This window comes from Mizuhopecten yessoensis, unplaced genomic scaffold (assembly GCF_002113885.1).
Source record: "Mizuhopecten yessoensis strain PY_sf001 unplaced genomic scaffold, ASM211388v2 scaffold2977, whole genome shotgun sequence".
Lineage (NCBI taxonomy): Eukaryota > Metazoa > Mollusca > Bivalvia > Pectinida > Pectinidae > Mizuhopecten > Mizuhopecten yessoensis.
The window spans coordinates 427226-499314 of record NW_018404814.1 but is presented as its reverse complement, the minus strand read 5'-3'; the positions used below and the strand labels follow the sequence as shown (position 1 = coordinate 499314).

Below are 72089 nucleotides of genomic sequence, written 5' to 3'. Positions count from 1 at the left end.
TTGCGTCTTATAAACAGCTACATTTTATATGGTCATTTAAAGACGTGGTCACATGTGTTATGTATGTATGCATATGTGTATGTGTGCTGGTGGCAGGGTATGTTGGTGTTATTGCCTCCTTGCGATAACACGGATCCGATGCCGACTTTATAGTTCAACCCCACTGAAAGGCATTGCTGAAGGCGTGCAGCACAGCATCCACCGGGTCACATTATACCTTGTACACGTCCTGACACCGGCTGAACCTGTTGTTTTCCTTACCCTGCTGAAACGTTAAATTATCATGTCCTGGCCTGGGGACGGAACCCATTGCCTTCCTCGCCTAGGCGAACGTGCAACACACAGCCAGAAGTAAGGCATTGGTCACTTAGATGTGTGCTGTGATAAGTGTGTGATATATAGAGAACAGTTTCGATAGACTGTCAACATCGCTTTATATGTGGTCCGTGTCTTGTCTGTCTAATCTACACTTTAGTGTTTATCGCCTTACAATATGTAACGACATTTACAAGCGATCCCCCATCCCCCACCCGTGTGTTTTATTTGCATTATTTAAAAGAGGCTGGCCTCAACATTAAAAGAAATCTCCATTGAATTACAACTGCAGTTTAAGTGGTTACAAAATAATATGCCCATTCCAAGTGTGAAAGCAATCTATTTGTTGACGTGTTGTTATCAATACCCTCAATATAAGTCTTCGGGACATCCGGGTCCTGTAATTTTGATCATGATCAGGAATAGACGCTAAATGCTTTCAACGCCGTCCTGTATTGCGTCCTCACAATAGCTAAGGGCATTTGAAGGGCTTGTAATAAACGTGCAATGCACTAAAGCGCAGCCATTGAGTTGTCTGTGCTATTGCTTATCGGCTACTTTGGCCGTTACTAATTAGTCATATAAAATCGCGTCCACCGATGATGGTGTCACTTACGCATTTTAGGACCACTTTGAAACTTTGTCCATTTTGAAGTGCACCTTGCTTTACTGGTTTTAACCGCCTTAGCAAATAAATTAAACAAAAATGCTGATATTAGACAGTATGTCGGAATACAAGGTTTGTGTGGTAATTGTATGCATGTCGGAATTGAAAGGTTGTCAGAATATTTGACGTGAGAATATCAGGGGTCGAATTAGAGAGGAAATAAAGAAAATTTAATTTAATTTGATAATGTAATTACATGTAATATATGAGATTTTTCCTTCAAAAGACCAATTTGTGGAGGATGAACGGATTCTGCTGGCGATCTATGATGATCTATATGTTGGTCTGGGGATTTCTTTACAGAAATAGCGACCGGATCCTTCCCGACTTGCGGTGATTCGCGGCTAATTCCAAAATAAATTCCATTACTGCCCTCATTCTACAGATATCGATCCGTAATCACCAAGGAAATGGTCTCAAATGAGTAATCTAAAGAAAATCATTTGTATTCATTCACAGCTAACCGGAAGTAACACGCAAGCCTGGTGGGTCAGCCGATGTCTTGCTCTCGGATTTTACCAGAATTGTCCAAAAAACAACAATTTGTATATAGGGCCCACAATGACAAATACTGACTCTTACAGTTTGTATTAGAAAGGATAGGCAGGGAAAGGTCTTAAGGGGATCTCTATGGTTATATGTGTGGTATATAAATTTTATTTTATTTACAACAATTATGAAACAAGTTATTTCAACTTAAAATTAATCAGTCTTGTTGGCTCGGATGTAAGCGCGCGTATGGTCTAAATGTGGGAGGAAACCGGAGTACCCGGAGAAAACCCATGTGGTCGAGCAGGTGATCTCATACCTTTCACGTCCGATTAGGGAATTGAACCCCGTTCGCCTTGGTGAAAGGCAAGTGCGCTATCCACTGCACCACCCGACCACCCTAGGTATGGTACAATGTATAAATGAGCATGTGGTTAAATTTACCGAGAGTTGGTCTGTACTTAACACGTTTAATGTTACTCTCTTTATGTCAATAAAGATACAGACATACCTACTGTCGCAAATTCTCAGGTTCCCGTGCATTGAGACACAGGAGTGCTTATCGAAAGACTTGTCACATGGTAATGAGACCCGGGGCCCACAAGCATTGAGTCTGTGCTCAAGCCAGCTTTCTTGCAACTTGCTTAAATCACGTGACACGGTGAAAAATTAAAGTGTAAACATTTTAAACTAATCAGGTTAAGGTGTCTTCACAATTCTTACAAATCATTGATAGAATACGTTTTCTAAATTTACATATCATCAGACCATAAAAATGGCTAGAGCACAAAATGTGAGTTTGAGCATGAGAATAGTTTCATGAATACGGACCCGGAGGCGATCTAATTTTGGGAGGGGATAATATATACATTTGTACATGTAAGTTCGGTTATTGTACTATTGTGATAGGACAAGAAACATTTTCTAGAGATGCTCCGAATGAGGGAAGTATGAACGGGGGACCTCGAGCACATGAGTGGAATATTATGTTTTATTTCCCCTTCATGTGGTCAATTTATTCTAATCATACATGCTGATTTATAGATTGTGTATAATAATAGTCTAATTGATCGTCTTGGTATGGTGCTGCCCGTCCGTCTTTCATTTCCGTCTGTCCTTCATTCTGTCCTTCATTCTGTCCGTCTATTAACATTGCCTTTTTGAATTCACGCACACAAATTAGTATATTATCACATAGTCCGAATTATTCTGACGTTTTATCGACTTTTTTCATATCGGTCTGTCGTCGATTAACGTCAGACCTCCGGCCCTCTATAATATGCGGGAAATATGCGACCCGCGCCCGGAGCGCACTTCAAACTGATATTTTAGAAACAAATCGTCACTTTCACACACATGTCGCACATGGATCGAAAGATCTATTCTTTATGCACAAGATGAACATACATAACATGCCTCAAACAACTTATACAATCACTAAAAACATATTTTTTCAAACTTACTCTGTTTTACTCTAGTTTTTTGATAGCCCCGCCTTCCAATGCCACGTGACTAAAATCTCGCCAGGCTACGTCATAACGTTGGGAAATATCTTCGGTAACGCGAGATCTTGTCAAGTCCTGTGACATTTCTCATGGCCTAATTTCCATAAAAAACATGGGTTGGTATAGAAAACGTTGGAAAATGCTTTTCGTAATGATCTTTGAAACATGTTATTGATACTACCTAGTGCATAAAGAAAAGATCTTTCGATCCATGTGCGACATGTGTGTGAAAGTGACGATTTGTTTCTAAAATATCAGTTTGAAGTGCGCTCCGGGCGCGGGTCGCATATTTCCCGCATATTATAGAGGACCGGAGTTCTGACGTTAATCGACGACAGACCGATATGAAAAAAGTCGATAAAACGTCAGAATAATTCGGACTGATTATCACATAGAAAAGAGAACATGTAAGCGCCAATACTAACATTAATTATTTTTTGATATTTCATTAAATACAAACTTCATTTTCAATACCGGTAATACAGCTTTCGGTTTTTCGTCCATGATAAACGATTATCTTGAGGCTTACGGGTTATTATCGTGAATTTGAAAAATATTTGAAATTACTTGATTCAGAATGATTTCAAATCCTTTTTTTTTTTTGTAATTTCAGAGTTATTTCCGTTCTTTGGGTTTGCAATTATTCCATCTTGATAAAGAATGCAAATAATCTACGTCTCTGTTTTAGGAAAGAGCTTTTCTTAACAGACCAATAATATAAGGTAACAAGCTCCCGACGCGTAAGTGTTTTTCAATCTTCGTTTCCGAGAAATCAATCCCCAATTTTACCATTTAGGTGTATAAGACGAGTGCAGAAGGGTTTCAATTGCTAGCCAACACGCAATACCGGCGTAAATTGGATGAAACTGTATTCACGGCAGCCGCTGAGAGGTCAAAACGTGAGATAAGTTTAAAACAAAACAGCTGAGATTTGCTGAAAAACTTAATATCCTCAGTGTAGAGGATGGAATTGAATCATGCTTTGTATAACAAACGACGCTGGATTCAGGAGGCAAGAAATTAGATAAGTTTTGAAAAGAAATGACGAGATGTAAAATAATACGTTTTGTGAATAACGGGTTGCAAGATTCATGTATGTTGTATTACAGGGTAATTTATAGCGGTGGTGTTACCGTTTGTATTTTTTGCGATATGAAAAAACAACAAAAAACTTGAATTTAATACAAAAGTGAACATTCCTAGTAAAATCTAATAAGACTAGCACACGTATTCAACAATCTGTCAAACTGACAATTTGATACTAAGCAGGAAATGTATTTTTCAAGCAATCGCAAAAACAGGTCTGGGCGTTTTTACAATAACACAAAAGGATAAACGTTTTTGTGGTTTCGGTAAAAATAAATCCATCCCCAATGATGATAAGTTGGGGATGGCCTTTTTACTGAACATTCATCTAAATCCCTAAAACGTGTAAAAGTACTCTTAACGCCCTAGCTTAGGTCCAAATATAGATGTAACAAATTCACAGGTCCCTGTGAGTGTTTGTGATTCGCTCCCCACTCCCTTCTAATTGCAACATTTGAGCTGTATGTCCTGTCTTTTCTCACTCCCTTTCTCATTTTCTTAGGTGGTGTCTTTACTCTCTATGTATCCGTCTTCATATGATCCTAGCTGTAGCGAGGACGTTTAACCACAAACAAACAAACAAACAAACAAAAATAGACATATAAATGTATATACATGTTGATATACGTAAAGGCAGATATACACAGTGTAGTATACATCGTTATAATGACTGGGGAGGCAGTGGCTTTGTTTCGATGGCTTGAGCTCACCCAGTCCTGGAACTGCTTTTAGTGGAAAACTTAAATGGGTTTCAATCATCCTATTTGTCATAAATATCCAATTTGGTTCTGCGTTTCATAAATATGTGTAATTTAATGCTCTAGACTATGTTACACAAGCTTGATACATATGGAGAATGCACCGAACAGTCAGGCCGAATAAGACGTACATATGTATCGAATTGTTTCCATGCCGAAGGCACGAAGATGATTAAAACTAAATACAATTACGAACGTCATCATGTTTTATAAATGACCGGGGTTGATGATGTAAGCGTAATATTACATTCTAAGTTGTCTAAATTTCTGTACTTTTGAAAAAGGATTCAGGAAACCCCTTCACGGTTAGAAAAACATGCATAACAATTTAAATATCAAAAAAATAAAAAGACTTTGGAAATATCAAGCTGTTTGACCTTTGATCTTACGTGCCTTAGGTCAAGTCCCTTGGTACATGTACCTATCACAGTGGTAGTGTGGTGAACTGGACAGCGCACTCGCCTTTCGCCAAGACGAATTTGGGGTAACCAGCCCGGCCACGTAGGTTTTCACCGTGTGCTCTCGCGATCGTTTCCTCACTGATTAAAACTTCTTGCACGCTACCATCCGGTACTTGGTTACTTACCTCTGCTACAGATGTCATTGGTATACTATACCTTCTGACTAGGGAGTCTCCTGAAACACGCTTCCGAAGTATTATTTTTGCTGTGTTCTCTTTAGTCAAGATACTTATGTTTGCAATAGAGCAAATGACGGAATCAATATCAACAGGGACTTGTAAATGAAGTACGTGATATATCGAATAATCAGTCTATGTGGAAGTCGTTTTGGTCTTATGGCAGTTTATCTAGCTCGGATATATCGATCACTCCAATTATGTCGAATTTGTTATGTGATCGAAACGATTTTGACAAATCTAACTACATGTATTAATGAACTTGTAAGTCACTCTTTTCCAAGCTAAACTACATGTACCTTTAACTGTATATATTTTCACAATTAATCGAGTGAAGTGTTGATGGCGATTCTATATATCAAGAATGTTTCTGCTTATCTGAAACAATTAAACAAACAATATACATTTGTATTATTCAGATTTGAAACAGAAGATTATTTATATACGCTAGTTAGTAGGAAATATCATTACTAAGGTAGGTAATCCTTGTCCGAACCGTAAAATAACGTCACGTGGTCGGAAGTGACATCACAATGAGACAGAAACGTTGAGGACGTCATTTTGTTTTTGACGGAACTTTTATGCAGGCCACAAAATGAATGAAATGTACGAAGTGGAGCATATTGGACAACAACTTCAAATGAACGATATGCGTAAGAAGGGACTTTTCACAGATGGCTTCATTCATATACCGACTGAAAATGTGTCTTTACCCATCCACAAAGCAATCATGGCGAGTTGTAGCAACTATTTTAGATCTTTATTTACCTGGGGAATGTGCAATCGTGAATATGAAAACGATGTCATCATTACAGGTGTATCTGCCAAAACTATGGAAGCTGTACTCGAATATGCATATATTCAACGGGTTGACATTCACCCGGGGAACGTTGAAGACTTAATTGCAGCTGCCGATCGTTTTCACATATTTGGACTTCAAAAGCAGTGTACGGATTATCTCGTCGGTGAACTAACAACTGATAATTGCATCGGTATCATGATGTTCTTTGATTTTTATTCTTGTACAAACGGATTGGAAAAAACAAATGAATTTATATCCAGAAATTTTACACAAATTGTTGAATCAAGCCAAGAATATCTACAAATGAGTTTCGAAAATCTAAGAAAACTTATGAACAAGGACGAAATCTACGTTTCTGACGAAAGTGAAGTTTTAAGCGCTGTGCTCAGGTGGGTAACATATGACGAGGGAAACCGAAAATGTCATTTTGCAGATTTATTGAGTGTTGTGAGATTTGCTTTTGTAAACAAGTCATATTTTGACAACTTTCTGACGACGACTCAGAGTATTCTAAAACAGTGCACGAAATCAAAATCGATATTAGAAAAAGCAAAGGATATCAAAAACCGAATGCGTACCACAGATTCGATCATATGTAACCCTTACGAGAACATGCTTCGACCTCGTGTTCCACGTGATGTTCTTTTCGTCGTCGGCGGATGGTCAAGCAAGGGTGTGGTCAGTTCTATGGAATCATATGACCGACACACCGAAAGATGGTATGAGGCTTTATCCCACATACCAAACACAAGAGCTTACCATGCAACAGTGGCTCTAGGTGACATAATCTACGTCATCGGTGGCTACGACGGAACCAGATATTTGGCTTCTGTGGCATGCTTCCACACAACCACCCATACATGGGAAAAGAGAGAACGGATGCATTTGCAGCGGTGTTACGTCGCTGGCGTGGAACTTCGGGGGAGGATTTACGCCTTTGGAGGTTATGACGGCAGACAACGCCACGACACAGTGGAATACTACGATGCAATATCGAACCATTGGAGTGACGCAGCGCCTATGCATCAGTGCCGAAGTGACTGTGGCGCCACCGTGTCCGGTGGTAAAATCTACGTAGGAGGTGGTTTTGACGGGGTTCATTGTTTGTCATCATTTGAGATGTACGACGCATTCACAAACCATTGGACGGTACTGAGAAGTATGTCCGTTCCACGAAGTGGCGTATCTATCATGTCAATCGGGGACGCCATCTTCGCCGTCGGTGGATATGACGGTAACATACGACTTAAATCAGTTGAAGAATACAAGCCTTTTCGGAATGCATGGACAGAAACTGAAAGTATGAGCGTCGGTCGAAGTAACTTTTGTGCCATTCTGTTTGACGAGAAAGCCTACGCCATTGGCGGATACGACGGCTCTGTGACGTCGACACACGTCGAATGTTTTGATCCGAAGACAAATAAGTGGTTCCTGAAATGTCCCCTTAAGATCGGTCGAAGTGCATTGAGTGCGTGTGTTGTCAGTGACATGACGAATGCCAAGGAATTCACGTGCCTAGGGCGAGATACATCAGTCACTCAACAATGACAAAAGTGAGAAGTAATACTGCAAAAAATACGAGCATTTGTATTATCTGAAATATAGCAATTTACAGTTACTGACGACAAAAACGTAAGATTTATTTCCTTGGCCTAACAACGCGCAATAGATCGATAAACATTGATTACGTAACAAACTGAAGAAACCGCCAAAGCTTCTTTTTACAATTTGATATGCTAGTGTTTGTTTAACAAATATTTAAACAAAATCGTGCATTGATCAGACGCACTTGATTTTGCAGTAGCTTGTATTTGGCCACGGTAAATAGTTTTGAATAGATATTGAGGCTTACAAAATCCTGTAGTACCAAACTTTAACAGCTGTCACATGCTTTGACAAATTTTCAAATTTAAATCCTTTAAAAATATGTAACGAAGTATTAATAGAATCTACATTGATGTAGTCTATAGCTCAAGTATAAAAACAAAAAATGTCGAACCAGTTTAAAATCCATCCAAAATCAAATATATGTGAACATTCGTTTCAGTAATTTGCTGTAACGATATTTTTTGATCATATACATTCATACATTCATATAGTTAGTTTTGTCAAAGAACGGAATCGAACGAAATTTGCCGAGCTGTAATAATTGATTCGTAAGATAAGTAATGTCTTACGTTTGCGAACTCCTCACCACAAAGAAGATACGTCATAGTCTGAAAAAGTGGACTAATACACTACACATGACGTGAACGTGCTAGCGCGCATTATACACTTATTTGCTAATATATGGCTTCGTTTCTATGGAAACAGCAATGACGTCACTGCACCTGCGTGTCTTACAGAACAACAAAACGTTCTATCGATTCTGAAGTGAAAGCGTCCGATTTGGATATCAACGGGTGTTGTTCAAAAATCGATATTGTAATGACGAAAATCTCCAATTTTATTCGTAATAAATTGATTACTTCCGTTATCACTCGGTGTGCTTATTTTGTGGTATCAAACATTAAAATAATAATAACGCCCCTTCCCCATCAATCGACCCCCCCCCCCCCCCCCCCCNCCCTTTACGTAAATGCGACTCAGATTTAACGAATTATCACAAGAGGATCAATTGTATACATTATGTGCGTAGGCATTTAACAATGTAAAGGATTTGGTTGTTTGCATTGTTTTCAGAAATCAGTTTGATTGAAACAAATGTTTATGAAATGGAGGAAAAAGTGGAAAATAAACTTTATCGAAATTCAGACATCTTCTGGGCAAAAATATGAAAGAAAAGATAATTAGTTAGCTTTGCTTACAGTGGACTTGGGAGGGCTACATTCACGTCATCTTGTCGTGACCGTGACCTTTTGTTATGGACTTGGGAGTGCTACACTCACGGCATCTTGTCGTGACCTTGACCCCTTGGTATGAAGTTGGAAGTGCTACACTCACGCCATTTTGTCGTGACCTTGATATTTTGTTATGGTCTTTGATTTGCTACACTCGCGCAATCTTGTCGTGACCTTGAACCCTTGCTATGAAGTTGGAAGTGCTACACTCACGCAATCTTGTCGTGACCTTGATCTTTTGTTATAAAGTTGGAAGTGCTACACTCACGCAATCTTGTCATGATCGAGTTTCACCATATTGTTGAATGGCTGAGAATTTAAAACTTCAGTGTTTTAAAGCAAGCGAAACTGACACATTAAAATGTTTGTACAATGTATACCGTCTTTCTTTGTATCTACTTCTTTGATTTACTCATGCCATTTTTATTAGCTCACCTGGTCCGAAGGACCATGGTGAGCTTATGCCATACCGCAGCGTCCGTCGTCCGTCCGTCCGTCAACTTTTTTTTTATAACGCTACTAGTCCTGAACCGCCAGGTAGATTTTGACTAAATTTGGTCTGGAGCATCTTTAGGCCAAGGGGACTCAATTTTGTATAAATGGTGGGTGTGGCCCCCCTAGGAACAGATGGGTGGGGCCCAATAGGGGAAATAGAGGTTAAACATTTTAAATCCTTCTTCTGCCGTAGGAATTAAGGGACTTATCCTAATTTAGTCTGGAGTATCATATTTGGAAGGGAAAGCAATTTTGTATAAATGGTGGTTTGGACCCCCTGGGGCCTGAGGGACAGGGCCCAATAGGGGAAACATAGCAAAATCTTAAAAATCCTTTTTCTGTAGGAAAGACAGGATTTTGTTAAATTAAGGATTAAGCACCCTTGGTAGAAGGGGAACACATTTTGTATAAACGGTGGGTCTGACCCCCCTTTTGGCACAGAGGCAGGTCCAAAGAGAAAAAAATAGCTTCTAAATATTTCTTCTTCTGTAGGAATGACAGGATTATGTCCATATTTGGTCTAAAGCATCATTGGGTGAAGGGGACCTAATCAACGATGGGTCTGACCCCCCTTGGGACAGAGTTGCGGGGACAAAAAGGGGGGGGGGGGGGGGGACATCAAACTCTTCGAAATCCTCCTTTTATTTTAGGAAAGACAAGATTTTGTCCAATTGCATATAAATTTAACCCCTGACTCAAACCATGTACACTTCCAGGACATCATGCTTTTCTAACTTCAATTTTGCTAATATTTCCAGGTGAGCGATAAAGGCCCTCTGGTTCTCTTATTTTTCATAAGAAACCTCAAATTCAGCATGTCTTAAATGTATGTTTTATAAAGATATTTTTTGATAAGGTAGAACACCGTATCATAATTCAATCGTTTTGTTTTTTGAAAATGTAATTTACTGAGCTTTAATGCATTTTTATAAAAAATATATTTCTGACGCCATATGGAATCAATATGCGATGCAAGAGCGTGCGTGACTCTGTCCCTTCACAAATAAAAAGGTGAGCTTGCATTTATGTAAAAATGATCCTAAACATATTCATTTATTGCTTGCGCATCTATATATCATACCGGATCAACCATTATCGTCATTTACGTTTTACTTCTGGTTGAAAATATTTAGAAAAAATGAGGACTCAATTACAGATAGTTTGATACTGTAGTGACCACTTCCAATGTGTGATATACGATAAAAAAATTATAATGTGACCACATTGGTATCCTCCTCTGTATCAACCTTCATCGGACATCGGGCCTCTCACACCTTGGACTGATAAAGAGGTTCCGGGTCAATATGGGCTTAATTATGAACATGGCAATATACTAAACTCTGAAAAATATGTAAGTAAAAATCAAGATCGTTATTTGTTGTAACTGACCATTGCAAAGCGATTGTTATTGTGTTGAAACGGACATGTTGAAACGGAAATAAAACGGAACTTGGCGCAAACTGGACAGTTATGTCGCGTTCCGGACGGATATGACGCGTGCAGACGGATATTGCTGTGTCTAAGATATGGCCTATGCACAGCTAGAAGTATCTCACATGCAAAATAACCCATATCACGGACAATTGTATTATAAAAGAAGTGTCGGCAGACCCTCGGGTAAGGCGACCAAAACGTTCACTCCTCTGGTTAGAGATTAATAAAATCTTCCCCTACCTTGAGGATGTGACAAAGAAATCTCAAACCCCGAGGGTTGGAGGTTTCTCTGTTACACCCTCAAGGTAGGGGATGATTATTTTTCTCCCATCAATTTTTTGTCAGTCACAACTCCACCGACAGTAATCTGCCGTGTTTGTAAACAAAAACACATGTGGTGTATGAATATCTTCATTCGCTTTTGACGACGTCACAATTACCGATGCTGTATTTTAATGACGTCACAATTTAACACGTGTTAAACGGCACGATGCTATCTCCCCCTAAGGGATTACAAGCTGATCTTTCCCGGCTTAAACGGGAGACACGCCTGTGAAGGGTAGGAGATTTATATGAATTTCCCCTACCCTGAGGGTGTGACAGAGAAATCTCCAACCCGGGGGGTAATGTTTTTTGGTTGTCTAATCCGAGGCTAACCGAGGGTTAGACAACTAAAAGAATTACACCGAGGGTTCGAGATTTCTCTGTTACACCATTAAGGTAGGGGATAATTATTTTTCTCTCATCCTTTTATGTTAGTCACAACTCCACCGACAGTAGTGTAAACAAAACACATGTGGGATATGAATATCGTCATTCACTTTTAATGACGTCACAATTACGGGTGACGCGTTTTAAAGACGTCACTATTGAACACGTGCTAATCGGCACGAGGCTCTCTCCCATATGGGTTGACAAGCTGATCTTTCCCGGATAACACGGGAGACACGCCTGTGAAGGGTGGGATAAAGTTCCGTCGCACCGTATATAAGGTAGGGAATTACTATAATAATCTCAGAAGACGACTTTCGTCCTTTCTCCCCGGATAGACAAAATAACGAGACTTTTAATAATTACTAAATCTCGTCTCTTCGAGGCGAAAAGACGAAGATTAATGCACGTGATATATATATAACAGTTTGATGACGTCACCAAATCTTCAAATAAATCAGAATAAAATTTGAAAATTCAATCGTCTTTTTTCTGATTCCCGGTATATTGATATCAAATATCTTTATGTTTGCTTGGAAATCATATCAGGTTGTTTTTTTTATTTTAAATTAATTTGTTGTTGAAACAGATGTTATTATTTTATACAAAAGTATAGTTTTGCAAAATATAACAAAGAAGTTGTTTTATTAATCTTATAAATGTATGATCTTTATCTTAAAAAAATCAACGTTATTATCTGTAATATGACTATCTCAGACTGCTTATTTTTCTTTTTTTTATCTATGTACCAAAGTAACTGCAGAATGTGAAAACGATTTGTGATTTGGGAATATCCTTAATTAAATCATAAGCCCACGCACGTCCATGCATACATAAATCCTTTAAAAAAAGGAATCTGATTTAAAAAAATACCCAAAGTCGAAATAAAAGGTAATCTTTCCTTGTTGCGCTTACCGGCTGACTCGGTATAAACCCGAGATGTTTATAAAATCCGAGGAACCGGAGGCCCGAGGGTTGATATTGGTCGAGGATTAATGCTGTGTAGGCAAGGAAATTGTCATTTTATCAAAATAAATTATCATGAACTACAAGATACACGTTAAAAAATTAATAAAACATCAAAATTATTAGAAATAAAACAAATCATGTATAATTGAAGCGTATTCTTTTCTGTTATGTGTTGAACCGGAAGTAAAACAGAAATGGCGAGCACCAGACGGTATGGGTCGGTCTATAACACGTGCAATACAAACAATATGAAGGAACAGTATATGCTCGGTACTGTATCAAAAGAGGTTACATCAATCGTTACAGGAAGTCAGCCCTTGTGCAAAATCAAACACAAGAGTCTAGATCAGAGTATTCTTATGTTCTTTAAAAACTAAATTAGATATTGCTTAACTGGACGTCGTTAGCTATGCAAACACAGACCAAGATATAAATTAATTATCGGTTTTGTCTCAAATAGGTTAAAAGATCAACCGGAAGTCTGTCGACACGTAAAAAAAACATACTCAGTTATGAATCAAATGGTAAGTGTTGTCTCAAAACAGCTTGAATGACACGCAACAGGAAGTACATGTCGGTCTTTATGCAATAACAAACAAAGTTATGTCAAGATATAATGATCACCGACAGAGATTTATAAAGAGGTTAAACGAAGGTAAAGCGGGACCGGAAGTTAGCTAAGCGGACATTATTCTCCAGAGCAAACGTGACTTCCGCTTATACATGAAACATGATTCGAAATTAATTCTTATGTCTTTTGTGCTACGTGATTGGCGTTCATTTGTATAAGCAAATACAAATATGACAGAACCTACATTTGTATTTGTCAAAGCATGTTCAAATAGTTCTATTTTATAAATAAACATGAATTGTGTATTTATCGATTTATTTCTCAGTTGCATGAATGGCTATTAAATAACTAATGACAGCTACAGGATTGTTAGAATATTATTTTTATCCTATTTCTACATGTTAAGTCTATAGTAGTGCGATACCTAATTTAATTGTAAATGGCATACACAAATTTCGAGTTTTTAAGGTTAAATTATCATGACACCGGTTGTTTTCGGATATTTATCTGCGGTCTTGTATGTAGTTTAATTGGTTGCGTTTGACCTGTGTGGTGAGATTGTACCTACGTAACTAGCCTAGTTCTCATATTTTAAAAGCATGCAAGCCTCTCGCGTTTTGTACCAATGTGGGTCTTCTCCGGGTATCCCGGTTTCCTCCCATATTAAGACCCTCTGCCTGCTTCCACCTGGACAAACAAGAATGATTAATATAAGTTGAAAAGACCTGTTCCGTAGTTGTTGTAAAATAAACAAAGTTTACATTATTCTATTGATATACGTCTTAAGCTATTTAATGACGTATCCATTGCAATCAATTTAGACAAGGTATCCCGGCACTCCACACAACCAGGTAACCATAGCAACACGCTAACCAAGACTACCTAAAGAAACGGCACCAAAAAGGGAAAAAACAGAAAAGCTATAGATCCCGAATGTTGCAATGGGGGCAGCAGGTCAATTTTAATATCTTTGGGGTCTCCGTTCTTCAGAGACACATCAATCGCACTATGCTAGTATGCAGTGGTACACGCTTGTTATATGATATGCAGGTTCGAGACAAATCTCCCCTGGAGCCTTCATTTCATATATTGAGCAATGACGTATATCCAAATGGTAGATTGACGACACGTGCCTTTGTGTATCATACGGGATATCAGAACACAATTGTATTGTAGTAATCGAGTGCATCACTAGATCTACGATGGCGCCTATCGCATCGATTTTGTATTCAGACTTTATAGAGAGCGATTTCGCTCCCGGGAGGTACCAACCGAGTAATATGAATTTGATATGGAAAATGTAAATCGGCTGTATGAAGATTGTTTGCTATCATTGGAACCCCTTAAAGGGACGATGTCCCGAAGAAATACCAAAAGCAAATTCACACCACTCCCTCGAAGAACAACCAATGTGTCTTTAAGTTCCTTAAGGATACATGTACCACTGTAGGCAAAACACTACATAGTTCCGGTGTAGTTATTCGTACATAGAGTAACCTCCCATTGATTCCATTTTGGATATATATGTAACTTCAGCATACAAAGAGTTCGGACGGTCCCTGGTTCGTACCTCGGTCTGGCCGTGCATTTTTCCGCTCCTGTTCCAAAACTGACGATCTTGCCAACCCTTTTTCAAGCATTTGGTGAATGCTTGACAAGGGGATACCCGAACTTGGGTTGTAAATAGTTGAGTCTTCGGTAGCGAGGGAAGAATGTAGCGGAACTGGACTGGGTCGATCGTCGGCGACCACGGGTAGCTCAATTGGTAGAGCGTTTGTCTAGAGTTCGGAGTGTCCCGGGTTCGAACCCTAGTCTGGCCGTGCATATACGACGTGTGTAACTTATAAGACGTCTTCTTCCTTATGAAATATGCATTACGCTTTACACTGACAGCAGATACGTAGTGGTGATTTGATAAATATTTCTAAATAAAGTTATAAATAGTAACTTGAAAAACGATATGAATGAAAATGACGTGTTCTGTGAAGTAACCAAAATGTAAGTATTTGAATGCAGAAAAAGAATTTGTAAGTGGATTTTGCTAGCACAACAATACATGTAACATTGTATAATAATGGGTGGTCGACTGGCGCAATGGTTAGCAAACTCGCCTTTCATTGAGACGGTCGGGGTTTGATTCCCCGATCGGACGTGAAAAGGTATGATGTAACCCGACCGACCACGTGCGTTTTCTCCATGTAAGTTAAGGTTTTCTCCTACATTAAGACCCCTGCGCGCTACGATCCGGACTAACAAGAGTGCTTAATTAAAGTTGATATAACTCGTTTTGCAATTGTTGTAAAATAAGTAAAGTTTGATTTAAATATATATACGTGTAATTAACAAAAATTCCTTTTTAAATAGTTCAATGTAAATGATGAGATAAATCTTCCCTAGCCAAGTACATTGTGTACAAACGTTGTTCTGATGTGTTTCAGCATATGAGGCCTATCATATGGAAACGTCACCATTATTTCATATTACCCAAAGTTGTCCTTAATACGAACTTACCATGCGGATGGTGCTGTTATGTCGTGTGATAATATGTACGAAATCAGTGGTTTAGGAAGAGATGTGCGAAACTGTAACTATGGATCTGCGAGGCCTATGGTCTATTTGTCGGTATATCGTGTTAGCCTCATTATTACCAGGTACAAACCCGATATTACAGTGTTGTAATTTCATTTACCGTCACTAATATGTGGATTATCTTCACACTATTTACACATCATTATAGATAACGTGAGTTCTTTTCTCATTACAGATCCATCACGACATATTGAGCGGTCGTCATAAGCGATTCCCCACGAGCCTTGGCATATATGATTGCAAACGGTGACTTCCGGGAAACTGAGAAGCGATTAATAGCAGTATTAGAAAACGTATAAATGATTGCGGGAGAAGAGTAAACCGGAATTAATTGCGACAATAGTTAACAAGGTAAACATGATATTCTATTGAAATCAAACTCAGTATTTGGTTCGTGTACGACCAGTGTAGGATATCTGTTGATTTTGCTTATTAGTCCAGGACACATAAACTGAACGGTATATTTGACTGATTTCGATCCATATAGTGACCCAGATCGCTCACAGTTACGCGAATATAAATGTGGAAGTGACTTGGGTCTTATAGACCAAGCGCCTACATGACCAATAGATTTGGTGAGATACGTGTATGTGACAAACATCTATAGGACCAATCTTCTTAGTGAAATACGTGTATGTAACAAACGTCTACGGGACCAATAACATTGGTGGAATATACGTCTGTGTGACAAACGTCTATATGACCAATACTCTTTGTTGGAATACGTGTATGTGACAAACGTCTACAGGACCAATAATCTTATGTGTATTTGTGCAACACTCTTGATCGAATACGTGCTTATGACAAACATTCATAGGACTAGTAGTCTTGGTGAAATGCATGCCCGTGACAAACATCCACAGGACCGACACACGTGGAAGTAACAAAGCGATTACGTTATCATACATGTACACTCGTGCTAGAGAAGTTGTGTCCATTGGACCGTACTCGTGGAGGTGACAAGCGTCTGGTAGATCAAGCTCTTTAATGAAATATTTGCAGTGGAGGGCGTAATTATTAATCCTTGTATAACACACAAGTCGAACACTTACATTTTTCTTTTACCTGTTTCAATATCTGGATTGGAATACTTGCATCCCGAGTAGCTTAATAGCTACTTTCAATGTTTTCTATAAGGTAATTTGATTATGCTATGCGTGTTCGATACATAAGTGCACGGTGTCTTGTTTGATACAAGAAATCATTGAAGTGAGTTGTTGTGAAATATAATACAAGTGTGTGACAAATAATTCTACAAAATGAACACTTTGAACGTAGGTAAAGTTGATCAAAGTAAGATGTTCATCGAGCTTTTGAACGACGATGAAGATGAAAACGCCATCCATGACATTCGGAGGAGAGGATCGAATGTGTCGCTATCAAGGTACCGGTCTTGCCCACAACTTCTCGACGAACTGAACTTAAACAAGGGTCAAATGCAATCATTTGAGTCGACAGCAGATGACTCCGCACGACTTGTAAACAAACTTAGCCCTCAAAGTCCCGTGCCGCTGATGCGTAGACATTTTCAATTTGACCAAAATGGCATGCCCGGCTCCGCAACACCAACGCCACCCTCGACGCCCCAAAGTCGCCGGAGTGTGCATTCACAAAGAGATTCGCCTTCGACTCCTGTTCAGGGATCTTCGCCCGTGTCAACGCCTCGGCTGTTACATAGACCGCATCTCTCTCGCCCTTCCCTCAGTCGTGACTCATCTGCCGATAGCCAGAATGACAGTCGAAACGGTGTTCACAGTGAATCCAGAAATAACTTAACGCACGTGCCTTTCACAGAAGACATGGCAAAGAGGCATGAACACGCGTCGTCAACGACGGTCACTGCTAGTCCACTAAAACCGGGCGTGGCCCGGGGGGACGGGACTGAGGTTACGAGTTTTGGAGGGCATAGAAAATTATCTGCACAGCTCAACTACCTTGGTCCAAGCATCATCACCGGAGATCCTTCGACAGAGTGCAGCCAAGACAAATGTGAAAAATGGTTACAATCCCTTCACCTGTCTAAACCGGACAAGATTAAGTCAAGAAGTCATATACAACTACCGCCTATATGATAGTGTGAAAAGCACCAACTACCGCCTGTATACCTGTGTATTACGTACACACACAACTACTGCCTGTATATCTGTGTATTACGTCACACACAGCTACTGCCTGTATACCTGTGTTTTACGTCACACACAGCTACTGCCTGTATATCTGTGTATTACGTCACACACAACTACTGCCTGTATACCTGTGTAAAACGTCCCACACGACTACCACCTGCATACCTGTGTATTACGTCATACACAACTCCAGTCTGTATACCGGTGCATGACGTCACACACAACTACCGCTTGTATACTTGTGTATTACGTCACAAATAACTACCGCATGTATACCTGTGTATAAGGGCTCACAAATCAATCGCTTATATACTTGTATATTACGTCACAAACACCTTCCGCCTGTATACTTATACATTACGTCACGAACAACGTCCGCCTGTATACCTGTGGACAATGTTATACGTTACACAAAACTACAACTTGTTTATTAGGTCACACACAACTACTGCCTGTATACCTGTGTATAAGGTCACACAAAACAACCGAATGTAAACCTGAGTATTATGTCACGTCACACACAACTACTGCCTGTATACCTGTGTATTATGTCACACACAACTACAAACTGCGTATTAGGTCACACACAACTACCGCCTGTATACGGTGCAAAAGGTCACGCAAAGATACTACCTGTAAACCTGTATATTACTTATTACGTCACACACAACTACTGCCTGTTTACCTGTGTATTACGTCACACACAACTACAAACTGCGTATTAGGTCACAAACAACTACCGCCTGTATACGGTGCAATAGGTCACACAAAGATACTACCTGTAAACCTGTATATTACGTATTACGTTACAGCACATCTGCGCTTGAACTTATTTATTTGTAGAATTATTCGAGATTTGAGAGAATATAGTTCGAATAAAATTGAAACGGGTTGCTACAATGTACATCCTTTCACATGAAGGGAGAACGACTGTATGGAACAGTTTTGGTATGACCATATGCAACAAAACTTGTTCATAATGCCGTTGTTAATTTGGCACATCATTTACCACCAATACATTTCAATCCCCTACCAGCTCACCCCCTTTTTGTTCTCACTATCTTACTTATCAAATATTCGTCTGTCCTAATGTACCAGTAAAACTGTCAAAGCGCCATTTTTTTTTGCTGGAACAGTAACATGTTGAGATTTTTGTTGTTTACATGGACCTGCTAATTATGTCACTATGCAGTAGAAAGCCTTTATACTTGCTTGAAAATAACTTTAATACATTAGAAAGAATCTCTTGCGAAGTTAACGTTTCACTACAGTTATAATTAAGTAAATGAAGTGAGGCTACTGTACATATGTAGGTGTGGAAAACTAAGTGGAATTCTCCAGTGCTTTTCACCAGTGGGACCGGTTTCCTCAATTCAAATAACATTTTGTAGAAGTCTGTGTCACATTTTAGGAATTATGTACAGTACAATAATTGTTTTTCATGTAACCAAGGAAAACGCTCACTAGACGTTTTTATGGTGAGAATGATCTTTAAGGTTTCCGGAGATGTTGGCAAATTAAGATGTAATTACATGTATATATGTATGTAAAAAGCAAAAATATATGAATGAAACACAACTTGTAGCCTTATGAAAATATAACAAAATGTTGATGTGTTTCATGTTTGTACATATTATATTATATTAGCTACTCTGAAAACGTACAAATTTTAACGCAATCTTAATATTCGGTGTGAGACTATTATTGGTGTACCAGTACTTTATTTTGTGGTGTACTGATATGTAAATCAACATTTTACTAGACTTTAAAAATGTGAAATTAACACAAGAAAAACGTTTAGAAATGTGAAAATAACAAAGAATATTTAAGAAAAAAATGCAATTTCAAATTCTATCCTAGACGGAGAATTCTAACTTTCAGTAATCGTTATTTTGTCGTTTTTGACATTTGAAGGGAGGTAACTCTATCGGACTTGGATAGGAGTGGTTAATGTAAATAAAACCTGTAAACACACAAAGTCAATCTCAATCACAAGACCACGAATCCGGTTCTCATAATACAAAAGTGGACCAAAATAATATTAGTCTCATTATCAAGCAAATTTCGAAAAAAGCCATTTAAGATCAAGAATTTCATCACGTCATAAGCTAATACAGTGCAAACTAAACTATAAGTTGTTTCCGGTTTTGTTAACAAAAAACAGTTTTTACGAAATTCAAATTAGGATTTAGATTCGAACAAACAATGAGCGTACCATTTAACCCTTTCATCACTGTAGACCATAATGGACTTTTCCAGATCAAAGCATGGTACAGTTTACTAAAGTTACTTGGGGGTGAAAGGGTTAATACATACATTTCAAAATGGAAAAAGGCACAGTACACGCTTAAAATATTTACAACTTTCGTTTGACGTAAAATCCTCTTACCATCGCTTTCTCAACAGTGACTGATCACTGCTCAATACACGATATTGTCGACATTACGAGTTACCTCCCTTCGCTCGACCAGCACATCTGTTCATACGCATTTAATTCAGATTTATACCACACACATGAAAAATCATAAATAGTTCGCGCAGAAGCCTCATCTGTGAATAAAATAAAATCGGTTAATATTCGCGAAATCTTAATTTCGACATTGTGGTTGAGAGAAATAAAAATTAACGATAACAGTAGGAGAATGTGGTTAATCATAAATTCGGAAAAAAAATTAACGACGAAAATATACACCTCTCTAAAACGAACTGATTTACAGAACTTGTGTGAAAACATTGTTTATCCCTTGAACTGATATGTAGGATCCGGAGTTCAAGCTAAAATATAAGGTACCGCTAAAATTTGTAAGTTTACAGAATTATGTAGAGTGGAATATATGTAGCATTGTTTTTGGTGCTCAAGAAAACAAGGCGATATATGTATGAAACTGTGATGTTTGTCGTTTCAATCAAATGTTTTTGTCAAAGGTTTCGATTTTATGATATCAGTTATAATTGTTAACGTATTAAAATTAAATAAAAACAAACATTCCTGTTACTATGAATTTGTTGATTTGTTTACCTTCAAGTTAATTAATTCCGTAACTGATTTATTGTTTCACTTTATTATTAAGAAATGTCAGTTATTATTATTCAGCATTTAGTGAAAATAATGTATTTATCGTACATGCTCGTTCAATTATAAGAACAGCCGTCTGTCCAAGGAGGGTCAGTGATATCCAACTTATGATGAGTTCAATCATTGTCTCGTGGCATTCATGGCATAGATGAATCCCATTTGAATGTGGTAGATTTATATAATGGCAGTGCTATACGATGGTAACTATTTACTAATATACGGTATCATACCTTTTTACATAGCGTGTTATGATAACTTTGTTGAAACTGCTGTATTGTTTCCGGACACAGATTATCGAAAAAATGAAACAGAACGCTATCTGTACGCCTATGAAAGATCGTCTGATACTAGCATTTCAGTATAAAGCATGCTTTAGGCAAACGAAAAAAAAGGGGCACGTCTTCCAAAGAAACCGATTAGTTGACAACTGAATGTGAAATTCAACTGTATTAATATGACCTATGGCTTCAGTATTTTAGGGATTATTTTAAAACAATAAGTCTTAATATTTAAGTAATATATGAACTATGTGTTTGTTAAAATTAAAAAAAAAGACAAAGTCAATGCACCATAAAAAGGTAGGCTACATCCAGCATTTGATGCACGGGTTGAGATATTCTCCCTAAGATGCGTGTATGGTCCAAGTTGTGTTGGTCTAGCACTTGTACTTTCAGTGAACCTAACTTAAACGCAAAAACTTAATGTTGACGCCGCCGCCGGAAAAGTAACACCTTTGTTTCGCTTCCACTACTTCGGTGCGGCGAGACAAAATTGACACTACTGGTTGGAGACGAAGCACCGATGCGCAGTGATTGATCTCCACTTTGGACCCTTCACCCTGAAAGTGTACTGAGTAAGTGGTCAAAACGCTAAATGAAGGATGGCCTCCACTGACGACGTCTGCGGTGTAACGTCGCCACAGAATTGCTGTAAGTAAAGGTTATTGCATGGTTTTCGAGTAACAAGGGATTTATTCCACCCGAGCGAAGCGAGGGTGTAATAAGTCCCGAGTGACGAGAAATCATGCAATAACTGGCTTACTGCATGCTTCCCAACTCGAACAAAACAGAAAAATTGAGTAAAAAATGTTCACCTGGACAATCTTTTTACCTACCCTACACTGCAGATAATTTACATGTACCTGTGTGAGTGAGTACTAATCAGAACCAGGTAAGTTTGTCTTTATTCTCAATAGCCCAGTCTGAGTGTATCCTTCATAATGGATACAAGTGTTTTTGGATTACTATCCACCTCCAGCGTCAGGGAAGGTAAAGAGTGTCTGTTCAACAATTAGAACAAAATACGGGAAACAACGTTGAATTTCTCACTACATTTTCAGTTTAATTTTCAAGATGTGGCAAAGGTACAGGATATTGAAACCATTTTCATACATACAATGTAAGGGTTTATCAATCCCTAAGGAATTCCATTTCTTTCAATGAATGTTATATTTGAATGTACAATTTTGTATAAAGAAACAGCTCCTAAAGTTTATAAACTTTTCCAGGAAATGCTTATCCTGTCACGTGATAAGGAAATCAATAACGCTGCCAACTCAGTCGTTTTGTTTGTTTGTTTTTCAATCATGAAATTACCATTTTTAACTTTATTTTTGTTATTTTTCATATTTTAAATGTGTCAATTAAGTTTATCCTTTCCACTGTATTGACTTCATCGTTACCTTCTTATTGATTATCTTCCCTTTCTTACAGCATTTGTGACCACAGTCCACTGGGCACACCCCCTTTTCATGGTCATGTAATCATGATTGGCCATGAAAGGGGATTATGTGTGCAGTGGACTGTGGTAGCAAGTGATTTATTGCCCACAGTTTTCCATTGTGAGAGGTGGGAAGTATGCAGTAAGTGAGTATATTGATTGATTGATGGGGCTTTACGTCCTTGTTCCGGTTATAACCGAGCCTAGGACCTGATATGTGAGTAGATGTATGCGTAGCAGCTTATAAACAACAGCAGAATCAGTCATTCGAGTCGACCGCGAATGACCTCGCAATATTTGGATGAATCACAACTTTATGGTGTAGCCCCGCCCGCCAGTATAACCCGGTTTGAGCCATTACAATAGTAGCATAGGTGATGTCGACATATTTTGAACATCAACCACGTGTGTAACCCCTTGTATAAAATACTGATTTCAGTCAAAGCATATTTCAAATAAGGTAGTCTTTTTCATGTTTTGAATAGCTATCGTCATGCAAGACTATACAATAAAAAGATACTAAGTCATAACGACTTGCTTTTCGTTATGATGACTTAATTAGTATCCCGTTATAACGGCGTACCGTGTCAATATAGACTTGAGTTACATATTTTTTGTCAACCGTTTCTCGCAGAATGAATAACTTTTACTGGTACGTTCATATCTTACCGTAATTTTACAAAATGAAAGTGACGATTCACGTGGGTTATCTTCAAATACTCCGGTTTTCTCTCACATTAAGACTCCAAGGGCGTAGCAAGTCACTGTTTGGGGTTGATTCATTTAGGAACGGGTTAAGTACAGAACCTTGGTATGGAGACAAATAGTGCAAGAAAAAGTGTTTTAGTTATTTGTTTAAAAATTTGGTTGATTCACCTGCGTACATGTGCCAGCATATATGCGCCTGACTCCATTCGCGCTACCATCCTGGCAAACAAGTTGATATAACTTGTTTTGCAGTGAACTTGTTAAATAAATCAAGCTTGATTTAAGTACAACGAGAACAAGACCAGGAATTCCGAAAGGGTAAGCGTTCGCTGCTTCGTCGACGGCACCCGCCGTATACAACGAAATGCCACGTTCTTTTAAACGAAAATAGGGAAGGTGACAACAAAAAATAAAAACACCAGCCTCCAGCACCTATGCATAACACATATGGAAGCACGTCCTTAAATGACATTGGCTGTAAGTAGGACGCTAAACCCTATATAACCGAGAACAATTGCACAACAAATAGAATATTTCTCTATAATGATAATGAAGGGAACAGTAAGTCTGAAATCTTTAATCAGAATTAAACTGACCTCTTCGTGACTGTTCTGATTAAATGAAATCTTACCATAAGATATTTTTTTTAATTCTTGGTAATGACCACATCGTTCAATATATAAAACGCGTTTACACTGTCACATTGCCAAGGTCTTCCTTTTATGCACGTTTTGGCATACAATTAATGTTTGCCGCCATCAGGAAGAAAGCTCTAGAAATTGTATTTTCAGATGGAGTGAGGACCTCTTGTTTTAAGGAGATGAAGTGATAGATAAATACAAAGATACTTGAAAAGCATTGTCCCAACACGGATATAGATACATGCTATCATATCGTCACGAGCTGTCGTTACATGTATTGTTATGTGTGGGCCGGAGACAGGGTGTTGGACACACAACTAGGGACAATCAACGTCAGACTAGTGAGCCAGAAATCACGGGTTAGATCCTAGTAGGGGTATTGCATTTGGAAATATTGATCAATTTACAGGATCTTGCAAAATTATGCTTAGAGCAGTAATCCTAAAGTTATGTGGTAAACCCAGTTTCAAGAATTACTTTGAACAGTGTTTTCCCCAAAAACTATTAGGATGTTTTAGTGCATTTTCTGCAAACACGACATCGTAACTATTTTAGTAGTATATACGATATATTACGTGACCTTATTCATAGGTTAGTCTGGATAAGGTCAAATATATCTGCTTGAAAATATATATCTTTAGCTGGGTAGTGGATAAAACAACTTATGTTTACCTTGATCAAATGTAACAATGTATCATAGATATTGCTAATAACAAATTGATTTAACCTTTCTTATAGCAACATCACTGTTTCACTGACCTCTGGTGTCACACTGGGTACACTAGTAGCAGGAACATATAACCCTAGTCTTTATCAAGCGTAGGGACAGAAATGGAAGTTTTTGGAAAATCAAATTAGACAATGGTCTGTATTTCAGTTTATTTAATGCATACTTTCAAGACGGATCATAAGTGTACATGTACATATCAGTGAAACTTGGAGTTGAAACGACATTGTTGAAGGTTTTTGATGTGTCATTTAACTTTTTACACAGGTTGTTTTCGGTAAGATTGACCTTTGTATTACTTATCACGAGCTTTATGTAATCACCTGAACTATTTTACATAGTGAGAAATGATCGGTGTCATTAACTAAAGACTTGTTGCAGATAGCTGGTGTATGGTGTGTTCATGTCGCAGTGGATTTGGTAGTCCAGGCCTTGGACTGGGTATCGTGATTTCTGACATAGAGGTTGATAGGTGTTCGAGAGGTGTGGGTTAATGAAGACTATATGGGAAAGATTGTTTAATCGCCATCATGATCTAATTGGGAAATATATTATTTCCTTGTGTTATATGAATGTTTTGTTTTAAAATTATGCTCATGAGAGTGCCTTGCTGTTTCGTTTCAGTATATAATGTATCATTGTTTGTAACATTCTTTTTCATTGGTTGGTGTTTACAGTCTTTCAAGTGTTATCAACATATTTTGATAACGTCATACACAAAGGACATTTTTTTCCCCCAAATTTAGTTGAAATGGAAATGACACACATTTTGTGCAATAAAAGTTCCTCTTTCCAGCATAAGAAATAAATTATAATGGTTGGAAAAACTAATGAATTGTTCTATCGATGTATAGACAGAAAATCGAAGTGCACTCTTTCACATCAACCTACTTCACGGTTTCAGAGTGCACTTTAACTGTCAGTATGCACATACATATACTGATTTATTATCTTGTCAAATACTTCAATGTTCATCACTATATATCATTTTTTTAACACGTCATTCTCGATCAACAACTGTTAAATGTTGATAAAAGTCATACCGACCACAGAAAAGGATATTAACTTCCTGGTTTTCCCCCCAGCAATATCTGGTTAATATCGCTTTAACTTACTCTCCTGTGAAAGTACTAGTATATGGGCGGATACAATAATAGGAAAACTAACAGAGCTAAAATAGATTTTAAAATATCGAAAGTTTTTTACACCCATTTTACTCGATTTATGTATATATTTTGAACGACATGAGAAAAAGGTGTAATAACCTAAGTTTATTTCTTAGATTGATAAATTAATCTATGTGTTAACCTCACAACAGGACTATAAATGTAATAAAAGGAAGTTTACAAACTTAAAACAAACAATAGTGATTTCATCAATTTAGGGTCTAAACGGAAGACACACCACACTTGTGTATGCATAAGTAATTAACTTCCTTGTTTTACTCGTGCAAAAACATTCACGAGGAAAGACCGAAGAAGACTGGATGATGTTTAACAACACGGCGTTTTGTATGGTCATTCTCTCCATGATTTCCATGATATCATCTAATCTTCGTCGACAACAGCAAGGACTAGAACAACAAAAAAGGCGCGAATATTCAAGTAGGTGATTCCTAAAACTGGTTTTCATAACGAGTCAAAAATGTTATTTGTCAAACGCTTACAAAATACTTAAAAAAATACTACAAGTTTGACATAGATACTCTATTATGTACCTTGTGGTCAGATTTAATACTAGCCTGGCATGTATAATCTATTATGTCCCTTGTGGTCAGATTTAATACAAGCCTGGCATGTATAATCTATTATGTCCCTTGTGGTCAGATTACATACCAGTCTGACATGTATAATCTAGTATGTACCTTGTGGTCAGATTACATACTAGCCTGGCATGTATAATCTATTATGTACCTTGAGGTCAGATTATATACAAGTCTGATATTGATAATCTATTATGTACCTTGTGGTCAGATTTAATACTAGCCTGGTATGTATAACCTATTATGTACCTTGTGGTCAGATTTAATACTAGCCTGGTATGTATAACCTATTATGTACCTTGTGGTCAGATTTAATACTAGCCTGGCATGTAAAATCTATAATGTACCTTGTGGTCAGATTACATACCAGTCTGACATGTATAATCTAGTATGTACCTTGTGGTCAGATTATATACTAGCCTGGCATGTATAATCTATTATGTACCTTGTGGTCAGATTATATACTAGCCTGGCATGTATAATCTATTATGTACCTTGTGGTCAGATTATATACAAGTCTGATATTGATAATCTATTATGTACCTTGTGGTCAGATTTAATACAAGCCTGGCATGTATAATCTATTATGTACCTTGTGGTCAGATTTAATACTAGCCTGGCATGTAAAATCTATTATGTACCTTGTGGTCAAATTATATACTAGTATGACAATGATAATCTATTATGTACCTTGTGGTCAGATTATATACTAGTATGATAGTGATGATCTATTATGTACCTTGTGGTCAAATTAAATACTAGTCTGACATTGATAATCTATTACGTAGCTTGTGGTCAGATTATATACAAGTCTGACATTGATAATATATTATGTACCTTGTGGTCAGATAACATACTAGTATGACATTGATATTCTATTATATACCTTGTGGTCAGATTATATACAAGTCTGCCATTGATAATATATTATGTACCTTGTGGGCAGATTATATACAAGTCTGATATTGATAATCTATTATGTACCTTGTGGTCAAATTATATACTAGTATGACAATGATAATCTATTATGTACCTTGTGGGCAGATTATATACAAGTCTGATATTGATAATCTATTATGTACCTTGTGGTCAGATTACATACCAGTCTGACATGTATAATCTAGTATGTACCTTGTGGTCAGATTATGTACTAGTATGACATTGATAATGTATTATATACCTTGTGGTCAGATAACATACTAGTATGACATTGATAATCTAGTATGTACCTTGTGATCTGATTATATACTAGTCTGACATTGATAATCGATTACGTACCTTGTGGTCAGATAACATCCTAGTATGACATTGATAATCTATCATATACCTTGTGGTCTGATTATATTCTAGTCTGACAGTGATAATCTATCACGTACCTTGTGGTCAGATTAAATACCAGTCTGACATTGATAATCTATTACATGTATGTACCTTGTTGTCAGATTATATACAAGTCTGATATTGATAATCTATTATGTATCTTGTGGTCAGATTATATACAAGTCTGCCATTGATAATATATTATGTACCTTGTGGGCAGATTATATACAAGTCTGATATCGATAATCTATTATGTACCTTGTGGTCAGATTATGTACTAGTATGACATTGATAATGTATTATATACCCTGTGGTCAGATTATATACTAGTATGAATTGATAATCTATTATATACCTTGTGGTCTGATTATATACTAGTATGACATTGATAATGTATTATATACCCTGTGGTCAGATTATATACTAGTATGAATTGATAATCTATTATATACCTTGTGGTCTGATTATATTCTAGTCTGACAGTGATAATCTATTATATACCTTGTGGTCTGATTATATACTAGTATGACATTGATAATCTAGTATGTACCTTGTGATCTGATTATATACTAGTCTGACAGTGACGATCTATTACATGTATGTACCTTGTTGTCAGATTATATACTAGTATGACATTGATAATCTAGTATGTACCTTGTGGTCAGATTACGTACTAGTATGACATTGATAATGTATTATATACCTTGTGGTCAGATAACATACTAGTATGACATTGATAATCTATTATATACCTTGTGGTCTGATTATATACTAGTCTGACAGTGATAATCTATTACGTAGCTTGTGGTCAGATTATATACAAGTCTGACATTGATGATCTATTATATGCCTTGTGGTCAGATTTAATACTAGCCTGGCATGTAAAATCTATTATGTACCTTGAGGTCAGATTTAATACTAGCCTGGCATGTATAACCTATTATGTACCTTGAGGTCAGATTTAATACTAGCCTGGCATGTAAAATCTATTATGTACCTTGTGGTCAGATAACATCCTAGTATGACATTGATAATCTATCTAGCCTGGCATGTATAACCTATTATGTACCTTGAGGTCAGATTTAATACTAGTCTGACAGTGACGATCTATTACATGTATGTACCTTGTGGTCAGATTAAATACTAGTCTGACATTGATAATCTATCACGAACCTTGTGGTCAGATTAAATACTAGTCTGACATTGATAATCTATTACGTACCTTGTGGTCAGATTATATACTAGTCTGACAGTGATAATTTGTTATGTACCTTGTGGTAAGATTATATACTAGTTTGACATTGATAATATATTATATACCTTGTGGTCAGATTATAAACTAGTCTGACATTGATGAGCTATTATGCACCTTTTGGTCAGATTATAAACTAGTCTGACATTGATGATCTATTATGTACCTTGTGGTCAGATTATATACTAGTCTGACATTGATAATCTATTACGTACCTTGTGGTCAGATAACATACTAGTATGACATTGATAATCTATTATGTACCCTGTGGTCAGATTTTATACTAGTATGACATTGATGATCTATTATGTACCCTGTGGTCAGATTTTATACTAGTCTGACAGTGACGATCTATTATGTACCTTGAGGTCAGATTTAATACTAGTCTGACAGTGATAATCTATTATATACCTTGTGGTCAGATTATATACTAGTCTGACAGTGATAATCTAGTATGTACCTTGTGGTCAGATTATATACTAATCTGACATTGATGATCTATTATATACCTTGTGGTCAGATTATATACTAGTCTGACATAGATAATCTAGTATGTACCTTGTGGTCAGATTATGTACTAGTCTGACAGTAATAATCTGGTATGTACCGTGTGGTCAGATTATATACTAGTCTGATAGTGATAATCTAGTATGTACCTTGTGGTCAGATTATATACTAGTCTGATAGTGATAATCTAGTATATACCTTGTGGTCAGATTATATACTAGTCTGACATTGATGATCTATTATGTACCTTATTATATACAATTTAGTTTGACATTGATGAGCTATTATGCACCTTGAGGTCAGTTTTTATAGGATCAACATTCTAATTAACAGCTATGGTCATTTGAGAACGTGTCACTATGAGTATGAGTATGCGTGCATGTGTGTATATGTCAGGAAAGGAAACGAATTCATAAAGGCTTTTCTAATCACATTTCCGGATCCTTTTCCATTTAAATATCTAATTGTGTATGTATTATTATTCATACATGGGTTTATATTAAACTTGTTTTATTGACGGACATACACATAGAACGGAAACCATTTAAGTGGTACATCGAAGTACTTGTACATAAGTGTAACTAGTCCAAGCTGTGTGTGGAGCATCAACTCAAATCTTAATAGAGACGCTCGAATGAAAAGTAATGAAACTGATTAGAACCCTATGAAATTATCAAAAACAACCTTCGTTTTTTAATATGTTTTTATTATTTACTTAAAACATTATATTCGTATACTTAGATATTAAAATAATGTATTTAAAATATTATAATAATGTACTAAAGATATCATAATCAAGGCCCGTATTCATGAATCCGTTCTCATGCTCAAGCATGGATTTTGTGCTCAAGCCAAATTTCTTTTTTCCAATTTAAATTAATAAAACAATATTTTGTCAATGATTTGGAAAAATCATTAAAGAGACTTAAAACCAAATACTGTTTTCAATGTTGGACACGATTTAAGCGAGTTACACGAAAGTTGGTTTGAGCAAAGAATCCAAGCTTGAGAATAAGAAATTATGGTTTCATGAGATCGGGCCCAGATTCCAATATCGTAATCATACGCTTAGGATATAATCCTGTTCTTAAGCCGTTATATTCATATACTTGAGATATTTTGATAAGTGCTTCAGATATTATAATCATATACTAAACATGTTATAATCATATATATAAAATACTATAATCGTATTCAAAAGATATTATAAAATTATAAACAAATGTGATAACATCATGAATTCTTCCTTCTTATATTCAGGCCATCTTTTTTTTTTTAAATGTTTTGGAAACATCACATCAGAATTATTTATTAGAATCACGCATGATAATAATAAAACACACTGAATAATATGTTTTGGGAATACATGTGTAATTCCCAAACATAATATCAATAAGCATGTATTTATATATAAAAAAACATGTCTCATTTTAGGCTTGTATAGATTCACGTCAAACTAATATCAATGGTTTTTAAACACCCGTCGTCCGTACGGGTCGTATGTTGGTATGGGCTGCGTTGTCCGTCCGTCCGTCCGTCCGTTAACTTTTCCCACTTGTCATCGCCTCCTGCCTTCATTCATGAACATGTGTTAATGAAACCTGGTTCACATATTGCATACCAATAAAACTCGAACGAGTTCGCATTTCAGAAGTTTGCGTGCATTTTTGGTGGAGTTATGCCCCTTTTATTTCCAAATAAGGTCATTGTGTAGTAAATGCCAGCACTTTTATTTTAATTTTTAATCAATTCCTTTCAAATTTTGAACGGTAATGCTAGAGCAATATCATGCTTCCGCTCGCGGTGTGTCATTATTTTGCTACGTGTATCATATCTTACTAGGAAAATTAACTATTGCGGAAGTGAGTTCTTATTATCTATATTTATACGTATATCATCAATTGATTTACCGTGTGAATTTGAATACGTTTGTGATTGTGACAGACGTCGTTTATTTGTATCCTTATAAAACAATCATCAAATGTTTTTTTTACAATAAATCTCTTATTTTAAACATATTTATTGTCAAGCGAAGGCAAGGGATTAGGCGCAAGATATTTCAACTTATCAACGCCTTCTCCCAATATACATTTTAAATGGCATGAAATAAGCATATACAATTGTAAATACAATTTGAGCTCCAAATCTCTGGCCGGATTTGATAAAGTTATGCGCATATCTAAAAATGTTTTTGTTAAGGTCCACGGAAAATTGTAAATCACCAAACAAAATAATATCCAAATTTAACACTACATTCAAATTAATTAAATTTTGAACCAGAATACGTCATTCGTTTGTAAAAAGGTGACATTCGAAAAAGTAGTGAAAGACATTCTCACAGGAATGATCATGATTACAAGCTGCACTTTCAACAGGGTTCACTCTAAAGATACACTCTAAAGAGTGTCATAATGATTAAATTCACATATGACTCTCATTTTCTACATACAATACACATGATAATACAGTGAAAACTTGTTTCATTTGGTACCTCGTTTACCTCCAACATATTTCTATATCCCGTTTTCTTGTTTTCTTAATAGTTCCTGTATACATTTCCCTCAATTTATTGCCGAACCCCTTTATGACTCCAAATTTTTCTCTGGACAAATGTTGGCGAGGTTTTACTGTATAATTTTTGCCAGTTAGATGCAATTTACCGTATTCAATCAACTTCATAAAACTGACATGTTTCACATTAGACAAATATTAAAAGTGATTTTTTTGTGACCGCAAAAATGGATCAATCTGAACAGTACTCCCTATTCATTTTATTTCAACCTGCAGTATTTCGGTTCTGCTATAGATGAGGCGATGGTAAAATAAGAGCTTGTTTTGTACACTTTTGATTTATATAAATTAGGTGTTTATGTAATAATTGATACTAGTTATGTCAGGATATTTTACCAAATAATTGCAGAAAAAAATAGAACTATCTTGAGTATCCCCACTCAAAATGGCGAACAGACTGGTTGTCAAGCGTGACGTCATTAAAATATGGCGCCAAAGATTATGCTATTAAATATCCAACTGTTTAGATTAAGTAACACCTCCGTCGTTGTAGATAGAGTTAAAATGTAACCCATTAAGGAAACATATTTTTCCACATTGAGTATAATATACTTTATATATGTATACATGTATATACCAATGCTATGGCAGTACATACTGTATATTCGCGGGAAACGGGAAGGTTTATCGTGTGTGCTATTCTGGCTTAAACTGGCCCCTAAATCGACCTCAGCATATTAATCCGACTACTCAGTTAATATACGTGTATGTGTAGTCCTATTGTTCAGTTTCAGTGTGTAATTGACTGATCACCAATTTTGTCTTAATCTCGAACAAAATCTTACAATTTACTCCGGAGTTAGACATTTTTGCGGCATTGGTTAATTCGTGATTGAATCTTTCCATGAAAAGGCGCGAAAATAACACTGCCGCAAAAATCACCAGGTCCACGGAAACAGTGAAATGTGATCCATACATTTTGATACAAAGTGCAATATCTATAACTGCGTTTCCTACTTTTATATAGGTCTTACATATATAGCCATGTCGATAGCCAGACAAACGCTTATCAGTGTTTACGAAATTTAAGAGGCACGGTAGTCTATTGGTAGGGCGCCGGGCTCGTGACCGAAGAGTTGCGGGTTCGAGTCATGGCACGGCAATGTGTTGTATCTCTGAGCAAGATACTTTACGCCGCTTGTTCCAGTCTACTCAGCTGTAAATGAGTACGTGGTTGGGCAGTGCTAGAATTGTTGAATGCTATAGCTGAGAGCGCCGAAATGGCAGCACCGGTTGTATGCTCCCCAGGGAGTTGAGAAATGTACTGGCCGATGACAAAGGCCATATAACCACGGATAATAATTTGTGAACCGCTTTGAGACGACCTACGAACTAGGTTGTGATAAAGCGGTATATACAAACCTCAAATTATTATTATTGATTATAACTTGATGTGGTTGGCACGTCGAAAAAGACCGATAACACGTAGTTCTTTAAATGTTTCTTAAAATAGATAAAAGATAGAAAGGGTTTACGAACGATTCGGACACCTATTCTATATTAAACAAATCTATCAATTGGAAAATGAATACACCCATGGAGATCAATTGTTTTGATTTAGATATCAGGTAATTTTATCAATATTTTGTCTATGCGAATTTCAAGGGTAACGCTCTCTTACGCTCTCTGCACCCCTAGAGTATGTCATGATGAAATCTAACGCACTGCACGCGCCACCTTGTGGATGGTCTTAATAGACTAATGTACGTGATCCTTGTATGTACATCAAAAGAATCGCTCGGTACCTTGTGGATGGTCTTACATTATAATAGACTAATGTGGTCCTTGTATGTACATCAAAAGAATCGGTCGGTACCTTGTGGATGGTCTTACATTGTAAAAGACTAATGTGATCCTTTTATCTGCATCAAAAGAATCGGTCGGTACCTTGTTGATGGTCTTACATTGTAATAGACTAATGTGATCCTTGTATGTACATCAAAAGAATCGCTCGGCACCTTGTGGATGGTCTTACATTTTAATAGACGAATGTGATCCTTTTATCTGCATCAAAAGAATCGGTCGGTACCTTGTTGATGGTCTTACATTGAAATAGACTAATGTGATCCTTTTATCTGCATCAAAAGAATCGCTCGGCACCTTGTGCTTGGTCTTACATTGTAATAGACTAATGTGAACCTATTATCTGCATCAAAAGAATCGGTCGGTACCTGGTGGATTGTCTTACATTGTAATAGACTAATGTACGTTATCCTTTTATATACATCAAAAGAATCGCTCGGTACCTTGTGGATGGTCTTACATTGTAATAGACTAATGTGATCCTATTATCTGCATCAAAAGAATCGGTCGGTACCTGGTGGATGGTCTTACATTGTAATAGACTAATGTACGTTATCCTTTTATATACATCAAAAGAATCGCTCGGTACCTTGTGGATGGTCTTACATTGTAATAGACTTATGTGATCCTTTTATGTACATCAAAAGAATCGGTCGGCACCTTTACGGTAAAATTGACATGATATGATGTCGGATGTCGCTCCTCTGTAATCTGTTGGCCGGTTTTTTTTCACCTAAAACCAATCAAATAGCTAACCGCGTGCCTTCGTTTTTGTCATGACATTTCCAGGGGAGAACTTAAGTTGACGTAACCCCTGGCATTTTTGGGATGCAAATATCATAGACGACAGTATAAGTCCTTGTTACAATCTCATCAAGTTAGTGTACGTCCTGATTGGGGGCCGCGGTGGCCGAGTGGTTAAGGCGTCTGAAACTCTGCTAACATAAGCCCTGCACCACTGGGTCGTAGGTTCGAGGCCTACGTGGGGCAGTGGTCGCAGGTTAGTAGTTTTTCTCCAGGTACTCCAGCTTTTATCCACCACCAAAACCTGACACGTCCTTAAATGACCATATCTGTTAAAAGGACGTAAACCACAAACAAATAAGACCTGATTAACAGAACACTAAAGACACTCGTGTATTCTAGATTTGAAGTATAACATCTCGTTGGCTGCTTTAGACAAAGTTTGTAAAATTATGCATTTCAACTGGATATGACAGTCAACTTTTACATCAATTTTATTGATAATTCGTGACATAATGTACGGGTAAGATATGACAGTCAGCTTTTACATCAATTTCATTGATAATTCGTGACATAATGTACGGGTAACTAAAATGGAACACTTTTTACAGAAAATATATCAATATTTCCTACCTAGTTTCTGGAAAAAACATTTGTTTTTGTAACCATATTGAAACAATAAATGCCTTTAGATTTCTTATCTGTATTTCCCGGGTATCAACAGCGCGTGTGTCTATTAATAGTGCCCTTTTAGTTGAGTCAAGTTCACTGGAAAGTTTTAGCTTGTCGGGTACTTAAAACGGAACACATCACCATATGAAAATAAACAGACAGCATTTAAAATATTTTGTCTTCATTTCAAGAAAGTTTTGGCACTTTCTGATATTGGTTAATCATGTATTCATTAAAATATTCAATTGCAAGGATATTTTCTTAAAATGTGTTAAGATATTAGCGTGTCGTATTTTGAAAGTTCCGGGAAAACCTTTCATTTAATGTTTTTCATTTTTCAGTCGGGTTATTGTGCTCCATGCCATACTCTATAATTTTCTTATTCAGAACAGACATTCATTTGTATTGCAAAATATAAATGATATATCAGTCATATGTTCCATTTTGGGTACCGTTCCTTTTTAAGTCCTCTGACGATAATTATTAAATTTAAGATGTTATTCAAAAATACATCTGGTTATCATATATTTTCTAACATATCTGCCTTTTTTTCAAGTGTGGTACTTCAAGCGTGGCACTAGTCATATCTCGACCCGATCCATATCTGCCCTTCACGTGTCATATCTGCCCTTCACGTGCCATATCTGCCCTTCACGTGCCATATCTGCCCTTCGCGTGCCATATCGGCCCTGTACGCCTTATATCCGATCTACTTCCGGAACAACTGATCCGGAAATTGAGATAATAAGATTGACATGTTTTTAAGTGTTATTGTTGATAACTGTTACTTTGCATTTTTATAATAATAATTATTGAACTTGTATAGGATATGATACACTTAGTATATATAAAACCATTTTCGTATCCTATTCCATATCCCTATGGATTTCGGGTTCATATTGGGTAGGATATGAAATGAGCCGAACGATACCTCTTATTGAGCTGTGAAGTGCTATTTAATTTTCACATTGGAACATTTATCGATATTCAAACGAATACAATCGATGATTCACAGTCTTTTGGTACCTTTGGGCTTCTGTTTTTTTTCAGTCCGTCTAGTGAGTGATTCGACCAAACGCTCCGGTATCGTGGAGCAATATGAGGGAAAGCTATGGAAGCCAGTATGTGGAGACAACTGTTGGACAAACAAAACCGCTAATTTCGCCTGCAAGGAATTACAATTCATGTATGTAATCAAATTAATTTTAAGATTGCAGCTGCACTTGTTTATAGCATTAACCATTTGTAATTACAGTTTACTTAAAAAAAATAATTTATGTGCGATGTAAATAGCATAGGTCACGTGGTTGTGCATGCTGCCAGTGACCCTCAATCAAATAGGAAAATGTAAATGGAAGCTTTAGTAATCCTGTTTTTCGGACTAGTAATTTCTACATATGACAAGATTAAGAGACGGCTTGCTACAAAGTTGAACGATAAGCGGATTCCCTTTTGTTGACTCTTCAATATTTCTTGTTTTCATCTGTCAGGTTGTTATTTAACAGGGAGGTGTTTTGATGAATGTGTGAATCAACTTACGATCTGGTCAAAGTACATTTATTTATTGTTTACTGGCAGTTAATTGCTATTTATCAAATAGAAGACAATGCAATACACTGGAATATCATTGATGTGAATTAAATTATTAACGATTGGGGTTGGTATGGTATATTTGTTTAGAAGACTGTCATTAAAGGGTCATAACTCCCTATAATCAATCGAAACAACATGTCAAAGTATTATGTGATTAGTAAAAAGTGTAAAAAGTTACAAGTACTTTACAGGTGCTTCATTTCTCCGTATTTGTAGTGTTTTGTATGTGACATGGTGGTTGACTCTGCTGGCGGACTTATAGTCCCTAAAATTGGCATAATAATAAGCCCCGTTTCTTTACGCCACTCTGTCACACTTGACATTAATTAATAATTTACGTCTGTTGTCTTAATGTGATTGCATGTGTAAAGCTGATTTTGGACTTTGGTATAATATATGTTTCTGTATATGAAGCTATTGCGATGTTACCATAATCTTGTGGTTTGTAATGATTTTAAATGAAATCTGAACATATATATATACACATGTATCGATTAAGGGAAAATTAGGTCATAGTGAAATGTTATGATCCCGGAGTTTGAATTATACTCTGAAAATAATAGATATTTATAACATCAAATAATAGATACAGCGAACTATCTTAATTACGTTCATCTTGATTATTTTATATTATCCATCGCGACTGTTATTTGTACAATGCCCAACTATAAGCTACCATATACATACTGTTTGATATAGGACAGTAAACGTATTCCCCCTTCGTTTGCACGGTTTAAGTATTGATATACGGCCTTCGATATTAGCATAATTTGGGTTTCTGTTTATCAAGTGGAGGAATAAAGCGTTCCGAAGACACAACAAAAGTGACTGGTAACCATGGTAACGATACTTCTGGTGGATACAACTGCACATATTTACATAACTGTTCCAAAATCAACAGAACATGCGAATTGAACGACTGTTCGTCAAGGGCTCACGTTACATGCATAGGTGAGTTAACGCTCATTAATAAGATTTCTAAATTCTGTTGGCTTTTCATCATTTTGATGACACGTAATTTTGAAATGCTTCCAAAAAAGAGTTCACTGTACGTTTTTTTTATTAGGTGCAGTCCGGCTAGTTGGTATCAAAACACAAAGGGCTGCGGTTGAGGTCTTCCGGAAAAACAGTAAGGGTAAATTGAAGTGGGCTGGTGTCTGCTCGAAATGCTGGTCTCAAAACAACACTAATGTGATATGCAAACAGTTTGGCCTCAGGTAAGTTGCATGGCACAAATGTCAAAGATAAATCGAGGCTGCGAGGCTGTTCCCAATTCTAATCTCGGACTAAGCTTCTGTAATATTCCAAACTCGGCTTGCGCCTCGGGTTGGCTAATGTTACCGGATCTCGCTCAGTTACACGTTTATACTTTAGTTAGTCTTTGATCGACCCTGAAAGTTTACTGTAATAAAATTAAGAAAATTACACACTGTTTCAGAGTATTAGCAGTGAAAATGTAAAGGAGAAGGCCAAAAACTGTCCATTCTGTGAGAGAGTGGACTGATCGATGCTCGTAAGGTAGAATGGACATTTTGAGGTTTTTCTCCTACTAAAAATACAGTGTCCCTTTGTATTAATAATGGACACATTTTGTGTTAAGAATGGACAGTTACTGAACAATAGACAGGTAATGATGCTGACAATGACGAGGTGCATGAGTGTATGCGTAATAGGGCATATACTTTGTATTGTAATTAATTATTACTAATATACATATTGTAGGCATTATGTTTTGTTATACATGTTTTGTATTTGCATATGTTGTCTGGTGTGAAAGATGGTGTAAGGACCTTTAATGAATCTGCCTGTGTTTTGACATGTACTTACATATATAAATGTACCTGTGTGTGCATGTAAGTGAGTGAGTAAGTTGTTGACACCTGACTAAGGACGGACCATACGATTGGTCAGGACGGATGCCTCAGTTTACCTGTGTAAATGCTTTGGTCAACTTGGGGACTCTGCTCCTGACCAGCTGAGGTGAACCATATGTTTTGTATGTTGAATTTGGGGAAAACTGGTCAAGTCTTTAGTTGGGTTTTTTACATGAGGAATAAACATATACAAAGAATACCCGGATCCTGGTTGTTTTGTGAACCCCGGTAACATATGCAGCATGCGCTATGGTTATTCATGCATTAATGTATATTGTGAACTTATTGGGCAGATTTCCCCCATTTCATCAATATTCTTATTTTGAAATAATTATTAGATTACCGTATTCCCTCATCATGCAGTTGAACAGCATTGTGTTGGATTCATTTTTAATTTAACTCCCTTTTCCTCATTAAAATTCAACAGTGATACGGTCAGCTGGATTATTTATGGATCAAAAATAACTATCTGTAGTGCTTCGATGGATAATATTTGATATACATAGAGAATAATACATGCTATTGGTCGAGGGTTGATACTGGGTGTGATATGGAAAAAGGCGTGTTTTATTCTGTTTATTACATACTTACTAATAAAAACTACTATCTTATGATTTATTTTAATTTTTGAAATATTGAAAAACGATTTTTTTTCCAAATGGGGTGTGATATGGGTTTTGCGGGCTGATATGGGTTTTGGGGTGTGATACGGCGGGGGCTGATACGGGTTTTGGGGTGTGATACGGCGAGGGCTGATATGGGTTAGAGCAATTGTGTCGTATCGCATATACAAAAAACCCGTATTTATTAGTAAGTATGTAATAAATACATGTAATTAGATGAGAATTAGATGCCAACTAAGTCTGTGGTACATACGTGTATGTCTAGCAAATCAATTTGTTGAATAAATTAATTGGGGATTTTCTTCTGAAATGCTGGTTCGTATTTCAGGTATTTTTGTTACTTGTAACTGTCCATTGTTATACATTATATTGTAGAACGTACAACGAAATACCAGTAGCTGTCCATTATTAAACACAGTAATGGACAGCTACAGCTTAATAATGGACAGCTACTGTACGTTGTACGTTCTACAATATAATGTCTTAAAGAACAAAGGATGACATCACAGCTGTGTTTTAAGGGTTGCGAACGCAATATATTGAAATCGATTAGACACCAATACGCTACGCAGTAAATAATAATAATATACAACATTTGATATAGCACCCTATCTAGCTAGAATAAGACACTCTAAAGCGCTTTACAGTACACAGATATATAATTTATAGAATCAATCTAATTAGAATATACATTAATCAATACAATTGATACAATTATCAGGCGCTAACTACTAGTCCTATGCCACCTTGCTAATATCTCCCTATGTGTGTATGCCTGCGTGTGTACTGAAGATGTATTGTTAAAACAATGATAGGAGGGCATACTCCTTCGTATTTTATCACAATACATAAGCTTTCAAAATTGTCTAAGATTTTCAACATCGGTTTGTTTGAACAGGTCTGGTGAATTACAAGCTGGAACGATTAAAAATGCAAGTAAAACTGTATGGAAACACGTGAACTATTCCTGTTCTGGTAACGAGACGGATATTTCTGATTGTCCTACGACTGAGGAGGAGTGTAAAAAATGTGGCAATGGAACAGTCATCGTGAAGTGTCACCCAGGTTAAGTATGACATCAGAATCATTGTTATAAAACATGGACAATATGGTTGTAGGCTAATTTCATTTCATCACAGTAATCCAGCAGAATATCAATATCGATCAGTAGTTTTGTATCCCAGCACCCTTGTTGTCACAAATGCATTAAAATGTATAAACGTAAAACAGAAAAATGTCTCGTAATGTTTTGACATTTTGCAATACTTACTTTATTATCAAATTAAACAATTCCTATAACTATACATTGACCCTTGTTCTGTTACAGACTTGGGTTACAACCAGACGTGTACAAACGACGAAAGCTGCATCAGTGGATTAGTTTGTAAACAAACGGACAACAATGTTTGTAGGTGTGAAAACGAGGCTAGCTCATTTTGGAATGCAGATAAGAAAGCATGCGAAGAAAGTAAGTTTAATTGGTTTGTTAAGTTTATGAAGTAAAAATATATCCTTGTCGTGTTCATGCGCTATCTTCATAATAAGCATTGTGACTCTTTCAATTGCAAAAGATATTTAAACTATTTGTAAATCAAACACAGATTAATAGTGACTAACTTTGTTTAATGTGTTAAGTAGCAAATAATAATAACAAAATGCCAATATTTATGATATTGCGATGTTTCTGACTGTTTATTCTACTTTTGATTAACATTTCTCTTCACTGATTGGACCTTGCTAAAAGTTTCAGTACAAAAGCATTTTACTCGAAAGAAACAGATTTATGATATCGTTAAATATTTTCATCACATAATATATACTAACAGTCACGTTTTAACTAAAGAAAGTGATGTTTCTCTTTATAAAGGGTCGAATCTTGAGCAAAATTGTACATTCAACATGTACAACAGCTGCAAAGACACTTTGGTATGCACAGGGGACGCAACTAGCGCAGTTTGCAAAAGCAAAAATGATGGCGTGGGGACAGGGGAGGAAGCAGATGGCAGAAAGAGTAGGTTGATAAATGATATATTTTTTTATGTACACAGCATGGTATGAGGTCGGAATTCACAGAGATAATAATAGTAAATAATATTCTGGTTCATTGTTATACTTTTTAGATTAAAATATATTTAACTTTATTTATTTAACAACAATTATATAACAAGTTTCAGAAATTAATAATTCCTGTTGGCCTGGATGGTAGCGCGCAGAGGATCTTAAACTGTATCCTGATTTATTTGCTATATTACACTATGAAAACACCGAAGAAGAAATATACTAATTACAGTTAGTTCGTTTTTAGGTCCGAAGGTAAAACGTCAAGTCACTTATTTTCGTCATGTATAAATTTGGTTTCCGCTCTATTTCTCGACTTCCATTAGACTGGTCCAACTCAAGCTTCCTCCACTTCTTCCATATGGGAGTTAGCTTGAGATTTATATTTTGTGTCCGGAGGTTAAATGGTAAGGTAATTGCACTTATGAAAGCAAGCACAATCTGTGCAACATTAATATCGTGGTACATGTATTCGCCTCGTAATGTTTTGACAATTTGCAATACTTACTTTATTATCAAATTAAACAATTCCTATAACTATACAATGACCCTTGTTCTGTTACAGACTTGGGTTACAACCAGACGTGTACAAACGACGAAAGCTGCATCAGTGGATTAGTTTGTAAACAAACGGACAACAATGTTTGTAGGTGTGAAAACGAGGCTAGCTCATTTTGGAATGCAGATAAGAAAGCATGCGAAGAAAGTAAGTTTAATTGGTTTGTTAAGTTTATGAAGTAAAAATATATCCTTGTCGTGTTCATGCGCTATCTTCATAATAAGCATTGTGACTCTTTCAATTGCAAAAGATATTTAAACTATTTGTAAATCAAACACAGATTAATAGTGACTAACTTTGTTTAATGTGTTAAGTAGCAAATAATAATAACAAAATGCCAATATTTATGATATTGCGATGTTTCTGACTGTTTATTCTACTTTTGATTAACATTTCTCTTCACTGATTGGACCTTGCTAAAAGTTTCAGTACAAAAGCATTTTACTCGAAAGAAACAGATTTATGATATCGTTAAATATTTTCATCACATAATATATACTAACAGTCACGTTTTAACTAAAGAAAGTGATGTTTCTCTTTATAAAGGGTCGAATCTTGAGCAAAATTGTACATTCAACATGTACAACAGCTGCAAAGACACTTTGGTATGCACAGGGGACGCAACTAGCGCAGTTTGCAAAAGCAAAAATGATGGCGTGGGGACAGGGGAGGAAGCAGATGGCAGAAAGAGTAGGTTGATAAATGATATATTTTTTTATGTACACAGCATGGTATGAGGTCGGAATTCACAGAGATAATAATAGTAAATAATATTCTGGTTCATTGTTATACTTTTTAGATTAAAATATATTTAACTTTATTTATTTAACAACAATTATATAACAAGTTTCAGAAATTAATAATTCCTGTTGGCCTGGATGGTAGCGCGCAGAGGATCTTAAACTGTATCCTGATTTATTTGCTATATTACACTATGAAAACACCGAAGAAGAAATATACTAATTACAGTTAGTTCGTTTTTAGGTCCGAAGGTAAAACGTCAAGTCACTTATTTTCGTCATGTATAAATTTGGTTTCCGCTCTATTTCTCGACTTCCATTAGACTGGTCCAACTCAAGCTTCCTCCACTTCTTCCATATGGGAGTTAGCTTGAGATTTATATTTTGTGTCCGGAGGTTAAATGGTAAGGTAATTGCACTTATGAAAGCAAGCACAATCTGTGCAACATTAATATCGTGGTACATGTATTCGCCTCGTAATGTTTTGACATTTTGCAATACTTACTTTATTATCAAATTAAACAATTCCTATAACTATACAATGACCCTTGTTCTGTTACAGACTTGGGTTACAACCAGACGTGTACAAACGACGAAAGCTGCATCAGTGGATTAGTCTGTAAACAAACGGACAACAATGTTTGTAGGTGTGAAAACGAGGCTAGCTCATTTTGGAATGCAGATAAGAAAGCATGCGAAGAAAGTAAGTTTAATTGGTTTGTTAAAGTAAACATATATCCTTGTCTTTCATATTAAGCATTGTGACTCTTTCAATTGGAAGTAGTGTTTAATGTTTCGCATTGGCAATATTTTGTTAAATGATATTATGTATATTATTGGAAATAAAATATTCGAGTTTGGATATATTCGCGTTAATTTACTGAACACAAAAAACGCATGCATTCCCATACCCCGAAAATTTCCGCTTTTACGGGAATGATTGAATGAGCGGTATGTTGTAATATTTCATAAACCATCGTAGTTATAGAGGTTCCATAACGAGTGGCGTTGGTTTATCATGAATACCCAACTCTCGTTGATTTTCAAACTTTTTGAAAGACACGAGATTAAGCGAGTGTCTTTTTTTTAAAGTTCGAAAATTAACTAATAAGTGTAGTTCCAACAACACTGCAGGTTATGGTAGAAAACTTTTTTTCTATGAAACTTTTTAGCACACGCCAATTACAAAAGTATCATTCTATTTGCATATTGACATTCCTTAAATGACATAAATTGTAGTAATAATAACTTCTTCTCTTATAATAAATATTTAAATTCCAAATACACACGTTTGAAAATATACGTGTTTTCCAGAACTTTAATGTTATGGTATTATAATTCATTCTGAGTTATCCTGTAGTGTTTCGAGTTGGCGCCATGCAGGCTCTGTTCCGATATTTACAATCGCGATACAGAATATATTCAAATGATTTGTATAACAAACACAGCTTTATAGTGACTTTTTTTATGTTAATGTGTTCAGTAGCTAATAATGGTTACATAATGCCAATTGTTATGATATTGCAATATCCTCCTATACTGATTAGAACTTGCTGAAATTTTCATTACAAAAGAATGAAAATAGGTTTGAGCACAGAATCCGTACTAGAGTAAGAAAACGGTTAACAGTAACATGCATACGGTTCCTGTTCCTTGTCTTGAACCCATGGCAATACATGATGCGTCAAGTTGGATTATACAAATATATTGATAAACATATCTTTTCAAATTTTGCTCAACTAATAAAAGCTTATTTGAACTTGCTGAAAGTTTCATTACAAAAGCATTTTACTCGAAAGAAACAAATTAATGATGTATATTTTCCTCGTAAAATGTATACTAACAGTCACATTTTAACAAAACGTGTTGATATTTCTCTTTATAAAGGATCGGGTCTAGGGCAGAAATGTACATTCAACAGCTGTATAGACACTTTGGTATGTACAGAGGACGCAACTGGCGCAGTTTGCAAAATCAAGAAAGATGACGTGGGGACAGGGGAGGAAGAAGACGACCAAGCGAGTAGGTGATATAGTTTGTATGTACACAGCATGGTATAAGGTCCGAATTCACAGAGATGACAGTAGTAAATAATGTTCTGGTTTATTCTTACACTTCTTATAATGTATTTAACCTTATTTATTTTACGACAATAATGAAACAAGTTTAACAACTTTTATAAATCACTCGTGTTGGCCTGGACGGTAGCGCGCAGGGGATTTTTTTGTGGAGGAAGCCGGAGTACCCAGAAAAAAACCGACGTGGTCGGGCAGGTGACCAATGACTTTTCACGTGTTTTTATTAAATATTGATACTTATATATTTCGAAACATTTTATGGCACGTTTCGAGAACAATGGCCCATGAGCTGTCTTTATCTGGGTACATGTACAATGAATTTTCTTTTACTGTTTCAGTTACAAACGGTTTTTATTTTTATCATTTCTCCTAAATTCCTGTTTGTTTTTGGGTTTTTTGTGCATCCTTTCTAAAGTGTCCCGATAAGTTCGTAAATAAATTCTAGCTCATATATATGCTGACACATGTATTAATATGTGATCCCAGAACTATCTTCTTAGGGGACATTGAAGATCTTGGGATTAAGATTATAGAGGAAAAGTGTCTGTTATGCCCCTTACAAAGATCATTCTGGAGCGAAATATTACTCTAGTATGAGCAAATGAGGTCGACGTGAATTGGTCACATGCCATTTTATGCCTCAGTAATAATGTAGCTCATAGCTCTTTTGCAAATTTCGAATTTGTCTATTGTGTGACATTAAAGTGACGTAAACGCCATCACAATATATAACCATCTGTGAGAGATGATCTTTTTGTAATGGCCCTTACAAAGATCATTCTGGAGCAAAATATTACTCTAGTATAAGCAAATGAGGTCGACGTAAATTGGTCACATGACAACATGCCATTTTATGCGTCAGTAATAATGTCGCTCATAGCTCTTTTGCAAATTTCGAATTTATCTATGGTGTGACATTTAAGTGACGTAAGCGCCATCACAATATGGAACCATCTGTGAGAGATGATCTTTTTGTAAAGGCGAACTGTGAAGTAGCCTCTGAGGAGACACGATCAGAAATTAAACAAACACTAAGCATGTCAGGTACCTAAGGACATCACTGTTGGTTGGCACAAACCTAACAGAATCAATGACATAATTATAATCGGTGAATTTAGTGTAATTTTACAATCTAATATTAAGTATATTCTGGTATACTGTATGAAAACAGTACTGGCGATCATTGTTATTTTAGACTTGTCTAAAAATAACTGATATCGATCCAGTTAAATCTACTTCAAATACCTTGTCGTGAACAGTAGCATCGTAACAACAAGAATGTAAAAAATAATAACAATAACGTCATACAAAATCAAAATAATCGGAATTTGAATGAATGATTATTTGTCGTTACACGTATATTGAACGCTGAAAAATTAAGAGGGGATCACACAATTGAACATTAGCGATGTACATGTATTAGTAAAATACATGTACTTAAGTTATGAAAATGGCGAGCAGCAGATTAATTTTGATTCTCAGATTCAATTCATTCCCAAAAGTTAGCATGGGTCGTTATGTTTAATGTTTCTATTTTTAGATCTGCCTATTTACGTCGGTGTGCCCATCGGTTGTCTGGTTGCTATATCGGTCATTGTAATTACTGTCTGGTATTGCAAAAGGTAGGTCCCACTCAATGTCTTTCGTGCCATGTCCTTAAAATCCGATTTTTATTTCATTTCATGATCATTTGTTCTAAATATTATTCATATTGTAGGAATTGGGACACCGGAAAATTCTATAGATCACTCTCTTTATCACGATACGCCAGTCTATTCACATCACAATGATAGTAAGGATATAGAAATTCTGATGTTTTTCAATATAAGTATGACATTATTATGTTCTATTTTATTTATTGAATATGCATTTATTTATCATTAATCTACTATTTATTTATTATTTAATCAGTTATTAATTATTTATTTATCATTTGTCTAATTCTTATAAATTTAATAATTACTTTCTTATCAATTTATTTGTTTCATGAATTATTTATCGCCTATTTATTATTCATTTAATTAATTTATCAATAATTATTTATTTATTATTGTTGTATATATTTATTTATTATTCATTTATTTATGTGGTGGTGGTGGCAGACCAAATGTTGCAATTTTATTAAATTACTAGGTTTTCCCCAAAAGAAATCAGTTGCGTATTGCAGAGTTACCTTCTCTTGGGTATTGATTGTTACGTCACTTGTTTGTGAGAGTAACGTCATCAGTTTTTGAGAAAACGACGTAATTTTCTCACACAAACCAATGACGTAACAATCAATACCTGCTCCCAAGAAAAGATAACTCTGCAATACGCAAAGACGGAATACGTTATAGAAGAACTTTTGCTAAGCATAAGGAAGTTGTCATTCAGCTGTTCTCTGTGCTGGGGCCTTACTAAGCCGTTATTTATATATTTATACTGAATCTATGAATCAATTCCAGAAAAATAGTATGCATGTTTACATTAGGTCTTCGACTTTTAGCAGAAATGTTTCAACATTTAGTAGAATAAAAATTCATGCAGAGCAGATGATAATGTTAAAAATTGTCTTTGATTAACGATTCGGAATCAAATCTACCTGAGTTCAAATCACTGGTATAATTCTTTAATAGATTCAGGATTATGTTGTCTCCTGTGTACCTGTGCTAATATAAATAATAAAATAAGCTTCCATGTCAGAAATATAGAAATCATTTATTGGGCTCCATCAGATGACATTGGGGAAAACAGGCAACTGTGATTATTTCATTTCAACAGAAGTTCATAGTTTTGTCACATGAAATAGTCGAATTTGACGAAAATTGTTGTTGTTGATGTTTGTTAGAATAGAGTAATATGTGTGTGAAGGATATTCCTGTGGGAGGGAAAATCTTTTACTGGCATGTAATTGTTTTCTTTTTTAAAGTGTATAAAAGCTATATTTGTTTTCCATAAAACACATTATGACTTGGGCCAATAATGAAACCTTTCTCATGCTCAAGCTCATATTCTGTTTTTTTCGACAATAAATTAGTAACAAAAAATCATTTTTTTGTCAAATATTTGAAAGAAATTTGGAGAGTCTGAAAGTTGAATACCATCTGCAAGGTTAAAATTTGACGTTTTGACCGTGACACCAGATTTGAGTGAGTTACAGGAAAATCGGTTTGAGCACAGAATCCGTTCTAGAGTAAGAAAACGAATAACGGTAACATTGATACGGATCCGGTTCCTTGTCTTGAACTCATGATAATACATGATGCATCAAGTTGGCTTGACCAAAAATATGAATATACGAAACTTATCAAATTTTGTTCATATAAACAAATCGGTGTATATATATCAGCATATTTATGTTCCTTTTAATATGTATCCACATCAAACCGTTTATAAAATGTTTTGAAACGATTTTGGATTCCACAATAACGATAATGTTTTATGCAACTTGGCGTAACAGAATATTATTCTGTGTCTTTATACATTTAACAGGGAAAAAAGGAAGAACTCCATATATGGAAGGACGGTATCGTATAGCAACGGGCAGTCAAGCAATTTGAATATCGATGTTGGCTACAGCGAGGTGGTTCTCGAAGGTAATGTGAATGGAGATCAGGCGTACGATCTCGTTCAACCAATGAACCTTGGCAATGACGGGAATTATAGCATAGCGATGTCTGATGTCAAGGGCCCAAGATCTGAGTCCCCAACTCAAACAACGGCAACTAATAACTATGGTTATGGTGTACTCGGCGGAAAGCGCGCTGAAAATGATGACAACGACATGTATTCTCACGCAAGAAGAATGAATGACACAGGGGAGTATGACGCGTTTGACAAGCGCGACAGGGATACAGATGTAAATGACTTGTACGATCACACTCGAGGTATTACGATGGAAAATCAGTATGACGAATTTCAGAAACGGAAATAGTGTCAAAACATGAACAAACATTTTCAGGATGATACAGAAGAACTTCTGTGGACTGACATTTTTTCGATGTTTCTGTTTGACCACTCTCATTCTAAATATTTAAGAATCGCCAAAAAAGAGCTGATCATGAACAACTGAATATGTAATGATAACATACTCCAGTTCAATAGCACTTTGTATCGCTTATAATCGTTTTTATCCTAGATGGGAGATCAAAAGGAATTTTGTGTTTTGTATGTTATGTTTGACTAGATTCGTTAATACAATGTAGTCGTGGGAATCCGAATGTTAGGAAAGTTTATATGTGCAGATGTGTGTTATTTGTTGTTGATTTTTTTTTTTTTTTTTTTTTTTTTTTTTAAANAAGCTTTAAAACAAATACTAGATTTCTATTGTATTCCATTATAAATGAATGATAGTTTTTTTTCATAAATTCGCGGGAAAGTCTTTCATGAATATATACATGTATAAAACACTATTACGTTGAAACGTTACTAGCTTTAATCGAGCATATTTTCTCTCATTGTATCTTTAATAAGTCGTTTTTGAGAAGGAACAAACATATCCTGCTGTTTTCGCCATGGACCTATTCGATGCTGCTGAAATTATGTATGATTGTATATACGTATATTATAAAACAGTATTATCCAATTTATCGTTCGATGATTTGCTTTAAATATACACTGTAGCACTAAAAATATACAGTTTTAAACTGTTCATATTATTCAAGCGCTATATCAATTCTATGTTATATGGCTGTGTCGTCAAAACAATATAACTTTGTCTTTATCACAAGAAAGTTGTGTCTTTGTGAGAGAAAAAAAAACAGTTTTTACGAAACAAGAAATGGTTACTTATCCGTTAACCATGAGTAGAAACTCGCTGAGGCTTTCCACGGGAAGGTAACCATTTGTTTTACAATGAAATGGTGTGCTAGTCGTATACGTCATTAGAAATGACGCAAAAATAAATATATTTGGTTAGAAGACACAATAGGATTGACATTTAATATTCATTATATAATATTTAAATAATCATTCTCATGTATATATTGCAGTGAGATTCAATCGGTTTTCTTTTTGGCAATTATCTTGAAATATTTCCGCAGCATTAAAAAAGACATTAAATTAACTTTATCTTAATATCGCTTTGAAAATTATGTTGACATACGTGAGTCGGACGTCGGTAGCAGATATATGTCATTTAAGTTTTCAGAAAATTTCAAAAGTTATTATTTGAAGCTTGATAACTAATGGTTTCACTAACACTATATCCTATTAAAACACTTTTTATTTCAATATGGAATAAAATACTACCATCCTGTTGCATTGTTTGCGTTTCATGGTCAGCTGTCATTATAGCTAACAATTTCAAAACTTCATATTCATCAATGTTCATAGTTAATAACATTAGTATTTATAGTTTAAAAAAATAACATAAATAAAATACATATACGTATGCATGCATTTAGCACAGGAGCTAGGATTACACTTGGAATCTCACTAACAAGAATAATGAGTATATCACATATAGCTATAGGATAAATAAAACATATTTGCTTAAGAAATTCCTCGGGTGCATCATTCTTATGCGGTTTGTCAATACGTATTATTTTCCCCAAAAGTGTCTATTATGATTTTAGGATAAAGTTTCTTAGCCAAATTCTTTACATAGTCAGAGTCTGAAGCAACGAACAAGTTATAATATATTAATCCTCCATGTTTATGACGCATTTCCACAGAAAGGCCAATGGTATTTCCATTAGTCTTCTCAAGTCTCCTGGTATATTAGGGTTACCCAAAACACGTACCAAATACAAATGTACTAAGTACAAGGTAAATTATACAGTCTTGTTAATATGGTCACAAATTATTATGCTATCCCATATCTAGTCAGTGTGTAAGGTGACATAATCTCACAATTATTGTAACAATCTACTGCTGGGTGCTTTTGCTATGCGATAGTTTGTTATTATTTCAATTGATGTTGAGCCCCCTGAGAATCGCAGGGGTTTCTTCTGTGTCTTCTTTGTCTGGTAGTCCCTTCATTACAAATAACTCTTTATCTTTTCTCTTCTTACATTTTTTTTTTGTCTGGCCGCCACGAAATAGCAGAGTTGTTGCTTTTCCGGCGATGGCGATGGCGGCGTCAACATTAAGTTTTTGCGTTTAAGTTAGTTTCACTGAAAGTAGAAGTGCTAGACCAACCAAACTTGAACCATAGATTCATCTTAAGAATTACATATCAACCCATGCATCAAGTGCTGAATGGGGCCTACCTTTCATGGTCCATTGCTTTTGTCAGCATCTCCATCGACATTCAGTTTTTGCGCTTAAGATAGTTTTTCTGAAACTATAAGTTCTAGACCAAACAAAAATGACATGTGCATTGATGGTCAAAGCGGGGCACAGGCGAGACATATCAATCCGAATGGCTTGTTTCCTTCTGACTTTCCACAAATATATTTCCTTATCTATTCTGGAACGTTTATCATTGAAACATATTTTACCGTATGACCTTGTACAGTTTTATCTTGTTCGTTGTCGGTTAAAGCTTTTTTTTAAAAATCTATTTAAATAATAAAGTTTATCCAAGATGAAGGCATATTGTATATGCTATATAAAGGGAATTTAATGGTTTTCCGTTGAAAACCATCCGTATTTAACGAGTACGGCAACATACCGATATTCTTTACAAGTGCGAGCACCGGTGAAAACAATTATCGGGATATTCAACAATTCGAGTGAAATATGCATGGGATTCAACGGATGGCAAAACTAATAAAATTTATATTTGTTATATTTTTTTAAAGTACATGTAAAGCATCGCAACGATTGCTGCATCAATAGTGCAGGAATTATAAGCCATATATTTGACGCAGTGCTCTAACTACGTCACTAGTTGACTAGATTAAGTCTATTGGCATATTCGGGTGAACAACCTTAAAGTACGTAGTAAAAATCTGGTAAAAAGTGAAGTATCGTCAATCATTTTCTTGAGGTTTTAATTAATGTAGAGAACTGGGGGGATTCCTCCTACGACTCGAATGTCTGTTGAGATATACCTTTATCTTTTCCGTTCAAAAATATCTTCTTATACCTGCTTCATGTGAATTTCTTTGTTTCTGTCTTGGCATGCTTACCATTTACGCATAAAAACTTGCGCGGTTTATTTGTTTGTTGTCCGTCAATTAACAAAAAATAACTGAATAGATAAATTGTACCAGTGATGATGACATTCATATGTTACATAAAGAATTTTCAATGGTTTTCTGTTGAATACTATATGTATAAACACGTAATGATACATGTACACGTAATCTACCGTTTGGACGTGTATTACTTTATTTTGGTGTTTTGCTGTTAAATCTGTAAAATACAAATACATTTTACCTATGTTGAAGACATTTTGCAAATGCTATATATATTTATTTTGTTGGCTAAATGATACTGTTTATATTCATGAATATATTCGTATTTTCACTAGTTTGTTTTTTAAAATAATACAATTGTACATATATCAAAAAAGGACTTTAAAAAAAGGTGGATACATTTCCGTTTAAAAAGAATGTGATAAATTACCTAATGGAAATGAAGGTGACTAGATTAGAATTGTACGATTTTATTTTGTTGTTTTGTGGTTAAAATATGTAAAATATAGATTAGGTCACCAACGATGTAGACATTTTGCATATTCATTTTGTCGACTGAACAATTGTTTCTTTAAATAGACATAATACATATTCGTTTTTATTGTCGTTTACCTGGGTTTTTCTTTTCTTTTCAAATAAATGCATATGAAATATTATATGAACAGAAAAGAAGGTGACTAGATTATCTTATGGAAATGAAGGTGACAGGATCATCTTACGATGAGGGAGATGGCCGGATTATACCTAAGTACCAGCCGCTAATGTTTCATTTGGAAACCCTCTAACACGAATAAGAAGAATATCGCTTGTACCAATGGCATAGAAATAATTTTTAATTATTGTTGGGGTTTTTGCAATACTTTAGCAGTATCCTTTATAAGCGGTTTGTCATTATCTGTTTTTGTCCAAGCAGAGCTAGTGGCAATGAACAAATCACATTTCTCAATGTGTATTCCTTTGTGTCTGTCTTGGCCATTCTCGATACGCCAGGGGTTACGCTCATATTCGCTCTCTGCAACCCATGAATATGTCATCAAAATTGAAGGTTCAGTGTGAACCACCTAGTGGATGAGACAAGAAGACTGCTAGTAGTTTGATCCAATAATCTGCCATTCGCATCACGGTAAATTTGATTGGCTTCTATGTATTCGTCAAAGGACAGGTATCTGCCTTCGCGATCGGCCAGGTGTTCTTTAACTGAGACCAATCAAATAGCTAGTCGTGTGCCTTCAGTTTTGCTTGGACATATTCGGGGTGCACAGAGAGCGAAAGTGAGCGTTACTCCTGGAGTATCGAGGATGGTCTTGGCATGTTTTACACAATTCTAGCGTGTGTCCTTGTGCGGTTGTCTGTTAAAGATTAAGAATAAATAAATAAATAGGGTTTACCAATGTTGAAGACAGTTTGCATGGTATATATAAATATTCCTTTTGTCTGGTAAATAACTGGTTTTAAGGTCACCTGAGACAAAGTCTCAAGTGACCTATTGCGATCGCCTTTTGTCCGGCGTCGTGCGTCGTGCGTCTGTAAACAATTTACATTTACTACTTCTTCTCCAAAACCCCTGAACTAATTTCAATGAAATTTTGCAGAAACTTTCCATGGCCAAAGGTCAAGCAAAATTGTGAATTATATGGCCCCCAGCCCCCAGGGTCCTGAGTGCGGGGGCAAAAAGGGTCAAATTTTGGACCAGCATTTGTTTAATTTCCATTGAAATTAATTCAAACTTGGTTAGCATTATCAGTATTGGTTAGCAGTTTGATGGTATGCACATATCAGCCCTGACTGATCCCCAGGGGCTGATGGGTGTGGCCAAAAAGGGTCGAATTGACTGAAATTTTTAAAATATTCTTCTCAAGATTCAGATATGGTAGAATCAAATACCCTTCATAGATGGAAGGGTCTTAAGGTGCTGTCCCAAAATTATGAATTTCATGACCCTGGGGTCTCACGTTTCTTCCTGGGGAGGGGGTAAACTTTACTATAGTTTAATTGTGAATTATATGGTCCCCAGTCCCCAGGGGCCTGAGGGGCGGGGCCAAAAAGTGTCAAATTGACTAAAATATCAAAAATCTTCTCAATATCCAGATATGGTAGAATCAAATACTCTTTATAGATGAAAGGGTCTTAAGGTGCTTTAACAAAATTCAGCTGACTGAAAGAACCAGATATTTTTTCACTGTATATCAGTCTGAGTTTGATCCGGGAGACTCTGCCGTAAACCAATTACTTTATATAACAAATGATATAAGTAAAGCAATAGATAATGGTAAATAAATACGAGTAGTGTTTTGTTATCTAAGCAAAGCTTTTGACAGGGTTTGGCATAAGAGTTTATTATATAAATTGAAAGCAGGTATATCTTCAAATGTTATTAAATGGTTTGAAGGTTATTTGAAAACTAAACGATATAACGGATTTTCCACAAGGATCAATACTTGGGCCTCTATTATTTCTCATCTACATTAACGATATTGTTAGTAATCTGAGGTGTAATGTCAAACTTTTTGTTGAAGATGTCTCTCTTTATGTAATAGCTGATGATCCAAATGAAGCTAGAAATATTATGAATAACGATTGAAATACTATTCAAAAATGGGCAAATACATAGTTGGTAACATTCAATCCAAATAAAACCGAAAGCTAACTTGTAAGAAGAAAAGCTTTGAGACCTGATCATGGTTATTTATATATGAATATTAGTGCTTCAACTTAAGTTTAAAATCATAAACATCTTGGTATTTGGTTTTCATCAAATTGTTCATGGCATGTTCATATCAATCATGTACTAGACTCAGCATCAAAATGTTTATTTGTACTAAGGAAATTGACGTTTTAACTTGATAGGAATTCTTTACAAACTATTTATATCTTATTTATAAGACCTGACCTAGAATACGTCGACATAGTTCGGGACAATGTTCCTAAATATTTAAGCTACAAATTAGAAAGTTTTCAATTAGAAGCAGCAATAATTGTTACAGGGGGTAGAAAATGAGCTAGTAAAGAACTTTTGTATAGAGATATCAAGTTGGAACAATTAGCAAAACGTCGCAAAAAAAAATAACATAATACAGTTTCACAAAATGGTCAACGACAAATCACCTACCTATCTGTCCTCACTAGTCCCTACAAGAATATCTGAAAACCACACATACAATACAAGAAGAACTGACTTACACTCAACCCTTAAAACCCGCACAAATATATACATAAAGACTTTTTTTACCCTCATCGATTCCGGTAAGGAACAGACTACCACAAAATATAAGAGGAAATTCAACAGTACATAATATGCTAAAAACTTATCTCAGCAATACAACACACGCTCCAAACTACTTCAACTCAGGTAATAGCAAATGTCAATTACTCCCCTATAGACTCTGACTCAATTGTAGCTCACTTAACGAATATTTATTTCATAAAAACTTTATAGACTCATCACATTGTTCTTGTGGGTTTGCCATAGAAGATATTTATCTTTATTAAGTATCTGAATATAGCTGTTGTTGTTGCTGTTTAACCGTCGTCGTCATCAGCCAGTTCCATCCATCGTCGAGGGTTTCAATCCCTACCCTGGAACTCTTTCCGGATGGTGGGTCAGCAGGGGTGATCAATCCCTACTCTCCGACGGTTGGATTCCAGCTGCTGTCTCCTCTCGGCATCCACTGCCATCGTGATGCCCGTTCCGCTTCGTTCCCCAACTCTCTCACTGCCGTCTTCCTTACTCCTCTCGTGATACCGAGGGCTCCGAGCATCCTCCAGCACGATTGGGCCGGGAATCCTCTGCAGCCTACTTCCACAGGAAAGTTCCATGCCTGCCAGCAATTTTCTGCCACACTCCTCTGTCAGCTCCGCATACTTCTTGCTCTTCTTCCGATCGTGCGCTGATTCACACCTTGTCTCCCACGGCACATTCAGTTCCATTATCACCAGTTTCGTCTTGCTGGGTGATAACAACACTATGTCCGGTCGTAGTGTTGTCTCAAGGATCTCCGGAAAAAAACAATTTCCTCCCTCCAAGATCCACACGTATCTCCCAGTCTCCTGCACCTCCAAGAATACCCAGGCTGGCACTCCTTGCTGTTCCCGACGGTGTCTGTCCCTCTCTGTGGAACCAAATGAACGTTGGTCCCCTTTGTGTTCCATGTGTTTTCTTCCTTTCCCTAGGGGGGTGGGGTCATGAATTAAATGATGATAGGGTCAATTCTGAAATATTTCTTGCCGTACAGGACTTAATCATCAACAACAAACGGTGTTTGCTTTAATAATAGGCACTTGTATTTACACGACTGAGGTTACACAAAGTTTTAAGTTTAGTTTAATTTTGTCATTTCTTTACCTTCTTTACTTCTATTCAATGTACCAGTAAATAGCTTACAGCCGATGTGCTATAAATTCTATAAATAATTACATCTTCGTATCTCGTAACCGTTCTGTCAATCTGTCATCAATAATATGTGCAAAGGTCCATGTAAACTGTGCCGTAATGTCCAATAGAGGAGAGGAATTAGGGTAAGCTCTTAGCTTGTTTTCCTATCCTCTTTATTCTATGTTTTGTGAAATTTGCTTAATGTGCCAAAAAAATGGAAATAATGTTTAAACTAAAAAGGAGATAGAAGGACATTACCACAACAAATGAAAATATTCACCGATAGGGGTCACAACCTCAGGAATTGTGAATCACCATGATGATGAGCTGAATAGTAGACTAACCACAGTTTTTTTGAACTGGGATCTGATAAAAACGCACTTTATTTTAATAATTATTTCTTCAAATTTTCATTTGTATGAGGACAGTTAAGTACTACATATGTAAATACCCTTATTTGGTCATCGGATGCACGTGACTCCCTGTATTATGCATAAGATTGGTATGTCCGTTCAGTAACAGAAATATCGTGTCATAATGTTTCTTAACCATATTTATCAATAATAAGGTTCAACGTTTTGGCTGACGATTCTACGAATGCACACGTCATATAGGTCATCACATACGTACGGCCAGTCTTGACCAATGGAAATGCGAAATGTATCTATTTATATGCTTCGGTAGTACCTTGTCCGTACGTGGTGCATTACTAAAATTAAGCATTTCTGATTGAGACATTCTAGAAATGGCGCCTTCTGATTGGCTACAAAAACCGGAAAACTACGCAATGACTGGCTTTGGAATGCCTAACGGCGATTTTCAATAACATTGATTGATCTCTCACAGAATCCAGACGCACGCGGGTAGATCTACCTGGGATATATATCACAGGTAACTTGTCCAGGTGTCACTTGCAATGTTTTGTCATTACACGAGCACATCAACAGAAAGAAGTTCAAGGTAAGCGTTTATTGTACATATTGATATATCATAAATATTTATCTAATTAATCATCAAGAAATATCATAATGAACATATTCTCCGAAAATCCACGAATTATAATTAATCAACGTTTTTCTGTTTTATTTATTACTTTTAACCAGTGCTAATTATGAATTCTTATCTTGAAAACGAATACTGTTGCAATATATCTGGGTAATTAATTCGTTATAGTTTGGAAGTGTTTCATTAGAGAAATTATAACGGCTCTTTATTCGGATCTAAATTTGTGTTCATGTAGTTAAAAGAAAACCACTTCAATATCTGCATCCTAATCATAAAGACATAAAATTACCGCCTCGTTAAATAAAGGGGCGGCATGTAAGGTAATTTACATACATAACAATTTGGCGCAAAAACAACAATTAGGATATTCCAAAAATTAAGATAAGAAAGACGGCTAACAGGATGTATGATTTAATCCAATATCCAATATCCAATACAATAGCCAACGCACACCTTAAACAGGTCTATGTAAAGCTCTAACACTTTTTAGTAGGGATACGTTTTATTATTGATTATTTTTCATGTTTGTAATGTATAAATAAATGATATTTCGCTGTTAGTTTAGTACAAATCTTTTAAATCTGCTGTTTAAATTCAGTTGAGCACAGCAGAACCCTTTTTCAGATTTAGCATATGTTATTGCATTGAAATACAACAAGAAATAAGACCAGGTCGAAGATTTGGCAACATTTATAAACTCAGTGTAAAAGCTATCACGAAGATATGTATTACATCTATATTATTTAAACGAGATGAGGGTTGTTATTTTGTATATACCCGTATAGCGTGTTCCATATCACTATATTTTTAATTTTATCAATGGTGTTTTGCAAAAGGTGGATCCTTTCGCCCCAGTAATCACACATTGTTTAGTATCATAACTAACGATGAAATCTCCTTTTTAGGGTATTTGTTTCCAACAGATCAATATTTGCATTTTTTTTTTTTTAGAATTTTAAAGACTATCTCTTTTATACGTCAATCGGCTATCACAATGGTACAGTAACCTGGATTGCTACCTATCTATCAATTGTCTGAAACATCGCAGTCAGAGTGAATGATAGAATTGATTTCTGATTTATTAAGACATACAATGTGCTTTCCGTGGCAAACTAAACCGTAGTCATCGAGTTATATAACAGTGTTTTTTATCTCAAGAATTTCTCGTCAATTTAAAAATTGGCTACAGGTGACATTGTTCAATAAAAAAATTCGAGTTAAAAAAACATTTACATTTGCCTCGTTACCCATTCAATAAGTACATTGCAGTGTATATATTATTATTCTTTGTTGTGTGTGGGTTGGGGGTTATAACGTTTTCCTTTTGTTTTGGTGTCTCCTTTTACTAAGAGTATTCCGTCTTTACGTATTGCAGAGTTATCTTCTCTTGGGAGCAGGTATTTATTGTTACGTCACTTGTTTGTGAGAGTAACGTCATCAATTTTTGAGAAAACGACGTAATTTTCTCACACAAACCAATCTTACGTTGATTTGGCCGTTTATAAAACGTCATGCGGTGTAAACTGAAATAATAGTTTGTGACTGGTTTAGAGTGAAATTGTTACATGTAGAATATGAAACGAATTATACATATTATTTGTTGATAAAGAAAGGACTCTGTCGTTCGAGTTACAGTTAAAAATATAATAAAATGAAAACATTCATTGATCTTAGTTGTAAGCCTATCCGGTAACACTCCGGATGTCAGTGTAAAATTTAACGGGGTATATATATATATATTTGCATTTTTTTAAAATGGATTTGTAATAGTTTTTTCATCATTACTTTCAACGCTATCCTTGATTAATTAAATGGTATTCTTTAAACTGTAAAATTGCTGCATTTGTATTAAATGTTTTATTAAAGAAACAGTATAAAGTATCGTGTTTCGGTGGCTTAAATCAAACAAATGAATTACTATTAACTTGAAAATCAAGTAAAATTGAAGTTGTTATTCCGGACTCAATGTTTGGACTTCAATATTTTACATTGCCTTCGGCTGATGTGATCGAAGACACACGATCCTGTCATATTGACGTACAGGTATGTTGGATACTTGAAACACTCGTACTTCCGGTTCTACATTATCATATTTATGATCCTGTAAATCTCAGTCGGCCTTCGTTGGTTCAAAGTCCATTTTGATGGAATCTATATAGGTACATGTATAATTTCAAATAAAAATTGCGAAAATAAATTTAAAAAAAGTCCTATTTGACAACGCCAACAACCAATTTCATATATATTGCTAAAATGGTTTATTTTGCTTGACCATGACTATAAATACTTACTCAGTACTTCCCCCCGAGGCGTACAATGTACCACACACGCTGTTTACCAAGTGTCCAGTTCGAAATGACCCCAAGAAACAGACGTTCCGTCGCCAATGTTGCGCGAAATTGTCCTCAAAATCTTAATCCACATATATACACACCGATGTCATCGTCTTGATATATCGATCATGTATATATAACTTGTCAATTTTTGGGATATTTTTCCTTCATCAGATGACATTGACAGAGTTGCCTCAGTAAAGATCCCACTTGGGGATTTCTTGTTATATATCTATGACATCATTTCTATATATAGATATGGCTAATGCTATTGTCTAATGTATAAAAGGGTTTCATTTCAAGTGATTTCTTTTCTGAATTATAAGTATTTTCATGTATTAAACTGAGTATAGTGTGTCTATGTGATTTTCATTGCTTTTCATTCATTGAAATCCAAGACAAATATTGCTGATATTTCTCCCAAGGGAAAAGAAGATGTCTGTTATTTAGTGTCTTGGAATTAGTAAAATTGCAGTACCTTAAGTTAATATATTAACATTTGCGCGGCCACTATATGAACATTACCAGCAGAAATGCAATGCCCCTACGTCAAAGACTCAAATGACTAGGGTTAATTAATATTTTTGGCCCCAATTTGATTAAAATAAGGATGTTCCGCCAATGTCGTTTAAAGGACGACGCATAAACAAAACGAAGTAAATAAATAAATTATTTAAGAATAAATAGATAAACTCAAAATATTTGTTCTATAGTAAAAATGTTAATATATGGATTGAACGGGTTTTTTTTTAATGAAAATCGGTTACATCCATATTACGCCCGACCGGGCTTCATGCAGTATGGATGTAACCGATTTGCGTTCATACCGGCCTGAAAATAAAAATAAAACGCTGTTCAATCCCTATATGGTACAACTAACGTAAGAAAGATACGTTAACTTTACCAAAAACAAACAAAAATTACACGAATTCATTGCATGGTAACATGTTTGCAATGATAGACCAGAGTTGTTAAACATCTCTTAAACGATTGCTCGAAGAGATCATACCAATAATTCCTCTTTCCGTAAAACTTTCTATAAAAAGGATCAGTAATTTACATGTTTTACATGTATTTTTTTTTTTTTTTCTTTTTGCCAACAAACAAATTGGCAAAGACATTTCGCACAAAAAAAGTCTTGAATAATATCTGTTTTCATTTTGAACGTGTTATGTATACTCCCTGTTAGGTAAATAATACGATGGTAAAATTCAACGTCTGACGAGCAGCAGGAAACTGAAATAAAGTTTCCCCTCAGACTCCTAGAATACAGGCAAATTTAATTTTGAATTTCAAAAGTTCTGAAAATATATATAAAAAAGGTATTACATGAACTTGAGCTATGCTAACGTAAACAAATACGACAGTCATACATGTATGCTGTATGTAACACGATTTTTCATTGGATAAAAATTGCATGATTAACCATGTCAGAATTAACATGCTATTGCGGTTTCCGCACCTATGCGAGATAATTCTCATTCATTCACTCATTGACAGGAAGTCGTGACTGGCACTGTTCAAACCGAACATAAATTGTGGTTTTCCATTCACGCTTGATTCGCATACTTTCCCGCCCCCACACAAAGTGAAGTCATCCTTTCTTTCTTTCTTTCTTTCTTTCTTTCTTTCCATACATGCATGCATGCATACATACATACATACATACATACATACATACATACATACATACATACATACATACATACATACATACATACATTTCGCGCCTTAGAAGTTTTGAGCTTAGATTGATTTTGATTTATCTATCTATATATTTCTTTTTTTTTCCAGATTGTTCAAGATGTGGAATTTGTCAGTTTGCGTCCTCTTCTTATTCATGTTATCCCGCGTTAGAAGTTTGCAGCTCAACGAGGCGGGACAATTCTTCAATAGCAGACGATACGGAGGTTTTGTCAGTGTTTCAGAAAACGAGAACTCGTAAGTTATATATATATATATATATATATAATCTACAGGGTAGGTAACATGAGAAGTATGGCGATGGTTACAGGGTAGATAACTTTCAGTGAGAGTGACGGCATAGGAAGCAAGGGAGATAACTTCTAATGATCGATCAATTAGAATGACAAAAGGGGTTATTTGTGTGGTACAGTAACAGTGTGACAGGGAGGGAGGATCAAATCGAAAAAAAACACCATTAATCCTCTTACTATCTGATGCAATACATCATTTTTATGCATTCAATATATGCTGCTGAATAATTATCGTTTTAAATTGTCTTATCACCAGATTCATCATTATGTCTAACGGTGTGCCTGACCACGCCCCCGATACCCAGACATCACAACCAATCATACTTCGGAACAACGTCTTTAATGTTCCGAAGAACCCCACGATAGCAGAAGAACCCGGATGTCTCCCGATGGGACCAATAGGAATATCTCGGACCGGCGTGGTTATCTTTAACCCTCTCAACAGAGAGGGTCAGAATGCCGTGGAAGGTGACACAGCTGAACAGCTAGATGAATGTAGTGGTCATGCAGACCGCATGGGCGTCTACCACTACCACGCCCTTCCTACAAACTGTCTATACAAGGGAGAAGAAGACGAACTGATTGGTGTAGCACGTGACGGGTTTCCTATTTACGGACCAATGGCGTCTGACCTTAAACGAGAGGTCATGAACTCTGACCTTGACGAATGTCACGGTCGGTTTGTAAACGGACAGTACCGATACCATGCTACCAACCAATTCCCATACTTCCTTGGGTGTTTAAGGGGAACCATGCCCCGTCGAATGGGGGAGCCGACGAGAACCTGCAATGAAACGTCAGGTAGGTCTCAAACAATATGTACATGTACTAAGTCAAGCTTATTTTAAGTGGTCCCTTAATGCAGATGACCCTTAGGTTTGATTCATGGTTTAAAGTGGTCGCTTATCACAGGTTGTCTCTTAATGGAGGTGATCTCTTATTGGAGGTGGTCTCTCAATGGAGGTGGTCTCTTAATGGAGGTGGTCTCTTAACAACAAACTGGAGGCAATGAATTAACGCAATGGAGAACACTAAATGTCGCCTTATGAACATTTGGCCCTAAATTTTGAAAATTGTTCATGGGACGTAAACATCAAAAGTGGTCGCTTAACACAGGTAGTCTCTTAATAAAGTTGGTCGTATAAGCATATTTGAATCCACTGCAAAGTATAACGGACGCGGTTTGTAGCCAAGTTATAAATTATAATCCGCTTTGTGATAAAGTATAAAGACATCCTCTATTTTTTTTAGTTACGGAAGTATCCGACAATATATCGAAACTACCGTACCTTTGAAATAATCATGTAAAGGCGTAATCATTTAGGTTTATTTTGGTTAAAACATGGAGATCCGTACTATCTGACATTCCCAAGAATTCCTGCTTATTATTCTTACAAGAAATTTGATTGCGGATGTCAAAAATATCTCGAATTCATTGTTAACAGGAATTCGTAATTTAGCATAACTCTTCGGAAATTGACATTTCTATGTATCGCAGTGTTCGTACACAAAATGTTTGACAAGGATACATGTACCTGTAGTCTTATTTCGGTACATGTTTTACCAACCCGTCTCATAACGGAACTATGTATGTGTATATTACTATGGTGTACCGGACAGAGATATTTCATGTTTTATGGTCCTCTGTGTGTGCTGCATGTAATGCGAGAAAACGGAAAACAATCAATCACCCACTGAACTCAGTTTCATAAACGCTCTTCAGCTAAAAGGTACCTATGTTCTCAACTGACAGAATTATCTTAAATTTAGGATAGTTTAGGAAACTGGGATCTTTGTGTCATTGTGCCATGTAGACAGAAAAGTATCTACCTTCAGAATAAGACAGGATTGTTAAGTGTCCTCAACTTAGCTAAGCCTCGTTGTGGACAAAGAAAAATATCACCCTCTGATTGAAATTTCCCTGTCACCACAACAGTGATGATCTATTTTAACAGTGTATTACAATCAACTTGAATTCGAAATAAAGTTTAAACCAGAAACAACTAATTGCATATAATATCTTCTATTTTGCATTGCAGCTTTCGACAAGCAATGGGGCTACTTGTGTGCATGCGACAGACCTAACACCACGGACAGGCAGGGTCAAGGTCGTTTCTCGCCGGTGTTGGGAAGGGACGGATCTCCACGACCTATGGGGTTTATCCCAGGCCAGGGTCAAGACCCGTTTGGAAGAAGACAGATGAGTCCAGGTCCCATGGTGGGAGGACAAATTCCAGGACAGGTTATGATTGGTCCTAACGGACAGCCAATCAGCACAGCAAATCAATTTCAAATCGGCCCCAATGGGCAGATAGTTAACGGCGAAAATCAACTCCAAATTGGACCAAATGGACAAATAATTGGTAGAGGAAACCCAATGCAAGATGGTGCCAATGGACAACTACAGAATCCCGGAAGTCAACTTCAAATTGGTCCGAACGGAAATCCTATTCAAATGCCTATATCGACAGGTCCTAGTGCTACTCAAGGACAAAGACCTCTGGGATTTTTACCTTCACAACAACAAGGAGAGGGAACTGAACAAGCAAATGGAAATCCAGTACAAGGACAGATTCCGAGACCTCTCGGATTTTTACCTACACAACAACAAACTGGAGGAGAGCAAGTGTCTATTGGACCAAACGGTCAAATAATTAATTCTGAAAGTCGAATTCAAATTGGTCCTAACGGAAACCCAATTCAGATGCCTATTATGACAGGTCCGGGTGCTATTCAAGGTCAAGCACAGAGACCTCTCGGATTTATGCCTGCACAACAGCAAGCTAGAGGAGAACAAGTGTCTATTGGACCAAATGGACAAATTATAAGCTCGGAAAGTCAAATTCAATTTGATCCAAACGGTAACCCTGTTCAAATGCCTATATCGACAGGTCCAGGTTCCATTCAAGGACAAAGACCTCTCGGATTTTTACCAACGCAACAACAAGGAGAGGGAACTGAACAATCAAATGGAAATCCCGTACAAGGACAGATTCCGAGACCTCTCGGATTTTTACCTACACAACAGCAAACTGGAGGAGAGCAAGTGTCTATAGGACCAAACGGTCAAATAATTAATTCTGGAAGTGAAGTTCAAATTGGTCCTAACGGAAACCCAATTCAGATGCCTATTATGACAGGTCCGGGTGCTATCCAAGGTCAAGCACAGAGACCTCTCGGGTTTATGCCTACACAACAGCAAGCTAGAGGAGAACAAGTGTCTATTGGACCAAACGGTCAAATAATCAATTCCGGAAGTCAAATTCAAATTGGACCTAACGGAAACCCAATCCAGATGCCTATCATGACAGGCCCGGGTGCTATTCAAGGTCAAGCACAGAGACCTCTCGGGTTTTTACCTACACAACAACAAAGAGAGGGTGGACAATTTTCAGGAAACCCAGGACAAGGACAGATTTCAACTCCACTTGGATTTTTGCCTGGACAAGAGATAGGCAGACAACAACCCAATGGAATGCAAAGACAGCAGACACCTCTCGGATTTTTACCAAGACCATCCGTTGAAGGTGCTGAACAGTTGACCAGCATGCCCGGTCAGGGTCAAATACCAAATGTTAATGGCCGTCCACCTTTTCCAGGGGCTTTCCCCTTACCTCAAAATGGCGAACAATCGAACAGTGAACAATCACGCTTCGCAAACGGTGTCGCTGAAAACGGTGAACAACCACGTACTGTAAACGGTATCCAACAAAATGGCGAGCAACCACTTCCGATATTCGTTAACGGTGTTGCACAGAACCCGGATCAGCCAATGACGAGACTGGTAAGGACACAGAACGGTCAAGTAATCTCTGTATTGGTTAACTCTGGTTCTCAGAATGGACAGACACTCACCGTCCCCCGCGTCGATCGACCGATAGGGAACAATATTCCAAGGTTCGAAGTTCGCCGCTTCGGTCAGCCACCTACCACCTTCTTGACACAAAATGGCGGAATGATTCCAACTGCCAACCCACAAGTTCCAGGGCAACCACCAATGGTAGGGCCTCCGTTTGTAAGGCAAAATGCAAACGGGATGGGAATAGGGCCTCAAGGTCAAGGACGATTTCAACCTATTAATCCTTCACCTTCATCAAATGCTGCAGTTCAAGGTCAAACTGAAACCATAGAAGGTCTAGAGATCCTTGATAAATCTACTCAAGAAAATAATCAGGAGATATCCGATTCCTTGTTACGAAAACCTTTTGATGGTCAACGGCGACGGTTGCCTGGTTTTGGTCAGTATGGTAGATATCATATGTTCAACATGTATCTAGGGGACAAGTTATGATTCCATCCAGACAAAGGAGAGGTGTATGCGAGATATAAAGTCACCAAAGAGCCAGTAAGAGGTCGGCGTCCACCCCATTTTGCGTGAGAAGAACTTTAGCTCAGTACGCAATTGGAAGTGAAGTTTGATATAGTACTACATCTAGTAATACCGACCGTTGAGTGAGGAGACTTTCGTTGAGTACTGTTCACCGTTCCGTATTATGGAGCTACGACTTTGAGATAGTATAGCCGAACTTAAAACAAAGATATTGTTGTATATAACGATCAACTTTACGACTTTGGATACTGCCGAACTTTGTGCAAGAATGTCGTTAAGGTATACTGAACGTTTAGCAATTGACAGTAGCTGTTTGAGAGCAAATGTTGTTTAGGAGAGATATTGAACCGACATATTTCAAATTTATGGTGCAAAATTAGAATTCACCAAAAAGCGCGACTGTATGGTTTATCGGTCGTGTGTCAAATAAAACACTTTTGTAATTTTATAGAAATATGGAAAACTAAATAATGTAACAGTGGAAATTGTCGAGAACGCAAATTATTGCATATTGACGCTTCGTACAATTCGCGGAGAGGATATTTTCGCGTTTGAAATGTAGCCGTAATGTATATCTATAATTCCGCGTAAATATTTCACGCAGATTTAACATATCGCGTAGAGAATATGTCAACAGCGAAAAAATGTTTTTTTTACAGTATATAAATCAATATTGTGTATGTGAGAATGAGATATTATATTTGTTTGTGTGAGAGTCTCCTTTCTGTAGAATTCATATAATATTATTTGAAATAAGTCAGTCAAACAGTTGTTGTACATTGTATGTATTTACCTTTTATAAAGTTTATAATATAGTTTCTAATGTTTGATACTTAGGAGGGAGATAATTACAGGAAGGGCCATCCTTAATGTTGAATATGTAAATTAATGAATATGAAATCCATAATTCTGTGTTGTAAACAAATAAAAATATGAACTTAAAACGAATTTGTGTTGATGAAAACAAATTACATAAACTTAATCTTTAAGAATGTATGTTACAATTTACATCCTACTTTACTGTGACGGCAGTTCCATATTAAGCTGAATGAATCTTCTTAAATATGGTATTCTATAAGGAGGCCTACTATGACCATATATGTCCAGTGTAGTTTGGAGCTTAGCATTTGTGTGCTAAATTTCCCATCAAAATGAACCCTGCGGTAATTTTAAAATATCATCTTTGGTTGAAATCACAATACAATTACCTGCCTTGCAAGTGTCTATGGAAACCTGGAGTCACTTCGGATACATTTATTTGCATCCCAGAAAAGAAGGTCCAAATATTGGCGGAGTTTTCTTTTAAAGGTAGATTTGCTAACATTTGGCACCGGGAAATAATAGTATAAGCTCGAATTCATAATTTCTTATTTACTTCATCAACGCTGCAAACTAGAAAACAAATATCTGTGCCCATCAGCAGAAGTTGTTTACGAATTAGTAAGTTACATGTAAATATCGCGATTTAACTTAGATAATTTCTTCGCTCGCCTAAACTGTATGCCCGTAGGCTCCGATCCATCAATTAACTACACCAGTGACAGGTTTTGTAAGATGAGGTACAGTTGTACGCTTCCTTCTCTAGGTAAACGATAGTTGAGTCAGTCTACATGTCACGAAATGTTATTCAACAAAAGTTCTTGATTTTTTTTTTAAAGAGGTACCGAATATTCAGGCCAAACTTTTACGAACGTTACTCCGATAAGGAAGTTCCATAACAGTAGTTTGTACGTCGGTAGGCATTATGAGAGTGAATTGAAAATCTTCAGGAAATTGTCCTTCAATTCAGCTGAAATTAAGCAATGATTTAATAGGCAAATAACTTGAGAAAAATATCTTTAACTTAGTAAAATTGTAAAACTAAACAAAAACATATCAACTTCATTAAGAGTTACAGAAGACACTACACATATATCTCCATACAGAGTTACAGTAGACACTAGACACATATCTCCATACAGAGTTACAGTAGACACTTGACACATATCTCCATACAGAGTTATAGTAGACACTAGACATATATCTCCATACATAGTTAGAGTAAACACTAGATATATATCTCCATATATAGTTACAGTAGACACTACACATATATCTCCATACAGAGTTAGAGTAGACACAAGACATGTATCTCCATACAGAGTTACAGTACACACTACACATATATCTCCATATATAGTTACAGTAAACACTAGACATATATCTCCATACACAGTTACAGTACACACTACACATATATCTCCATATATAGTTACAGTACACACTACACATATATCTCCATATATAGTTACAGTACAAACTACACATATATCTCCATACCTAGTTAAATTACACACTACATATATATCTTTACACAGAGTTATAGTAGACACTAGACATCTATCTCCATACATAGTTACAGTACACACTACACATATATCTCCATACATAGTTATAGTACACACTACACATATATCTCCATATATAGTTACAGTACAAACTACACATACATCTCCATACCTAGTTACATTACACACTACACATATATCTCTACACAGAGTTATAGTAGACACTAGACATCTATCTCCATACATAGTTACAGTACACACTACACATGTATCTCCATACAGAGTTATAGTAAACACTAGACATATATCTCCATACAGAGTTACAGTAAACACTACACATATATCTCCATACAGAGGTACAGTAGACACTAGACATATATCTCCACACAGTGTTACAGTAGAGACTAGACATAGATCTCGATACAGTGTTACAGTAGACACTAGACATATATCTCCATACATAGTTACAGTACACACTACACATGTATCTCCATACAGAGTTATAGTAAACACTAGACATATATCTCCATACATAGTTACAGTACACACTACACATGTATCTCCATACAGAGTTATAGTAAACACTAGACATATATCTCCATACATAGTTACAGTACACACTACACATATATCTCCATATATAGTTACAGTACAAACTACACATACATCTCCATACCTAGTTACATTACACACTACACATATATCTCTACACAGAGTTATAGTAGACACTAGACATCTATCTCCATACATAGTTACAGTACACACTACACATATATCTCCATACATAGTTATAGTACACACTACACATATATCTCCATATATAGTTACAGTACACACTACACATATATCTCCATACATAGTTACAGTAGACACTAGACATATATCTCCATACAGGGTTACAGTAGACACTAGACATATATCTCCATACACATTTACAGTAAACACTACACATATATCTCCATACAGAGGTACAGTAGACACTAGACATATATCTCCACACAGTGTTACAGTAGAGACTAGACATAGATCTCGATACAGTGTTACAGTAGACACTAGACATATATCTCCATTCAGAGTTATAGTAGACACTACACATATATCTTCATACAGTTACAGTAGACACTAGACATATATCTCCATACAGACTTACAGTAGACACTAGACACATATCTCCATACAGAGTTACAGTAGACACTTGACACATATCTCCATACAGAGTTATAGTAGACACTAGACATATATCTCCATACACAGTTACAGTAAACACTACACATATATCTCCATACAGAGGTACAGTAGACACTAGACATATATCTCCACACAGAGTTATAGTAAACACTAGACATATATCTCCATACTGAGTTACAGTACACACTACACATATATCTCCATACATAGTTATAGTAATCACTAGACATATATCTCCATACAGAGCATATATCTCCATACAGAGTTACAGTAGACACTACACATATATCTCCATACAGAGTTGTAGTAGACACTAAACATATATCTCCATACAGAGTTACAGACGACAATAAACATATATCTCCATACAGAGTTACAGAAGACAATAAACATATATCTCCATACAGAGTTACAGAAGACAATAAACATATATCTCCCTACAGAGTTACAGAAGACAATAAACATATATCTCAATACAGAGTTACAGAAGACAATAAACATATATCTCCATACACAGTTATAGTAAACAATAAACATATATCTCCATACAGAGTTATAGTAGACACTAGACATATATCTCCATACAGAGTTATAGTAAACACTAGACATATATCTCCATACTGAGTTACAGTACACACTACACATATATCTCCATACATAGTTACAGTACACACTACACATATATCTCCATATATAGTTACAGTAAACACTAGACATATATCTCCATACACAGTTACAGTAAACACTACACATATATCTTCATACAGAGTTATAGTAGACACTACACATATATCTTCATACAGATACAGTAGACACTAGACATATATCTCCATACACAGTTACAGTACACACTACACATATATCTCCATATATAGTTACAGTAAACACTAGACATATATCTCCATACACAGTTACAGTACACACTACACATATATCTCCATATATAGTTACAGTAAACACTAGACATATATCTCCATACACAGTTACAGTAAACACTACACATATATCTTCATACAGAGTTATAGTAGACACTACACATATATCTTCATACAGATACAGTAGACACTAGACATATATCTCCATACACATTTACAGTAAACACTACACATATATCTCCATACAGAGTTATAGTAGACACTAGACCTATATCTCCATACAGAGTTATAGTAGACACTAGACCTATATCTCCATACAGAGTTATAGTAGACACTAGACCTATATCTCCATACAGAGTTATAGTAGACACTAGACCTATATCTCCATACAGAGTTATAGTAGACACTAGACATATATCTCCATACATAGTTACAGTACACACTACACATATATCTCCATATATAGTTACAGTACAAACTACACATATATCTCCATACCTAGTTACATTACACACTACACATATATCTCTACACAGAGTTATAGTAGACACTAGACATATATCTCCATACATAGTTACAGTACACACTACACATATATCTCCATACATAGTTATAGTAATCACTAGACATATATCTCCATACAGAGTTACAGTAGACACTAGACATATATCTCCATACATAGTTTTAGTAAACACTACACATATATCTCCATACATAGTTATAGTAAACATTAGATATATATCTCCATACATAGTTATAGTCACCACTAGACATATATCTCCATACCGAGTTATAGTAGACACTAGACAAATATCTAAAAACAGAGTTACAGTAGACACTAGATATATATCTCCATACATAGTCATAGTAAACACTAGATATATATCCCCATACATAGTTATAGTAACCACTAGACAGAGACCCCCATACAGAGGTACAGGAGACACTAGACATATATCTCCATACCGAGTTATAGTAGACACTAGACATCTATCTCCATACATAGTTACAGTAAACACTAGACATATATCTACACACAGAGTTATAGTAAACACTAGACACATATCTCCATACTGAGTTATAGTAGTCAATAGACATATATCTCCATACAGATTTACAGTAGACACTAGACATATATCGCCATACACAGTTTCAGTAGACAATGCACATATATTTCCTTATAGAGGATAGTAGACACTACACATATATCGCCATACATAGTTACAGTACACACTACACATATATCTCCATACAGCGTTACAGTAGACACTACACATATATCGCCATACATAGTTACAGTACACAATACACATATATCTCTACACAGACTTATAGTAGACACTACACATATATCGCCATACATAGTTACAGTACACACTACACATATATCTCTACACAGACTTATAGTAGACACTACACATATATCGCCATACATAGTTACAGTACACAGTAGACATATATCTCTATATATAGTTATAGTAAACACTATACATATATCTCCATACATAGTTGTAGTAAACACTAGACATATATATCCATACAGAGTTACAGTAAACACTAGACATATAACTCCATAC

General features: G+C 36.1%; 3 protein-coding genes and 1 pseudogene across 5 annotated transcripts in view; all 4 read left to right on the top strand.

Annotated features, from left to right (window-relative positions):
* Positions 1 to 20285, top strand: part of LOC110446747 — a 66834-nt gene extending 46549 nt beyond the window's left edge. For all 3 annotated transcript variants that reach the window (XM_021492046.1, XM_021492044.1, XM_021492045.1), the window contains one exon: positions 16044 to 20285. In XM_021492046.1, coding sequence (XP_021347721.1) covers positions 17128 to 17940 — 813 coding nt within the window. In that variant the 5' untranslated portion in view covers positions 16044 to 17127 and the 3' untranslated portion in view covers positions 17941 to 20285. The remainder of the gene's footprint in view (positions 1 to 16043) is intronic.
* On the top strand, positions 5994 to 8735 carry LOC110446746 (annotated as a pseudogene).
* A 16262-nt stretch (positions 20286 to 36547) lies between the features above and the next one.
* LOC110446745 lies at positions 36548 to 52695 on the top strand. The gene is made up of 12 exons (XM_021492043.1): positions 36548 to 36682; positions 37880 to 38040; positions 38156 to 38306; positions 40485 to 40651; positions 40914 to 41054; positions 41454 to 41597; positions 42210 to 42350; positions 42750 to 42893; positions 43506 to 43646; positions 44831 to 44965; positions 46562 to 46643; positions 48493 to 52695. The coding sequence occupies exons 6-12, from the start codon at positions 41486 to 41488 to the stop codon at positions 48932 to 48934; spliced, it is 1197 nt and encodes a 398-aa protein (XP_021347718.1). The 5' UTR covers positions 36548 to 36682; positions 37880 to 38040; positions 38156 to 38306; positions 40485 to 40651; positions 40914 to 41054; positions 41454 to 41485; the 3' UTR covers positions 48935 to 52695.
* A 4672-nt stretch (positions 52696 to 57367) lies between these two features.
* LOC110446743 (glutenin, high molecular weight subunit DX5-like) lies at positions 57368 to 67054 on the top strand. The gene is made up of 4 exons (XM_021492042.1): positions 57368 to 57417; positions 61590 to 61736; positions 62049 to 62593; positions 63832 to 67054. Exons 1-4 carry the CDS (start codon positions 57374 to 57376, stop codon positions 66081 to 66083), a joined length of 2988 nt encoding a protein of 995 aa, XP_021347717.1. The 5' UTR covers positions 57368 to 57373; the 3' UTR covers positions 66084 to 67054.
* Positions 67055 to 72089: the final 5035 nt, after the last annotated feature.

What these genes read in the sequence shown, in the direction of transcription:
- LOC110446745 (XM_021492043.1), top strand. Translation starts at nt 41,486, where the DNA reads ATGTACAACAGCTGCAAAGACACTTTGGTATGCACAGGGGACGCAACT. An exon ending in GGAAGCAGATGGCAGAAAGA is followed by an intron (nt 42,894 to 43,505) that starts GTAGGTTGATAA and finishes GTTCTGTTACAG; the next exon opens with ACTTGGGTTACAACCAGACG. An exon ending in ACTGTCTGGTATTGCAAAAG is followed by an intron (nt 46,644 to 48,492) that starts GTAGGTCCCACT and finishes TACATTTAACAG; the next exon opens with GGAAAAAAGGAAGAACTCCA.
- LOC110446743 (XM_021492042.1), top strand. Translation starts at nt 57,374, where the DNA reads ATGTTTTGTCATTACACGAGCACATCAACAGAAAGAAGTTCAAG. An exon ending in TCAACAGAAAGAAGTTCAAG is followed by an intron (nt 57,418 to 61,589) that starts GTAAGCGTTTAT and finishes TTTTTTTTCCAG; the next exon opens with ATTGTTCAAGATGTGGAATT. An exon ending in AACCTGCAATGAAACGTCAG is followed by an intron (nt 62,594 to 63,831) that starts GTAGGTCTCAAA and finishes TTTGCATTGCAG; the next exon opens with CTTTCGACAAGCAATGGGGC.